Source organism: Wolffia australiana, chromosome 1 (genome assembly GCF_029677425.1).
Source record: "Wolffia australiana isolate 7733 chromosome 1, ASM2967742v1".
In the NCBI taxonomy this organism is placed as follows: Eukaryota; Viridiplantae; Streptophyta; class Magnoliopsida; order Alismatales; family Araceae; genus Wolffia; species Wolffia australiana.
In genome coordinates, this window is record NC_135835.1 from 18,150,475 (window position 1) to 18,222,563 (window position 72,089).

The following is a 72,089-nucleotide window of genomic DNA, read 5'->3' on the forward strand; positions in this document are numbered from 1 at the left end:
ATTGGATTTGGAAGGTCGAAATCTACTGGAATCGACTCAAAAAGTACTCAAAACAGATCAGTATAGCTCGTTCTAGAGGCAATTGAAGATCAGAAGTAAGTTTTCGTTCTCGATTTTTATTTTCCTTTATTTGGACACTATACAAATCCAAATCCCGTCAAATCTGGACTTGGATTGCTCGCCTGGGGGAGTAGAACATCCGGGTTTAATTTATTTTTAATTTATTTATCTTTTACTTGCTTAATATTTGATGTTTTAGACGACTTCGCCGAAAAAAGAAAAGGAAAAACTCACGGCCCACAATCCCATGCAAGCCACTGAGTCAGTAGAGAGGGCTGGCTGGCCGGTTGACGTGTCACACACGTTAAACGGCCGGCCAGCCCACCAAGACGTACTGGCAATGCCAGCACACCCTGCATCTGACGTGCTCGCCACGTCAGATATGGTTGTGCTAGACTTGTCAGACACGAGATCCATCCAGGCTGTCGAAACTGACAATCTGGATGGATCTAACGTTCATAAAAAATCGAAAAACAAAAAAAACAAACATTTAAAAACCCAAAAAAATTTAGATCTTGCGTCGCAGACCGCAACCATAACAACGGGCATTGTTTGTCCGTCTATCTTGACCGTCGACAACGAAAAAGAGCCATCTTGCTGAAATAACACTTATCGCGTCGTCGACGATCCAGATAATGGACCTCCCGTGGACCTTGCTGAAATTCAAAAAAAAGAGCCGTTGCCGGTGAGCTTACAGCCGTTGCCCGCCTTCTTTGACCATTCCACGCCCTTAGCCCCCATCTTTTTTGACCGTTCCACGCCCCCACCGCCCACTTTTATTGACCGTTCAACAACCCCGCTGCTATTAGATCCCCATCTGGACTATCCAATCGACAGCCCAGCTCTCTCCATGTCATCAGCTCCACACCGGTCCACCTTGATGGTTGACGTGGCATTCTTTGACCCACCTACGTCGACTGAGACAGTCCGAGTCGACTCTGTCGACTCGGATGACTCACCACAAGTCGACTCGGCCGGTATCGGCCAAGTCGAGCTGATCAACTCGCCCTTTTCCGACCGAGTCGAACGGGCCGCTTCAGACCGAGTCAACCTGGTCGACTCGGGCGCCTCAAACCGAGTCGACCATGTTGACTCGGTCAAACCTCGTCAAGTTGACCAAAATGACTTGGTCAACTTGGACGAAGTTGAACATGCTGACTTGGCCCCTCTTGACCTTGTTGACCCAGTCAACTTGGTCAAACCAGACCGTGTTGACCTTGTTGACCCATCCGACTTGGTCAAACCTGACAATGTTGACCAGGTTTACACGGTCAACCTGGAGAGTGTTGACCACAGGGATTCGGTCGATCTTGGTAGTGTTGACCGAGCTGTCTTGATCATTGGTGACCGTATTGACTTGGTCGATCATGTTGACCTGGTCAATCTTGATTTCTGATCATGGTGCCTCAGTCAACCCTGATTGTGTTGACTCAGTCAACCCTGATTGTGTTGACAAGGCTGACTCGGTCGATCTTGACCGAGTTCACCGAGCCGTCTTGGCCACAGATGACCGTATTGACTTGGTCGATCATGTTGACATGGTCAACCTTGACCTTGCTGACCATGGTGCCTCGATCAACCCTGATTGTGTTGACTTAGTCAATCCTGACCAGATGTACTTGGTCAATACAGCCAACTTTGATCCAGTCCTCCACGACAACTCGGTCACCCTTGATCGAGTACACCTAGATGACCTAGGACCTTTATACTTTGGACATTTAGACAACTCTTGCTGGCCCGACTCGTGTACTTCCCCCCCCCCCCTCCCCATATGCTGACCAGACTGGCGTCGATGAACCAGCCTGTGAGGTCTTGACCGACACCGAGAAAGTGGGCCTGGCATCTTCCATCAAAGTTGTTCCTCCTACTTTACCACACGTCGCACCACTCGGACTAGACACGGAGGCATATCAAGCACCAAACGACCGTGGCAATGCATTGGCTGGGCAACCATCATCGATGACCTGGGCGGCAAAAGTAGCAAGGACTACGCACACGGTGATGTAATACATCCTGCCGGGATCGAACGGCTCGTATTACGTCACAGGGATATGGTGAATGAATTTGTGATATGCAAATCGACGAATGAAAACAACGGTGAATGAGCAGGGAAGGACGCCGACATGCAAAAGCGTAAGTTCACACAGATCAATGAAAAGAGAATGATCCTAGGATCAAACTCCCAATGTGATGGAGGACCATCTCGAGGACGACGCCACGATGACGAAGAACCATCTCGAGGATGACGCGACGGGATGTCGTCAGCCACGCTGAGCAGCTCGCGCCGACGCTCGCCACCCGGGGTTTAAGTACCCCGCGTAAGAACTTTTATCTTTTTACTTATGCTCATTTTCATGTGTGTTTGTATTTTTGGATTCGTGGACTGGGCCAATGTTGTTGGGCCCCGTCCTCGTCATTTTTAATTTTTATGTTTGTATTTTGAATTTTTAAGGGAGGCCGAACCACGTCTCGTGACGGTTCGTCCTCTCCCACGTTCACTTGGCACCCATCCTCACTATATAAGGGGATGGCATGCCCAAGGAACACCTTGGAGTCATTGTTGAAAAGTTTATTCACAATTCGTCTCCCCTATCGTGAGAGTAGTATAGGGGTTTGGCTAGCCCCACCCGTTGAGATCACTCCGTGGGTAGAGCCCACGTCTCCCGTCGAGATCACTCCGAGGAGATGTGTTAAAGCGCGCCGTCGAGATCACTCGGTGCGAGGAAAGAGTTTCAAAGCCGCCGCCATCAAGAATCGAAAGAGGCCTTCGTCAAGATTACTCCGGGGTCTTGGGAGATTCAAGAAGCGTCGCCGACACGCCATCAACCGGGAAATCTGCTCCGTCGAGGAGCACACCCCAGATCCGTCAAGAACTCCTCTTTCTTGGAGGTTCTTGGTTGTTACAGTTCAAGAAAGCCATTTCTTTGTACCTTTTTCCACCCTTCCACCATTTCTTGATCGCCCACCCCCCTTTCCCCATCGTTTCTTGATTCCCAACCGCCTCGTCTTGCCTTTCTTGATCGCCCACCCTCCTTCCCCCCTCGTTTTTTGATCCCCCACCGCCTCCTTTTGTCTTTCTTGATCGCCACCCTCCTTTCCCCATCGTTTCTTGATTCCCAACCGCCTCGTCTTGCCTTTCTTGATCGCCCACCCCCCTTTCCCCATCGTTTCTTGATTCCCAACCGCCTCGTCTTGCCTTTCTTGATCGCCTACCCTCCTTTCTCCCATCGTTTCTTGATTCCCAACCGCCTCGTCTTGCCTTTCTTGATCGCCCACCCTCCTTTCCCCATCGTTTCTTGATCCCCAACCGCATCCTCTTGTCTTTCTTGATCGCCCACTTTCTTTCCCCTTGATTTCTTGATTTCTTGATTTCTTGAATTCTTGATTTCATGATTTCTTGATTTCTTGATCTCACCATATCTCCTTGATTCCCCTTCGTTCTCCCCTTCGCCCTCATCTTTCTTGATTTCTTGATTCCCACCCTCTACGCCATAACCGATTACTTGGTTTTCTGCCCCACCCCCACGACTATTCCCACGATACTTGGTTCGCTGTCTTGCCCGCCCACACGACTACGCCGTGCGCCAGCCAAGCGCGCGCCTTGTGCGCCCTCTGCTCCGACTTTTGTTGCACGCCACCCGTGGACTCAGCTCTCTGCTGGTAGTTACGACCGCACCGTCCGCACCCGGTTTTGTCCTCGCCAACGACACTCGTCCGCACGACCCGACACTAAGCATCCGCTCGACGACTTGGACGCCTTGGACTAAGCGATACAAAGGTCAGTCTCGTCTCCCCTCTATAAACTCCAGTATTATTATCTTCGACAGTCTCGTCTTCCCCTATCGCGTCCGCTACCGTGATATTCTCAAACATCATCGGATAGGACTAGCCACCTTGTCGAGCATAGGGATTCTTGTGGTAGACGGACTGTCATCCGACTTGGACGCCGAACGCTCCAGGGCTGTTAGATGCCCCTCACTTAGTAGACGTCTAGTAGGTCCAGCGGGTCATTGGGAGTTTGATCTTAGGTTCACTCGTCTCTCATTGATCGGTACGGTTGACGTCGCTATCCGTCAAGTTCTTATCTGCTCATTCGTATTTTCTCATCATTCGGCTTACATCCCATACATTCGCATCATAACCCTGTGACGTGAAACACGCCGATTGATCCCGGCCGTTGTCGTTTCACATCACAATGACCCGTGAGACCGACTAGACGACTACGTAGAGAGGGGCTTCTAACAGCCATGTAATGTTCGGCGTCTAAGACAGCAGCTATCCTTTCAACCACAAGTAATTCCTACATTCGACGAGGTGGCTAGTCCTATCCGTGAGATGTATCGAGAAACGACGACAGAGGACGTGATAGCGGGCGACTAGACTGCAGAAAGCAATAATACTGGAATGATGGAGAGGAGACGAGATGGTACCTGAGTTAATACTAGTCCACGGCGTAATGATCTATCCCGCGTCGTAGATAAAGTGCGGCTGTGTCGTAGGAGGCGGCTGCTCGAACGAGGTTGGACCCCGAGATTGATGACACCAAACAGGCGGTTGCTAGGCTGCCGAGGAAACACGGGCGCGCGCGGCAGGTGAGCGCGCGGCGCGCTCAATTGAATCGGCTCACCAAACGCGCAGCAAGCGTGCGAAAGGGCGCTCGCAGGCTGATGGCTTGCGAGCGCTGGGCGGGGCAGTCGTGACAAGGGCACGGCCAGCAGGCCGCACGCGCGTGCCGTGAGCGCGCGTGACGGCCGGGACGGCGGGTGACCGTGCGGGCGCGCGCCCAGACGGTCGCGGGCGAGGCTCGCGCGCATGCGAGGTAGAGGATCGCACGTGAGTGAGCGGAGGCAGCGGAAGGAAGGCGAGGTAGGGAGGGCGAGGGCGAGAAGACAGGAAGGGAGGGTTGATGGGCGGACGGCGACGGTGACAGGGCGGGACGGCGGAGTAGGAAAGAAATATGGGCGGCAGAGAGGGAACAAGGGGAATGGACGGGCGAGGGTGGTAGGGTGAGGATGATCGAAGAAGGAAGGGAGGGGATGGGGGGAGGTCGTAGGCGACAGGGCAGGGTAGAGGCGAGGGGAAGGGCGCGGGGGGGGTCGTGGGCTGCAGGACGGGGTAGAGGCGAGGGGAAGAGCACGGGCGGGGATCAAGAAACGGAGGGGATGGCTGGTATGGGATGGCAGAGCAAGAACGAAGGGGATGGTGGGAGGACGTGGGCGGCAGAGCAAGAACGGAGGGGATGGAGGGGACGGGGTCGGCGAGGTGGGCGAGCGTGGATGGCAGGGCAAGGATGGTGGAGGGAGAAGGAGGGTGGAGGTGGAGGGTGACACCAAGAACGGGGTTCTTGGGCAGTAACAACCTAAGACCCCTTCAAGAAGAAGGAATTCCGAGGTACCTTGGGCGGCCTGAGTGGGGAATCTCGGCGATCCCATGGAAGGCGATGTCGACGACGGACCGGCAGCTTCAGACGACCTCGGAGTGATCTTGACGAAGACCTCTTAGGCTCCCGGCGGTGATGACTTCTTGGATCTTGAAATCTTTCGTCCGGAGTGATCTCAACGGAACGATTGGGCACGTTCCCACGGAGTGATCTCAACGTGGGAAACGAGGGCACTATGCCACGGAGTGATCTCGACGTGGTTGAGACTAGCCAAGTCTCCTACACTACTTCCTACGGTAGGGGAGACACACGTTGTGAACTTTCTTCAACAAAATGACTCCAAATGTTCCTTGAGCATGCCATCCCCTTATATAGTGAGGATGGGTGCCAAGTGAACGTGGGGAGAGGACGAACCGTCGCAAGACGTGGTTCGGCCTCTCCTTACAAATTTGAAATACAAACGAAAATAAAACGAAAGACGAAGGACGGGGCCCAACATTGGCCCAATCCATAGAATCCAGAAATACAACAAATAGAAAGACAAACGTAAGTGAAATGTAAATACTTACGCGGGGTACTTAAACCCCGGGTGGTGAGCGTCGGCGCGAGCTGCTCGGCGTGGCTGACGATGTCCCGTCGTGTCATCTACAGGATGGTCCTCCATCAAACGGCTACCACTCAACCCCTCCCAACGGTCACACTCCTTCCACTATACGATGACACGACCCCCAAGCGGGGCTACATTGACACGGAAGGTGTGAGAGTTGTCGCCTTCTCGAAAGAGGAGGTCTCGCGAATGGTGGCCCCATTCGCTTATACTTTGATAGGGCGATTCGCGACGAAACATCTCCTCATTGATGACATCATGAGGGTCTATGTAGCGCCAGGATACTTCACTGGCCCGGTTGTTATTGGCGCACGCAACCACCGGAGTGTCTTCATTCGCTTCTAACAGGAAGCGGACTTTAGGAAAGCTTGGAGTCTTACCACGTGGACAATTAGCGGCTCCACGATGCACACCTATCAATGGACAGTCGAACAGATTATCACCTCTCGGGAGCATTGCCCCCACTCTGTACCAGTCTGGATCAGTTTTCTAGGGCTTAGGCCGCATCTCTTCACACCCACCGCTCTAGAGCCCCTAGCTAGTGATGTAGGCACATTTATACGTCTTGACAAGGACGTCCATCTATTAAATCGCCCTGGATAAGCAAGGGTATGTGTCGAGATTGACTTACTAGAGCCCATCCACCGCATGATCCTCATCCGCAATGGGGATGAGCTGATTCGTCAGACCATAGTGTACGAGAATCTTCCGTTGTTCTGTACGCACTGTATCCTCTTAGGGCACACACTTCATACGTGTTGCCAAAGGGCATCGCCAACTTCCTCGGCCCCCTCAGAGGAATACCTTCCACCTTTGCCTTATAACGAATACATAATAGAAACAAAGTCTACTTCTGAAGGGCGTCGCCCCATCCAGAGACCGAATCAGAGTACACGCCCCACCCCCGCACCACTTAGTGTGCCAGCCCCTACCCTTCCCCCCCCTTGGGATTCTATCTTGCCCAAGCCCGTAACGGCCAAGCACACAATCTCAGGATCCCAATGGGTGAAGAAAGGGGCTCAAAAGTGCCCACATTCCCTACCCCACCCCCCAGCTCTCCCCACTATCGGCAATCGGCCGGGTAAAGGTAAGGAGGTACAAGCATCTACTAGTACCTCCAATACCTTTGCCCTCTTGGATCTCCAAAGTCCTGAGGGAGACTATGTGGAGGCAGGGCAGAGTCACACGAGTATTCCACACACCTCTGGCCACACACCCACTCGTCCCCCACCCGTTACACACCCCTCATCATCCCCCCGTTCCACAGCCGCTCGTCGTTCATCAGCCCCCTCATCTTGTCCCCCTTCATCCACTCCACTTCCCTCTCCCATGCCTCACTCACCCCCACCACCTCACGCACCACCACCACCTCGCTCACCTCCATCTACACCCTCCCTACGCCTCGCTCACCCCCACCACCTCACACACCTCCACCACCTCGCTCACCTCCATCCACACCTTCCCCTTCATCACCACCCATCACTACCCCTAGCCTACAGCCACCCATCCCCACCCCTAGCCTACCGCCCCACCCTGGCGATGTTCCCCTCTCTGATATACTCACTCTCATGCCCGACCTCCACCCATCACATATTCCTTTCGAGCAAGAGGACTGCTTGACTAACCTTCGAGCCCCACTCCCTAGCTCAAAGGATACATGTGGAGATACTAGGGGCCAGGCCTCCACAGGCGAAGAGGATGATGCCGCCTCCCTCTCTGAGGAGTCAGATGTGGACACCCCCCCCGCTACCAGGTCATCACTCGGATACCCCACATACACGTCGCATCTATAACACCCAATCGAGGGTGCGTCACGCAAGTCGATAGTTTTATGATTCCAAGTCTTGTTTGGAATTGTAGAGGGATCGGTAACCCTCTAACCCAGTCACATCTCCTCTCCCTAGTCAATAAGTACAACTTAGGAATAGTTGGACTTATTGAACTGATGACCACATCGGATTGCTCCCCTCCTATTGCGAGGAAACTCGGAATGGATCATGTTTATTGCCATCCCTCGAATAACCTCTGGCTTTTTTGGAAGCGGGACTATTCTTTGGAACTACTAGTTGAAGGGACCCAGTACGCCACTTTTGATGTACCAACCTCCCCAAAGCCCTATAGGCTTACTATTAGTGCGGGAGGCCCTCTAGGGGGAACTCGCTTTACAGATTCACTCTCTCTCACAGCTTGTTGACCTCCCTTGGTTTCTAGCTGGGGATTTCAACTGCATACGGGCAGTCAGCGAACGCCAGGGAGGACGCCTACCTCAGCCAAGTTCTATGCAAGCGCTCAACAATTTTATCCACCAGACATCACTTGTGGAGCCTCCTACTATCCACCAGACATCACTAGTGGAGAAGTGGACTTGGTGCAATCAACGTCAAGCCGATGCGCGTATGTACCAACGGATTGACCGTTGTTTCACCAATAGCATGGCGCTGATGCAGTGCACCATCATGATTGAGATCCTCCCGAGATATTATTCGGATCACTCACCGATCCTCCTTCTCCTAGACTCGAGTAATTGAGTTCGTCATCCCCCATTCTGCTTCCTAGCCATGTGGTTAAAGCATAACAACTTCCGTCATTTTGTACACAGCCATTGGCATGGAACGATCTCGACATCACCTATGGAGAACTTCAGCTATCGCTTGAGGAATCTCAAACTCCACCTGAAGTGGTGGAATCAACATGTCTTTGGAGATGTCCACGCGCCAGTCTAAGCACTCAAGATGGAATTAGTTGTCGTCGAGCGACAGTTGCAAGATGTCTGGATGGACGAGGTGGGAGAGCGCCAAGTTCGACTTAAGGAGCAGCTTGAGGACGCTATGCGGCGCTAGGAGATTTTCTATCTCCAGAAATCGTGTATCCAATGGCTACGAGAAAGTGATAGAAACACACGTTTCTTTTACGCCTCGATCCGTCACAGAGCCAGGTCCAACTATACGACTCTACTAGAGAAGTATAATCAGGACCCGCCCAGCTGGCAAACGCAGGAGTGGCATTTTACCGCTCGCTCCTATCCTCACAACCAACTGTGGTGAGTGAGGACCTTCTCGCCTCTATCCCTCACTTGGTGACCAACCAGGACGGCGCCCTCCTCACAGTCGTACCCACTCGAGCAGAGATCAAGGAGATAGTCTTTTCCTTGACTCGGAATAAAGCCCCCGGAGCGGATGGATTCTCAACAGAATTCTATAAGGCCTGTTGGGACATCGTAGGGACCGATTTGGTGCTCGCTATCAAGGAGGTGTTTACACACAAAGTCTTCCCACATAGTTGGAAATCCACTTTTTTGGCGCTCATACCAAAAGTGGCTCTTCCAACTACCTTTCGAGACTTTCGCCCCTTTAGTCTTTGTAATGTATGCTACAAAGTTGCATCCAAAATCATTACAAACAGATTAGGGAACCTCCTTGAGCGACTCATCTCGCCTGAGCAGTGTGGTTTTGTCAAGGGTCGACAGATCCATGACAACATCATGCTCGTTCATGAGCTAGCCCAGTCCTTGGACGCTCATATTTGGGGCTCAAATGTCATCATCAAATTGGATATAGAGAAGGCCTTTGATTGAGTCGAGTGGAATTTCCTTACCCTAGTGTTGCGCCACTTTGGGTTCGCTATTGAGTTCATTGATCTTGTAGATGCTTGCATAAGAGAGAATCACTTCTCTCTTTTGATGGATGGAAACTCCACTGGCTTCTTCACGACCACGAGAGGTCTTCGGCAAGGCGATCCTATCTCGCCTACCCTTTTCATATTGATGGAAGAGGTCTTCAGCCAATCGCTCACCCGTGCGATCGATCGCGGCCTCATCCAATTGTATTTTACGAAAAGGGGCTGTCCGATCCTCTCGCATTCTTGATTTGCAGATGATGCCATCCTCTTCCTCATTGGATCTAAAAAATCCATTTAGGAACTTATGAGTACCCTCACAGCCTACGAGCAAGCTTCGGGCCAGCTTGTCAATGCCCTGAAGAGTAACTTCATAGTTGGTCCTTCCGCTACTATAAAGCACCTCTCAGATCATCCAGCAGTATACTCGCTACCCACGAGGATGTCTTCCTTTTTAATATCTTGGATGTCCTATCATTACTTTGATACCTTGTTGGGTAAACTTCATTTCCTATCACTTGGCGGGCGTATCCAACTTATTCGACATGTCCTCATGAGTATTTCATTGCACACCCTCGCGGTTCATTCACTGTCTTCTACGGTCCTCTGCTCAGTGGAACGACTATGCGCATGTTTCTTATGGTCAGGCCACCTAGAGGGAGAGCACCGTCACCATTGGGTTTCTTGGGAGAAAGCATGTCAGCCGACGGATGAGGGGGGTCTAGGGATCAGATGCCTCACAGATGTCCAGGACATGCTCCAAAAGAAGCTCGTATGGCGTTTGCGCACCACATACTCACCATTGGGTAGTTTTATTTACGCCAAGTATGGCGAGTGGGTCTTCGACGATGGCAGACATGGCAGCGCCACTGGCTTCAGCTTGCCCAGATCACTCGCTGGCACATTGGACGAGGAGATATTAGCGCTTGGTTCGACACCTGGCATGCTGATGAACCACTCGCATACCATCCACAGTTTATCCCACATGAAGTGCGACTAACAGTGGCTCAACTGCTTATGGGTAACACGCAACACCTACTAGACCAGCATGGTCTCCCTTCATATATGTTACCTGAGGTCCAGAGTACCTTAATCGGATCTAATCCCGACTTTGCCATTTGGACGCTTACACCCGAAGGAGCATACTTGTGCAAATCTTCATGGGAGCATTTCCGAGAGAAATCCCCCATTCAGCGCTAGGGTCACCGCATCTGGCATCCGGTGATCCTTCCTCGAGTCTCCTTGTTCCTCTGGAGACTCTTGCATCGCGGCCTACCGATCGATGGTCGAGTGACCCGTATAGGCTACTCTCTCGGCTCCCGCTGCCACTGCTGTCCCACAGCCCCCCATACTGAGACCATGGATCATCTTTTCTTTCATAGTTAGACATCACTTGAATGCTGGCGCCAAATCACAGACCATTGGCGTCCACTATCTCATGCTACACTGACCCCGTTCGAGATTTTTGGCAGGGTGTTTCTCTCGCCAACATACTCTAAACGGAGCCTCATTCTATACATCACCATAGCTTATCTGCTATGGGAGATATGGAAAGGGCGAAACTCTTCTCGTTTTGCAGGATCGCCCATGCGCCCCGTGGATATCATACGGCGAGTCAAGATGTGGATCAGGCGCATCCACCACCTCATTCCCCCTCAAGCCGGCAAATCAGCATTCGCATGCAACCTCCTTCGCCCCTGGGGCATTCTGGTGACCTCGGCCCCTACACGCATTCAGTACCGGGTTGTTTATTAGCTGCCGCCGCCAATAGGCATCCTTAAATTGAATGTGGATGGTGCAGCCAAAGGGAACCTAGGCCCAGAAGGTGGAGGAGGGGGCTATCCTCTGGGACCATACATGGAGCATTCTTTTTGCTTTTTCTTCTTTCTATGACACACAAACTAATACAGTAGCTGAAGCTATGGTGATACGTGATGGTCTACTCCTCTGTGAGGAACGAAACATTCACAATATTGTCATAGAATCGGACTCACAGGTGTTAGTCGACATGCTTCGTGTAGGTACATGCTCCCAATGGCGGCTTCATCGTGTATGGCAGGACATCATACGGTGTCGTCTTCACACAACCAGCTTTCGACATCAGCTACGAGAGGCCAACCAGACAGTGGATGCCCTCGCCAACCACGAGGTACATGCACGAACCCCTTCTTCCCTCTTTCTTTCTTGGCAAGCACTCCCTCTGACAGCTAGGGGCTGTTATCACGTCGATCGTCTCGGCATGCCGACCCTCCGCATGCGCCGTATCCTCGCGACGGCAGGCCCGTGGGAGTAGAGGATTGTGTGGAACCCTAGAGCTAGAGGGATGGCCTGCGCACACCTCGTTTGAAGACCTCGCCATGTACTACATCGATACCATTTGACGGAGGCGAGAACATCTCCACAATTACTCCAACATCGTCATCGCGGGGGGCTCCGGTGGGACGTCGACACGAACACATCTCCGAGCACCTGCCAGGTATCACGTATGTATCTTTTCATTTTCTGAACATGGGCGTGGACGAGTGGGATCCGAGTGTAATTGGGATATTTATACTCGTTCCACTCTTATAAACACTTATAAACACTCCACTTATATATAAAATCCCCCTAGGTGGCATCTAGGGCACGGATGGATCGATCTACGCGCACAACCATCAGGTTGGTCGTACCCAGCACCGCGTTTTTTGCCATTTAAAATATATATATATCCATAGCTTGACTCATCGCATGATATCCAAGGCGCACATGGGAGTACCTACAAAACAAGAGGAATTTCACCCTTTCCATATCTCCCGTAGTAAGTAGGCTATAGTGATGTGGAGGAAGGGACTCTGTTTAGAGTGTGTTGGCGAGAGATACATATTTTCAAAACACTCTAACGGTGTGAGAATAGGGGATATACCGAGTATTGGATGCCAATGATGTGTAATTTGATGTCAACAGTCTACGGCTGTCTCACTATGGAAGAAGAAGTGCTCCATAGTCTCAGCTTGCGGAGATGTGGGGCATCAATGGCAAAGCAAACTGAGCGAGTGACCGATACGGATCACTTGATCCTCAGTCAAAAGGCCACGATGCATGAGTCTCTAGAGGAAGAAGGAGACTCGAGTAATGATCGTCAGATGCCATATGCGACGACCCCAATGCTAGATGGGGTTTTCTCACAAAAATGCTCCCAAGAAGATCTACAAGAGTAGGATCCGTCAAGGGTAAGTGTCCAAATAGCACAGTCGTGAGTGGTCTCGATGGCAATACTACGGGCCAGGGATAAAGTGTCTAAGGGGAGGCCATGCTGCTCCCAAAGGTGGCGCGTGTTGCCCGTGAGCAGCTACTCTATTGTCAATCGAGGGCGATGTGGTACGAAGTGGGGATGGCGGGCTAAAGGTGCGTCACCGAGCCATGTATCATACCAGGCATTAATCATGCCTCTACCAACATGCTAGCGTGTGACCTTGGTGATCTCTAGCCAATGTCACCTCCAAGTCCGTCATTTGCGATGGCCCTGGATATCCAACTCTCTACGGGCCCACTCGCCATAATTCGCTGAGATGAAACTCCCTAGTGGGGACTGCGTGGTGTGCATTCGCCACACGAACTTCTTCTCAAGCATGTCTTGAATGTCTTGAAGACGTTTTATCCCTAGATCGCCCTCGTTCGTCGGCCAATAAGCTTTCTCCCAAGAAATGCAATGGTGGCGACTCTTTCCCTAGAGGTGACTGGACCATAAAAATTGGGCATACAGTCACTCCACGGAGAGGAGGACTGTAAGAGATAGTGAATGGACCACGAGGGTATGTAGCGGAATACTCATGAGGGTATGTCGGATAAGTTGGATCTGTTCTCCAAAGGAGAAAATGAAGTTTCCATCCCTCACGTTTCTTTCACAATTTGGCCAATAAGAGATCAAAATAATGATGGCGAGCCCATCCGAAAGATAGGGCATCCAAGATAATCGATAGGGAGGCATCCTCGAGAGTATCGGGTATACTGTTGGATAATCTGATAGCGCTTTACAATGGTGGAAGGACCGACCATAAAGCTACTCTTTGAGGCATTGACGAGTTGGCCAGAAGCCCGCTCGTACGCAATGAGGACACTCATTAGTTCCTTAATGGATTTTTTAGATCCAATAAGGAAAAGGATGGCATCATCTACAAATAGTGAGTGTGAGAGGATTGAACATCCCTTTTTCGTGTGAGCGATTGTTCGTGTGAGCGATTGTTCGTGTGAGCGATCGGCTAAAGGCCTCCTCCATCAATATGAAAATGGTGGGTGAGATAGGATCACCTTGTTGTAGACCTCTCGTGGCCGTGAAGAAGCCAATGGAGTTTTCGTCCACCAGGAAAGAAAATTGATTCTCTCTAATGAAGGTATTGACGAGATCGATGAATGCATCGATGTACCCAAAGCAACGTAACACTTGGATAAGGAAATTCCACTCAACTCAATCAAAAGCCTTTTTCATATCCAATTTGATGATGACATTCGAACCTCGAATATGAGTATTTAAGGATTGGGCTAACTCCTGAACTAGCATGATACTGTCATGGATCTGTCGACCCTTCACAAAACCACACTGTTCAGGTGAGATAAGTCTATCAAGGAAGGTCCCTAGTCGATTTGTAATGATCTTAGATGCAACTTTATAGCATACATTAGAAAGACTGATAGGGTGAAAGTCCCTAAATGAAGCTGGGTTTTCCATTTTTGGAATAAGCGCCAAGAAAGTAGATTTCTAATTTCATAGTAGGAGTTTGCGTGTAAATACCTCCTTGATAGCAAGCACCAAGTCTGCGCCTACGATATCCCAACATGCTATATAAAATGACATTCAAATTATGGGAAATTCATTGTCACACTAATAAATGATATAGTATTGGACTTCTAAAGTGTGGGAACATACCCTTGACATTTATTTTAATTTATTTTATAATAGGGGTAATCTACCCATTGTAAATTGTATATTCCTCCAAGTTTTCTGAAATTATCAATTATAAACCTCTAAAAACTATGATAATGAAATTTCTAACCCTAAGACAGATAAACAAACAGAACATTTTCTCAAGATTTAGGGGAATTAATCAAAATTCATAGTATGACGATTTTTCGTCACACCTGATTCTATTAATTCTTAAAATATTTCTTCATGAATACAATATTTACCAATATTCCAAATGAATGTGTTAACCGCCAAAAAGTTTTAAATTTATTTACTTTGTTGTAAAGATTCTTAAAATAATTTAAATGAATAAATGTGATGTTTTTTTAGTGTTGTTGGAAAATTTTTCATTATCAATTAATTATGGTTTGCATGATTCCTCTTTATAGTGATTTTCTTAAATAAAGGGTTATGTATGTAAATTAAAAAATTCCGCTACATTTTGATAACTTGCAAATTAACATGACTAATTGATAAATTGTAGACTATATTTATGTGTTGTAATGACCATATTTGCATGTTATCATAGAAAAATGGATATAAATGACTTACACTTTGATTTTATTATTATTTATAATTTTTATTATTTTTTTTACATGGTATTTAACCTCATTTCATTGAAGAAATATTTTTTACAGGGCCTTAAATTCTTGGCTAAAGGTTGGTAAGGGCTTCCCTAATTTGTCTGGAATTTTTCCATATTTTTTTATAATTTTCTGAGCATTATTTAGTCAAGAAATGAATTTAGAATTAAAAGAATTGATATTTATTAATTTATTTAATATTTAAATACAATTTTTATATTAAACAGGTGGCGTCCACGTCATTCGCCCAAAAATTCGGGCAAATGATTGGAAGCGCCAATTTTAGTTATTGATAGGCTCATTATGGCATCGCGCATCGCATTGCCATAATGAGCAAATCAGGTACACTTAGTAATGATTTGCACGTTTAATGAAAAAAGAGAGAATCCTCCTACAGTCAAGTATCCGCATGCAATGATTGCATGCGGCTACCTACGCATGAGATTTAATAAAGTTGCCATTAAATATTCATCCGCAATCGATTTCCGCGTGCATTCAATGCACGCGGCAAATCGATTGCATAAAACTAACTTTCGTTTTGTCTTTTTCTTTAAAAAAAAAGGGTAACGTGGCTTGTTTCTGTCCATTCAAAAGGAGCTTCAATCATCCAATGATTGGGCGCCTTGAACACAGACAACGAAGCGTCAGAATGTGATTCGAGAAAGTGGAAAACGAGAAAAAAATGCCGACCAATCAGAAAATGCCATTTTTGAGATATTTTGAAGAGAGATAAAAGATCCAACAGTTGAGATTAAGCGCCAGTAAAACCTTGATATCTTGAGATCTAGACGTCCGATTGGGCTGAAATTTTGAGGGCATGTTTGTCTTTTCCCGCTCTACATTCTCTATGGTTGGATATTTAAATAGAGGTCTGGAAAAGGGCGAAATTTAATTTTTAACGCTCTCTCCAAGGATTTGGCCAGGAAGGACACAAGAGTTACTTTGGAAGTCGACAGTTCTTGATTCTGCACTCAAATTTGTAAGTTTCTTACTTGTATTTCAAACTTCTTCTTGAACGATTCTAAAACGCCAAGGCATGGGCGAAATGTCCGTGCCCTAGAAGTGGTTTTGAATGAAATTAGCACTGCATTTTTATTTTTATTCAAGATCTGGTTTTTAATCTTTAGTTTTACATCTATTTTGAACATTTATGCATTTTTAGATTTTTAATTTAGGGTTGGATTTCCCTCTTTTCGCAAAATTCTTCACTTTCTCTCTCTACATTTGATCTCTTATTTTCTCTCTCTAGATTTCAAATTTTATTTTTTGTAAATTTAATTCAATATATAAAAACCCTAAATATAAAAATTCATCCATAAATTCGTCCATCTTGAACTCCAATTTCAAAATCCTTTTCTTGATTATTAAATTCCCAATTTTAATTCATAAAAATTGTCTTAAAGTTTTATAAGAATTGGGAAATTAATAATCCGAATTAATTTGATCTTATAATTGAAATAATTATATCTTGAGATTTTTGACCGAAAGATTTAAAATCAAAATTAAGTTTTAACTTGATTTTGATTAATAAAAAAACATTATTTAGTGTAATTAAGGGTTTATTAATTGCAAATTTAATTCATCCTTGAATTAATGCATTAAAAATTGGATAAAATTCTTGCTTGCTGCCTCCCTGTGGTTCGACCCCTTGCTTGCTCTATATTCTAAATTTTCTGATTAAAGGTATTTATAAATTTTATTGTATAAGTCTAAACGTCAAATCAACGACAAATTTACACACATTTTTAGGCTTATCACATTTACATGTCTATCTATGGTTTTGGACATTTAATGAAGAATATGTTTTAATGATGGATATTTGACAGTTATCATGAAGAAAAAATAAGCAATGGTTCATAATTAGAATAATACCTCTGAAGGATTCTCATGGATGACTGCTTCCCCTTAGCTTGTATAAAGGCCCACTATCTGATATAAATATATGTTCATGAAGCCTAGTGAGATAAGTGCAAGGGAGGAATAAGCCCTACGAACACAAATATCACAAAGATGATGTTATCCCCATGGTGTTTGGTTTCATCCGTGAACCCAAAAATTAGGACAGGAAAAATAAGAAAAATAATATCTATTCATAACATGAGTCTAGCTAGATCTGGGTTATATTTTTCTATTTACTATGTTATTTTGAATAAGATAGAGTAAACATATATTTTCTCCGAGCTCACCGTATGCCAATGGAATACAAAAATAACCAGTAAATTCACAATTAAAATTTAAAAAATAATTCATAACATTTATTTTTAATTTTTTACCAACCAGGGTGTTTGGTCTAGTGGTATGATTCTCGCTTCGGGTGCGAGAGGTCGCGAGTTCGATTCTCGCAACACCCCCCAAATTTTACTATTCGACATCGAACTTTCCTTTTATTATCAGCCCTTGACACAAAGTGGATTCTACTTTGACTGAGAATAACCAATGTTTATGTTTTGAATCCTCTCTGATCCTCTAGCCCAATTTCATTATTAACCACCGACGAAAACAGTGAGTTTGCGAGATATTTTTTTAGTTGAGCGAGAAAGAAACTGCATGCTCGCGAGTTGAGATTTAAAAAAAAAAATCCATTCCTCCTACTCTTGATTCTGAAGAATAACGTCATCGAGTAAAAGAGACATGCGCCTCGGGAGAGATGAGTTTTCGCGAGACAGAAACAGAGAGATATGTGCTTTTGGGGGAGAGAGGGAGAGATGTATCTTTGGCGAGAGAGAGAAAGAAATATAGGAGGAGAGAGAGGAGTTTTCACGAGAGATAGAGAGAGATGAGTTTTCACGCGAGATAGAGAGAGAGATAAGCTTTCGCGAGAGAGATAGAAAGAGAGATGAGTTTTCGCGTGCGAAAGAGAGAGCGAGAGATAGGCTTTGGTGAGAGAGATAGAGAGAGATGAGTTTTCAAGAGAGATAGAGAGAGAGATGAATTTTCAAGAGAGATAGAGAGAGAGAGAGAGATATGAGTTTTCACGAGAGATAGAGAGAGAGATAAGCTTTCGCGAGAGAGATAGAAAGAGAGATGAGTTTTCGTGAGAGAGAGAGATGAGTTTTCACAAGAGATAGAGAGAGAGACAGATGAGTTTTCACAAGAGATAGAAAGAGAGAGGGATAAGTTTTCGCGAGAGAGATAGAGAGAGAGAGAGAGATGAGTTTCCACGAGAGAAAGAGAGAGAGATGAGTTTTCTCTAGAGATATAAAGGAAGAGAGAGATGAGTTTTTCATAAAAGAGATGGACAGAGAGAGAGAGAGAGAGAACTTTCCATTCGTTGACGTATAGAACAAACGCACGGGTGGTGGGGTCAATCAACGGATATCTCCATTTCTGCATATCCTCCAATAATAATCCGTCCCATTAATCACAGAACGGGCAAAATTAAAAAAAAAAAAAAGGAAAATTAAACAAGTATAGGCTGCCAAAATAAAAAGAGCCCATCATCCTCACCATGCCTCTCCCTCCCTTTAAGACTTGAGCACGGCCTTGATCTTGCCCTTCTGTTCTTCAGAGAGAGACGAGGGGAAGATCACCTCGTACGTCACGTACAGATCCCCCTTCTTCTCGCTCGCGTGTATCGGCATTCCTTCCCCTTTGAACTTCCTCACCGCCTTCGGCTCTGTGATCCCCTGCTCAACATTCCCATCTTAACATTTCAATTCTCTCTTTGATTTGATTTCATTAGATCAGATCAGATCAATACATGCATGGATGTATTATGTTGTCCACTGATGGATGGATTGGATCGCTTGATTTATGGAAAGATGGATGGATGGAAGAATGGGAGTGTGGGGGGGGAATATGTAGATAGATAAGTGAATGGGTGGATGCATAGACAAATTAGAGAGAAATGAATGAATGTATAGGTGGATGGATAATTAGATAGAAATATAGATAGATATACTGATAGGTTAATAAATAGATGAATGAATGCGTGGCTGGATAGAATAATTAGAGAGAAATGAATGTATGGATAGGTGGATAGATAGATAGATAGATACATAGACTACTGAAATATCAATAGATGGATGGATAGATAACTTAGAGAGAAATGAATGTACGGATAGGTGAATAGGTGGATAGATAGATAGAGATACTGATATATAAATAGATAGATGGATGAACGGGTGGACGGATAAATTAGAGAGAAATGAATGTAAGGATAGGTGAATTGGAGAGAATTGGATGGGTGAATAGGTGGATAAGTAGAAAGATATACTGGTATATGAATAGATAGATGGATAAATTAGAGAAAAATGAATGTACGGATAGATGGACAGATAGATAAAGATACTGATAGAAAAGTAGATAGTTGGATGAATGGGTGGATGGATAGATAAATTAGAGAGAAATGAATGTATGCCTGCGTGGATAGATAGATGGATAGAGATACTGATAGATGGATGAATGGATTGAAGGATGCAGTAGTGTATTAGAGGAATGGAAAGATAGGCCCGTACATGGATAGGTACGAAGAGAGATAAAGAGACAGATAGAAATATAGGAAAGAGACACAAACAGATGTGAAGATGATGTAGATGAAAGGTGGAAGCATGCTATCATGAACGGGCCGAACAAATAAGTAGGGAGAGAGAGAGAGAAATGAAAAGAGAGATGAAGATAGAGGGATGAAGAGAGAGAGAAAGCCACTGACCTTAGAGCCGATCTCCACCAGGTGTCCGTCAAGATGTGGCATAGACTTCTCAAACCCAACGAGTGCTTGGAGCTAAACAGACCATGAGCACGAAATGTCAACGATGAAAGGTATTTTTGTTTCACATACGTTATTTTAGATTATCATTTCACTAAAAATAAAAATAAAAATCATGGTCGTACCATGTTAAAATCCACCTATAAATTGGAACTTCTTAAGAGTAATAATGATTCTCGGATATAAAGAAAGCTACATAACCCACAGGATCAAATTTCAAATTAATTAAAAAAATTCAAGAACATTTACCAGGGTAATTGTCACTGTAGTGTGCAGGTCATTCCCTTCCCTTCTAAAGCGTTCATGTGTCGCAGTTCTTATTCGAAACTGCCAAACAAGATTCGATTATTAAGCGTTATTCAGATGGGTAATTCATACATGCAAAGATATAAATACGAGGAGTAAATAAAAAAATGCTTCACAAACCTTCAAATCTCCAGGTTCTCCATCAATAACCGGCTCGCCATCCTCGTAGAACAAGATTTCCTATAAAAATCCCAAAAGACGGTTTTTATCTAATCCATATAATAAATTGGTAGAAAACTATTACAGTTATTTAGACAATTCTTGATTTGAAAAACTCGATAAAAGAAATAGTTAAGGCATACCTGTCCATCTCGCATGCCCTTCTCAATGTCAACCGTGATGAAGTAACCTTCCCTCTCAAACTTGACATTTGGGCACTGTTCACAAACCTGAAAACAGAGAAAAGAGATTGAAAACATAAGGGAAAAGTAAGACTATTATTGAAATTTCCATTCCTGGGATTCCTATATTCTGTTTAATAGAGTTTAGTTTTGTCCGCTATATCTCTTCCCCATGGAGTTTAACACTTCAAAATCGTTTTATGACGACTCCGAGTTTCATAATGCAGTACGGAGAAGGTTCATAAATTGAAGAAAATTTTGATTCATTCTCCTTATAGTTTAAGTAAGCTAAATAAATGACAATAAATGTAAAACAAAAAAAAAACCAAGCTCAGCAAAAACACCTGTTCCGTCATTTGCTGGAACATCCCAGGAGCAATTTGCCGGTGATATACTTCATTTCGACAGTTGCACTGCCTTTTGCCAGGCGCTGGCTTGATGACATTTTTCTCCCTCCAGACCTGAAATTTCAATTACACATCGTCGTTACTGGTTCTCATGGCGTTTGCTAAATTGTCTTCAATTCAAATATGCATAATAATTCACAGCTCTAATAAACATTATTTCATTAAATTTCCTTAGCTAAAAATGTATACCTCACACAGCAAGATTATACAGGTGAGATAAGGATGATCACTTAATACCAAAACCTATGTCGTTTTGTTAACCACTCATTCTTGAATTACTGTAGAATGACTGGTTAACAAAATGGTAATAAAAGGGTGAAAGGAATGGATACAAAAGTTTTGAGATAAAATATCATGATAAATAAGTCAAAATTAGTGTTAGCAAAGAACAAATGCGGCCTCATACTCCGATATAAGTATATCTAGATGAAGCTATGAAGTTGAATGGAATACCTTGAAAGATCCTCCCATGTACAGATCTTCAAGCGATGCATCCAAATCAACGATCACATCGTCACCCTTTACAACCTTCTCCTCTTCCTCCTCTGGCATACCACCACCAAAGAAGCTGCAAGAAATTAAATAAAATAAGGTTATTTCACCACAAGGTAACTTTAAATAGGTGAACTATGTTTCAAATACAAATATTCGAAGAGATCTGGCTGCGTCATGATGAGATCATTTTCAAGGGGAGAACAACTTCAACAGTAGGAGTCATTCACTAAGTGGAGAGTCTTGTTGCATGCCGGTTAAGAGAGACATAAGAAAGACGGGGGACGAGTTCGATCATCTTTAGAACACTATTTATATCTATATGGTATTGCGTTGATCACTGCTTTCTGGTGATCTTCCCCTTCCCTTTCAAAAAAAAAAAAGACAAAGATGGCAAAGTAGCTGCCCCGTATAACATCTTAAATAACTCATCAATTAAACCTCATACGGTGTGATCTGTTTCTTTCATCAAGTATTTCCTCTTCGTCCCATGACGTTTACACATCTAGCTGCCAAAGAACTCCCAAGATCTTTAACAAACCCATACAATTTTCTATTACTTCTCTCATTTCTTTCATCAATTTCGAGCCTACGCTGTTCTATCTAGAGCTAGTTCATCGCGCCGTAGTCCATCTTCACTGATTCCACTTCTTGCTCTAACGATTAAATCAACTTTATGGTCGGCTGAATAGATTATGTTATTGAATATGAATAGAATTGAGTTAGTCGTTCAGACAATGCTACAGCAGATCCTTGAACGTCAAATTAACCCAAAGAGACTGATTTTTCTCACCTGTTAAAAATATCTTGAATGTTCATCCCTCCACCCCTTCCTCCACCTGCGCTATGCTGCTTCAGGCCTTCTTCGCCATAACGGTCGTAGATGCTTCTTTTCTCACGATCAGAAAGCGCCTCGTAGGCTAAATATTTAAACAATTCAATCCATTTCAATTCTAACTTTTTTCCAAAACCATAATCCATAAAGCACTTCAATCACGTTCCAATTATTCATACCGTTATTGATCTCCGCAAACCTTTTATTAGCTTCTTCATTCCCGGGGTTCTTGTCGGGATGGTACTTCAGCGCAAGCTTTCTATATGCTCTCTTTATCTGCTCCTCAGAGGCCCCTTTAGAAACTTGAAGGACATCATAATAGCTCTTCCTAATGAAAAAACAACACAGAAAGCGTGAAATCACTGCACCGCAAAAAATAAAGATGGATGAGGCAAATGAGAGCAAGATCTCACCCTCCGAGAGCAGAGAAAGAGAGAGACAAGGCGACGAACAGTAGCAACAACGTTGTCTTCTTCATCTCCGGCGTAATCAAGCGAATGCGAGAGATTTAGAAGAAATCCAGGCTTGAAATGTTCAGATCCAGCCCTCGGATTTGCTTCCCGAAGAATGGAGATGAATCGGACCTTCTTCAACGAGCAGCAATTCAAAGCCTTGTTCTTTCTTCTTTCTTAAGAACAAGCGCGCCTCGACCAATAGGACGAGCCGCGGCTCATGGCCATCCAATTATAAATTGCCACGTGCTATCCCCGACGTGTCTTCTTAAACACACTTTGCAACCCCGTCAACTGTCGCCACGTGGATTTCCACGTGTCGGATCCAACGGCTGGATCACGCGCTGTGAATGACTTGCGATCCACGCATCTACTGATCCGACGGTTGTGAGGACTCCTCGTCGCGCCTGCCGCACGGAACGGAACGTAACGGGTGATGGATGACGAGTGACGCGTGACGGACGATAAAAGGAGACGTAACGGGTGATTGATCGTCATCGAGTGTTGTCAAGAACACAAGTGATGTAATTGTCAGTAACGGACCGTAATCCGTTCTGTCTTCATCCGTCCTTGTCATCAGTCATCCGTCAGATATGACGGATGACGGATGACGGATGATTGCAGTAACACGCATATGACGGATGACGTTTTGGATGACGGATATGTGGATAAAAATGTAATAATAGGCTTCTAACGGATATGTAGGCTATATTATAATTAATATATCGAGATATAAAGTTGAGGATGGCAATTGATGGAGATTAATAGATTAAAATGATGGAGATTGATGAAGGGGACGAGGACCGTCAAAGATGAGGATGGCAATTGTTGATGAAGGGGACGACAACGTTCATGGATGATATCGGGGTCCTTCAACAATGGGGATGACGACCACCATGGAGAGAGAAGATGTTTGTCAATGACTGGGACAATGACTGTGTGAATGGAGATGGGAGCCAATGAAAAGGGGATGACAACTGATGATGATGGAGACAACAACCATCATTGTCAATGTGGACAATGATCATCGTAGATGGGGACGATGAATGTCATCAACAACAAAGAAAACAACCATCATTGACTGAAACAAAAATTGTCATGTATGGGGGGCAATAAGGAGTTCGACAGGGATGACGATCAGCGTCTAGTAGGGGCAACAATTGTAATTGACATAGATGGGAATGATCATCGTCGAAGGGGACGACAAGAACTATCGCCAATATTACTCTCTCTCACTCTCAATCGTGCTATGTCTATCTCTCCACCTCTATGTGATGCAGGACGACAACGAAGAGTGGTGGTCGTGACTGACGTAGCCTTAGAACATGAACTGTGTATGAACAAGACTTGAATCCATAAGCCTTTCTCTACTTGAAGGAAGTTAAGTCCTGAATCCACAGAACTAGCTTCTCCAACCCTTGAATCCACTAGGGGTTGTACTTAAATCCAAAAGAAGCTAAGCACTCTCTAGCAAAGAGAACACTCAGAGAGGAGAAACAAGAGTTCCAACAAAGCAATAGACTTCAATAATAATCCTTCGAGGGTACATGGGGGCCTTATATAGGCCACAACAAGTGCATGGTCGTCCATAATGATTGTACCCATGAAAGGAAAACTCAAAATATTAAGAAAAACAACTCTGACAAGCTAAAATAGAGGATAAACAGCCTCACAAGCCTGAGCAGAGATATCCTGTAGATTCTTGGGCATGTAGAAGTTGTCAGGAGATATTTGTGTGGCTCAAGAAGATCATAATGGGACAAAACAGAAGATTGCAGCCCTGACGAGTTAGAGTAGAGATCCTGGCAGAAGTAGAATCTGTCAAAGGATTGTGTCAAATATAAATCTGTCAGAAGATCTTGTTAGAGGATCATGTCAGAGAAAATCATGTCAAAGGATCATGTCAGAGAAAATCGTGGTAGAGGATTTTGAGGGGCTCTAGGTAATTTTTTACAAATCCTGTCAGTTCTAGAAGAATCTCCTTATTGTGCCACAAGTTGCTAATGGGCCTCAAAAATGGGTTTCTGGGCTACATCAGTGACGGTGAAGATGAAAACAATGGCTTTCAAACAGTGCAAAAGACGCCAAGGACAGTTACGGCTCGTCGCACGTGAGAGGAGAAAAGCCTGATGTGGGGGCAGTAGTGCGGTAGCGGCAGCCCTTTCCAAGGGTGAAAATAAAGCTTTCTCTATTCAAATTTCGCCAATGTGTACATCAAGGGAGGAGTCTTTTATAGCCTTCTCCCTAGTGACATTTGGAATTAAACGAAAAAATCCCCAAAATATTCAAAAATAGGAAATTCAAAGAAAGGTCCATTATGTTTGGTCCGTGTTGTGACAACACCATTTGGGTAAACGTCAGCTTCCCCTGGTGTTCTCCACCACTCTCTGTCTTTCTCACTCTCTCTATATCTCTCTGAGTCTCTCTCACTCTCTCACTCTCTCACTCTCCCTCTCCATCTGTATCTCACTCCCTCGCTCTCCCTCTGTATTTTTTTCGTATCTCTCTCTTGCTCTCTCTCAGTCTTAGTCTCTTGTTGCTCTATATCTCTTGCTATCTCTTGCTATCTCTCTCTTGTTGCTCTCTCTGTTGCTCTTTCTAGCTCGCTTGTTCTCTCTCCCTCTCTCTCCCCCTCTCTCTCTCTTGCTCTCTATCTTTCTCACTCTCCCTCCATCTCTGTCGCAATCTCTTTCTCTCTATTGCTCTCTCTCTTTCATTGTCTCTATTGCTCTTTTTTACTCTCTTTCTCTCTCTTGCTCTCTGTCTCTCTTTCACTCTGTTTCCATCTCTTTCTCACTCTTTTTCTCTCTCTTGCTCTCTCTCTTTCACTATGTCTCCATCTCTTTCTCGATCTATTTCTCTCTATTGCTCTCTCTTTCACTGCCTCTTTTGCTCTTTCTCACTCTCTTTCTCTTTCTTGCTCTCTCTCTCTCTCTTTCACTCTGTCTCCATCTCTTTCTCAATCTCTTTCTCTCTGTCTCCATTGCTCTTTCTCACTCTCTTTTTCTCTACTGCTCTCTCTCTTTCACTTTGTCTCCATTGCGCTCTGTCTATCTCTCTAGCTCTCTGTCTGTCTGTCTGTCTCTCTCTCTAACTCCCTCTCACTGTCACTCACCCTCTCTGTTTCTTCTTGTCACTTCTCTCTTTCTCTCCCTGGGTCTCAGTCTCTTGTTGCTCTGTCTCTCTTGCTATCTCTTGATCTCTCTTTGTCTCTCTCAGTTGCTCTCTCTTGCTCTTTTGCTAGCTCACTTGCTCTATCTCTCTCTCTCTCTCCCTCTATTGCTCTTTCTCGCTCTCTTTCTCTCTATTGCTCTCCCTTTCTCACACTTTCTGTATCTGTTGCTCTCTCTTTCTCACACTCTTTTCCTCTCTCATTAATTACTCTCTCTGTCTATAGTTCTATACTGCTCTCTTTCTCTCTGTCTATTTCGTCCATTTCGTCATCCGTCATCTCTATTCCATTACGAATGAGAACGGCACATGACGGAATGATGATGACGATTCAGAGACGGATGACGATTGGAACGAACTAAATTGCCGTCGACGGATGACTGAACGGATACCCGCTATGTCCCGACCCGTCCGTCCAAACTCGTCATCCGTCATTCGTCTCAAAAGCCTACGCGCGTCTTCCTAGTACAAATCTGGTCCCAGGAATGGAGTTCTTAGAAAGAGGGCGAAGAAATCGGGGGAAATTGAGGGGGAGGTGTCGACTTTTTCGCTGTTTTTTCTCGATTGCGAGATAGATTTTTGCTTGCCGAGCAGCCATGAAGATCTCCTTACGTGCGATCAACATCGATTCTTGCGCGAAGACTGTGCAGGTTGATAATCGTATGCAGCTTCGCTATTACTACCGGATCGCTGATAGTCTCATCAAACAGGTGCCTCGTTCTTCTCCATTATTCTAGATACGACGATCGAGATCTTCGAGCAGAATTAGGTTGCAATTTCTGTCAGAATTGGGATGAACTTTTTAATTTCGCTCACCGAATGGCCATAATTACGGGCGACTATTGAGAACAACAATTGACCTAGATGAAGTTGCCTTACGGCGCAAAACCCATTGCCTGGTTGTGTTCTTCTTGTCAGAAAATATTCGTAACTTGTCACCCTATGATTTCAACTTTGTGCGCTAACTTTTAGTCGTTTACTCTAAAAAAAATCTGTCTTTTTGTGCGCATTGTTGATGCTACTCTGAGTTCCACATATAATCAGGTGATTTACGGTGGGAATTTACCTAATAGGCTTGTCACTCGTAATTCAAGGACATTCATCCCATATGTTTTCGAATGAAGAAGAATTCTTTTGGTCAATTAAGGATATAGGATCTCTTATGTTTCTTAGGTCAGGGGCGTCCCAGCACTTGACCCATGTCATTAATGGGTCCAGTTATATTTGACATCAGGAAAAAACAATGTCAGTTTACATTTTTTTCCCGGGTTTTTTCAATTGAATGCCCAACAAGTAGTGGCCAGTTTTATTGGATATCTATATCCTCGTCCAATTATTCGGTCGATATACATATTCTGCCCAATTTTTCTATTATAAAAGACCTTATTACTTCAGATCCAGTGGGCTTTCATTCCTCTAAACTTATAACGACCTTACATAACCGTCGAAACTCACACTTCCAAACAGAAAGCCAAATTTATTCATAAGTTCTGTGTGGAGACCTTATATCTGCGTTATCGCCAAATAAGAAGAAACTGATCTTTTTCAGATACATTCCCCCTTGGGGTGCACTTGAAACTGGCAAATGTTTAAATTTTCCCAAAATTTCCCCCTGTAATCAGCTTGCATATAGTTTTCTATTTTGCATGATCAGTGAATAATGAATATGATTTCGGTTGTCTTTCTCGCTGCAGGCCAGCATTTACAGGGAAGAAAATAACCTCATCGATCTTTACATCATCCTTCTTAGATTCTCAAGGTAATGATAAACTTGACGAAATAAGTCTCTTGAAGTGCTTCCAGAAGTGAAGCAGGAAATTCTGTTGTATTTATTCCATATCTTTAATGTTTTTTCTATTCCTTCTCATCTGCTCTTTTTCTCAGCTTGATGTGTGAGACCATACCCCTACATCGGGACTACAACCTATTGCATCCGAATGAGAAGCAATTTTTTAAGAAGGTTAAAGATAATAATCTAATAATTGGATTAACTATTACTCGTAAATTTACTTTGAACCCGGTAATTATTGTTTATCTCATGTTTCCTTAGAAATTGTTCGGTGTGTTAGACGAGCTAGAGGCATTGAAGCCGGTTGTTCAGCGGGAAATTGAAAAATCAAACAGAGGGCATGCGGGAAATCTTGGGGAAAGTACCTTCAACAATTATGCATCTTTGCCACCTTCGGCTGAGCAGGTAATTTTGAATCTTGCTGGCGGCACCTTTTTTTGCTTTTGATTATATTCCACATTAATCCAAAAAAAAATAGGGAGGGAAAAAAGTTGGGAGTGATATCGTCGTGGTATCTGATAGGTCAATCCTGTCCTGTTCTACTGTCTTGGAGGAAGCTAATATCAAACGGATGTAGTCCTTGAACTAGAACATAGAATGAGAGAGCTAATGGAAGAGAGAATACATGAGTTGGGAACACAAGAGAAACAAGAACAATAAGGATCGATAGATCCTTCCCCCTGGATGCAGGCTCCTCCTACTCTCCAGCCTATGCCCATATGATCTGAACAGGAACCCGATACGGAACTAACTCGCATGTACCTGGAAAAGAGGAAAAAACAGTAAACAACGTCCACTTCCTCAGGCCACGTGTGAAGGGGGCCTAGGTCAGTTATCGACCTATGAAATAAGAAGGGGTTTTGGTAACAGAAAGGAGGCGGAGAAGAAGAGAGTTCGAGCTGGAGCTCAAGGAGGGGTGTCGGGAGGTCCTCTCGGCATCAGCAGGGCAATACCGATCCGGCTTGCCTATTTCTTCTTCTAGTCTATCTTCACCCCTCGGGATTCTTCCTTCTCTTTTTTCTCTCATCAGCACTCTATCTCTCCGTTCTTCTCGTTGTGGACATTCCTCAGTCGTTGGAATGGTTTCCTTTTGTGTTCTCAAGCAAATTTCGTCACTTAGTAATCGCACATTACTATCGGAGTGAGAGGTCCGTATCAGAACCAATCAATTCTTGAACCTCTTTCTTCGGGTCTCTTGCTCCTTTTATTTATAGGCTCCCTTCACACATGCAAGGGAGCAGTCACATATTTCCTGGCTCGGTAGGCTCTCTGTTTGGTGTACTGGCAATACCAGCGAGCTGCCCTTTCATCTAATGAAAGATTCTCATGAACCCAGTCAATAAATCACTCAGTCTCTTCTTTTCTTTATGTATTTTTATTTCATAAAGTCTGCTTTTCTTCCTAAACATTTTTCATGTTTACAGCCATTGGTAAAGACTTCATCTCATCTCCTCATGAAACACAACAATGGAGCCAACCTGACCAACATGCCTGACCAGTTGCGCTCAGGGAGACAATTTCAAAAGATGTATGTATTGCTTCAACCTTTTCCTTTTCACTGATTTTGTATGTTTCTTAAGTACGATAGAATTCAAATGAAATTTATCCGCTTCAATTAATTGATGACATGAGAACGTGAGGAAGAGCTTCATAACCTTGGAGCTGTTGTGTCGTTATTCATGATATAAGTATTTTAGGAAAAGTGGTATCACGCTATGCTTGTGGGAAATCCAAACAATAAGGATCGATGGATTAAAATTTCTATAAATGGCTAAAACACAATTGGAACACAGCTAGTCTGCACTTTGAAACATTTGAAATCGTGAGGCGGATGATCGGAATTTCAATGGATCATTCAGATTGAATTAATTCTATTCTTGATGGAACCCATCGAGCAGAACATTAAATATCTGTGAAAGGTTTTTTGTCGAGTAAATCTGTGAACTGCTCTTTGGCGACAAATGAATGAATCTCTCCTTGTGGAAGAATTTGATGTTTGTCTATGATCTACCAATTTTCTTGCAGAAAACATACTTCTAGGATCTGAGTGTGAGGATCAAGATTACCTGTTTTATTTGTATACTTCAGATTACATTCATTTATTATTAAAATGTAGGTCCTTTAGCCTACCAAATCCGAAGCAAGAAACACTTTCCAGACACTCTATTTTAGGTCCAAATGGACTGCGAGGGCAATGGGGAGGATCTATCGTCGATACGAAGGTATTTTTTTCTGTCATTTTAATCTCCGGCGATTATAGTACTAGTTAATAGTTTTCTTCCTTTCTAGGTCCAATATCCAAGCCATATCGACATGGCGCAAACTGAGGCCCTTAGGTATCTAGATTTTATTATTCATTCTTCTCTTTCAACTTTTATTCAACACAACCTTGTTTTGTTCTATAATTTTCAGTTTGCAACCCACCCAAAATTCTCAGACTCTATTAAAGGATGGGAATCAGGGAATGAACTCCGACATGGAATCTGTTCTTTCCTTGTTTGATGTTGGATTTTCGCTTCCACCCGAAGAAGATTTTGTTCCGCTTATCAGGCAGCCGTCACCTCCGCCAGTCCTTGCCCAAGTTCATGAATTGCCTATTTTAGATCCTTCAAAAATTGCAGATCCCAGACCAGGATTTGCTAAAACTTCAGATTCCCCAGGTTATCAACACGTGCACATTGTGAGTAGAACAAATTGACACTTGAGAGTGAATTATTTTTTTCAAAAAATGGAGTTAACGATGAAGGCATTGAACATGTTTTATAGAGTGCTCAGATGATGGAAGCCTTCCTGAAGATCGCGGAGAGCAATACGAAAAAAAATTTGGAGACTTGTGGTGTTCTTGCGGGTTCTCTGGTACGTACTTCTGGATTGTGATCTCTGCTTCCGAATTATTTATTTGGATATGAATTTCTTAATTACTCATCAGCATTAATTAATCGCCTGTGAATTACTCACTCCAGATCTCCAATAAATGCAGAAAAATAGCAAGTTCTATGTGAGGACGTTGATAATTCCCAAGCAGGAGTCTACCTCAGACTCTGTAAGATTAACCTTCTCCTGCTGATCTTTTAACCGATAAATACAGGGGGCGCGATTATTCAGAAATTTCTTATGTTATTATTTTTTATTGTTACTGATGATGGGTTTGATTTTTTTGGTTCACTCATGTTCTAAATATGTGCATCCGATTTCGCGTTCAGACCCTAACCGACTTGTTGTTTCAACACAGTGTCAGACAACTAACGAGGAAGAGATATTTGACGTACAGGACAAGCGCTCCTTATTCCCTCTCGGATGGATTCATGTAAGTAACGGAATCATTCTTATTTTATTCAGTTTAATTCAATTAAAGTCTACTATCCCGAGCACCAGGCCAAAACACTTGAAGGATATCTTGGATGGGTAAATAAAGACGAGAGAGAGAGAGAGAGAGAGAGAGAGAGAGAGAGAGAGAGAGAGAGAGAGAGAGAGAGAGAGAGAGGTATGCTGAGTGTAGGGCTCAGGGATCGGGCTAGATTGGCCCCCAATCAGAAATTACGATCGATTGGACAGTCAGAGTGTGATCTGATTAGTCACGATGATTGGATCTGATCATGATCTGATCCATCTGATCATAATAACTGTGACTGATCTGATATCAAGGATGGGTTGGGATCAGATAGGTTGACAGATTCATGCGATCTGATCGATAGGATGGTCATATCGTGATCTGATCTTTGCGCCCATTGGAACAATCCAATCGGATCTAATCACTAGGTTGGATCATGACTAAATTTGTCCGACAGATCAATCCAATTCGATGGATTGGATGAAGGACAACTAAAAAAAAATCAGTGAGGACTGTGGGGGGGGGCCTTCTTTCCCGATCATGTACGATCATAAATTCGTGCAAACCAATTCATCACGATACCTACATCATGAACGATCATAACCGGGATTGGAATCCACACAATGATCGTTCATCTGATCCGTTCAGATAACTCATGATTAATCTTCTAATTGGACCCGGATCCGATCTGATCAGATCGGTATCTCCGATTGATCCCCCACTCCTAATTGAGTCATTGTCTTTCCTTGTCTCATTTGATAATCGTCCTCACTTGAACGCTTAAAATATCTAGGCCGAAAAGTAAGATGCCTGCTTGCTCAATTGAAGCAAAAATCAATGTTGCTTTCTGATTAATTATACACTTTTTCTCTGCAGACGCACCCGACGCAGACCTGCTTCATGTCGTCGGTTGATCTTCACACTCATTATTCATATCAGGTGATGTGTTACCAACTTTGTTACCAAAAAAGGAAAACATTTATCCTCTGATAAATTACTCGTATCATTTACCCACTCATTTTTTTATTATTCATAGGTCATGCTACCAGAAGCCATCGCCATTGTAATGGCACCCACAGACCAATCAAGGTAACACTCGCTGATATCTTAACTTTTATAGAAAATTAAGCGAATTAAGTTATTTATTCTCAAAATTGGATCTTTTTAAAGAACCCACGGAATCTTTCACTTAACGGAACCTGGAGGAGTGTCTGTGATCCGCAATTGTCAGCAGCGGGGGTTCCATCCGCACGGAGAACCAGAGGACGGTAGTGCCATCTACGAACACTGTTCGCACGTGTACATGAATCTCCACCTCGAGTTTGAAGTTTTAGACCTCCGTTGATTTCTCATACATTATTTATTTGTAATCCTGTAATTTCTTATTTAGGCTTTCATAAACCCTGTATATTCCTTTTGCACAGACCACTTATTATAATAATCTCAGCGCACCCTTTCAGAAAAATAATAATATTCCTTGCTCAACTTGGAGTTTATTTAGAATAAATGACTAGGCTCATTTAATGCTGACTCTGACAGCCGCGGTGAGCTAGCTGTCGCGTGAATATTTTTCTGCGCGGTTATTTTGGAGTACAGATTATGGGAAATGGGTTGTTTGATTACGGGTTTTTAAGAGTAAATTTTAATTTTTATTGCTGAGATCATATTACGGAGTTGAGCATATACTGGGGAGCTTCTCCTGTGTAATCGCGTTGACAAAATATTGTGGCAGAACTGCAAAGTCTAACTGGCTTCTTGGCTGCATGTGGAGACAGCGGCATTTACGCTTGGCCTCTAGCTATCTATCTATCTATCTCTATCTCTAAATCTATATCTAGCTCTCTATCCGTATCTATCTTGCCCCCGCTTCCACGCTCTCTCTATCGCTTTCTCTCCCGCTCCTTTTTTTGTCTCTCTCTATATATATCTCTATCTGTATCTCTCCCGATATGTATCTGTATATCTCTATCTCTCTCGATCTGTGTCTCTCTTGCCGTCCCTTATACGCTCTCTCTATCTTTTTCTCCCCCCGTCCTCTCTCTGTCTATCTCTCTATCTACCAATCTATCTATCACTGTCTCTATATCTATCTATATACATCTCTCTCGATCTTTGTCTCTTGCCCGCGCATTAGCGCTCTCTCTATCTCTCTCTCCCTCTCCCCCTGATTCTGTCTATCTCCGGCTCTCTATCTATCTCTTTCAAGCTCTCTCACATGCTTTCTATGTCTCTTTCTCAATCTATCTCTCTCTCTCTATGATTCTCTATCTATCTATCTGTAGATACATCTTTCTCTCTTTCTCTCTCTTGTTTATTGAGGAAAATGGCTCCACATGCATAGCGGGACCGCTACCGCTTTTTGTCCCGGTTCCTCTTTCTTTTTCCTGCAAGTGACTCTCTTCTTCTCTCACCTCCGGGAGCACCCAAGAGACAGAGAGAGAGAGACATAGACAGAGTGGCTTCAAAGGAAGAAAGAATGGCAAGAGAAGGCTCTTTGTGATACTACAGAGAGAGATTCAGACCCTTCAAAGAATTACGGGTAGAAGTAGAGAGAGAAAGAAAGACACTCAAAGGGGAAGAAGAGAGCTGTTGAGCAAAGGGCCGTCGACATACTAGAGAGAGAATCAAAAGAGAAGACGAGGGATGTTGAGCAAAGGACCGTCGACATACTACAGAGAGAATCGAAGGAGAAGAAGAGGGATGTGGAGCGAAGGGTAGTCGACATACTAGAGAGAGAATCAAAGGAGAAGAAGAGGGCTGTGGAGAGAAGGGTAGTCGACAAACTAGAGAGAGAGAGAAGAGGAGGGATGTCGAGCAAAGTGTCGTCTCCTCAGTAGAGAGAGAGAGAGAGAAGAGGAGGGATGTCGAGCAAAGTGTCGTCTCCTCAGTAGAGAGAGAGAGAGAGAGGGAGCGAGAGAAGAGGAGGGCTGTCACCATACTAGAGAGAGAGAGAGTGTTTGTGAAAGGAGAAGGAGAGGGATATCGAGCAAAGGGCTGTCACCAGAGTAGAGATAGAGAGAGAGAGAGATGCGGACATTCCAAAACTATGAATAAACAAGAAGAATTTCATCTCACATGAGCCACTCGTCAAGATCATCCACCTCTCTACCACAGTCGCCAGCTCGCAGCTGAGGATGAAGCTCGACGCCGCCCGGCTCACCGTCCCAAAGCAACGGCCAGTCGTCATCCGTCCCCTCCCAAAGCGTCGTCGCCATGGCCTCCCAGTCCACGTCCAGCCACTCCCCACTGTTCCTCTCCTCGCTCGTCGCACACGAGCTCCCCGACGGTCCACTCTCGCAACTCCGACTCGCCGACTCGGACCCGACTCGGTCGACTCGCAACTTCTCCTCCTCCGACGAAACCTCCTTCTTCCCTTTCCTCCTCCGGCAGGGTATCCCCATGATCTTGCTCAGATCCACGACCACCGTGGCCCCATCCTCCCCGTCCGCTCTCCTCAGCCGGTGGATCCTACGGCTGAGATGCGAGTTCCAGTAGTTCTTTATCTCGTTATCCGTTCTCCCCGGCAGCTGCGCCGCGATGAGCGACCACCTGCAAGAACAGTCCCGTCAATGCCGGCGTTCTCTTATCCCGCAGTGCACTTCCAGAATTATTAACCTGTTCCCAAGCGTGGTGTGCAGCCTGATGATCACCTCCTCCTCTTCTTGACTCATGTTTCCTCTCTTCAAGTCGGATCTGAGGTAGTTTATCCACCTCAGTCTGCAGCTCTTCCCGCATCTGAGTAGACCTTCAGTGAATGAAATCTTCCAAAGTCAGCGGTGATAATGCGGGGAGAACTTAGGAAATGGCGGGTTATTCACCTGCATTCTTTGGGAGAGACCGCCACGAGCCTTCTCCGTGGGTTCTGATATAGTTGACGAGAATCTCGTCTTCCTCGGCCGTCCATCTCCCCTTCTTGAGTCCTTCCTTCTCGCAGCAGGGCGCCCTCCCCATCTCTCTCTCTCTGTGCAGCGAAGAAGGGAGAAGGGAGAAGAAGAGAGTGGTATATATAAGAGCAGTGGGGAAGGGAGTTAAGGCCGAGGGGGCTCCACTGCTGGGCTAGAGGAACGGTAATGGCGGCCTCCACGTCAAAGGGGGGGTGGGGGACTCTCTGGCTTGTGAACCTCGCGGAGGAGAGTCTCACGGGCTTCAATTCGACCAGCTCGGTGCCATTTAATGGCGTCTCGTCTCCTCTCACCGCTGTCTTTCGTGCGTCTCTTTCAGGCCCAAAAAGCGCGAGGTGTGGGGTGCCATTACGCCATTGCCATGGCTAATGACTTCATCTTCTTCCTGTGGACGTCGTCAGGCCATGCCAAATACTTAATTCCGTGCTGTAGATGTTGTCCCCTTTGAAGATCGCAGTGCAATCCGCCGCCGGGCCTAGCGGTGGTGGGTTTTAATGAATTTTAAAAAGAAAAATAAGAAAACTGAAGTATTGAAAACGAGGTGGGGAGTAAAAGATCAAAACCCACGAAGAAAAATGGATAAATAGATTAGGAGATCACTACAGTGAAAGTTTGGAAACAGTTGACATTATAATTTTGAAAGGAAATCAGGATTTTCAGTAGAAATAAAATAAACAAGTTGCAGGAACACGAAAGAGATTTATGAAAGTAAGATAAAAAAAAGTGGAAAAGAAAAAGAAACTTTTCTTAAGAAATAAAAATAATAGTGAATGAAATCTTAAGAACGAAAAATAAATAAACCTCTCTATCTATATATTTACCTTTCTGTTTATCTATCAATATATTTGTCTTTCTGTCTGCCCATATATCTATCTATCTATCAATCAATTTGTCTCTGCCCATAGTTACAATTCGCACCGAGTGTGCTAATTTTCGCACGCACAAAATGCCCTGCGCGGTGTGCGGTGCGCTTTTGTGCGGGAAAGCGCTCATTTATAAGGATTTAAAAAAAAGATTTTAAATGCTATTTGGAAAATAAAATAACTATATTTAATTCTTAATATAAGAGGTATAATTGCTATGTTTAATTATTAATATAATTAATAATTAAAAATAATATGACGCCCAGGGCGGCCCACGGCGCCGCCGCCGCGTCGCCCAGACGGCGTCGCCGGAGAAGACGGTGGCGGCGAAGGCGGCGAACGCGGCGGGGGGTGGGGGGCCGCGACGGAGGAGGGTGGAGAGAAGGCGGGGGGGGGTGGAGAGAGCGGCGGCCGGGGAGGGCGCGCGGCGACGAGGGAAGGCGGCGGTTGGGGGGTAGGGGGGTGCCGGCAGAGGAGGGCTGGAGAGGGGGCGGCTAGCGGGGGGGCGGGCGGCAGGAAGGGCTGTAGCCGGAGGGGGCGCGGCCGGGGGGGGGGAGAGGGCGGCGGCGCGGCGGGGCAGGGGGGGAGAGAGGGAGGCGGCGCGCGGGGATGCAGTGGGGGAGAGGGGGGCGGCGCGGCGGGGCAGGGAGGGGGAGAGGGCGGCGGCGCGGAGGGGGCACAGTCTACAGGGGGGCGGGCGGCGGGCCGACCGGCAGACGGGGGGGGGGGCCAGGGGATGCGAAATTCGCACAACGTGGAATTTTGGCACCGCACCGACCCCTGTGCGGTGGGCGGTGCGGTGTGCGAAATTTCTGTGCGAAAATTCGCACAATAGCGTCGCACATGCGCCCAACCGCACGAGCGAGATCCGCTCGCACGTTTTGGCGCATGTCTAATCTATATATCCATATCTATCTATTTGTATGTCTGTCTGTTTATCTATTTATCTATCCATCTATCCATTTGTAGCCTGTCTGTCTATCTATCTATCTAAATATCCATCAATCTATCTATCTATCTATCTATCTATCTATCTATCTATCTATCTATCTATCTCTCTCTCTCTCTAGTCTGTATGTGTCAGTCTGTGTGCATTGGTCAAGATCTGATCCGTCGGGGAACAGTGGCACTGGTTCATCGAGATCGGATCTGAGGCAGTGCCATGGCGGGCACGGAAAACAATTTTGGTCGATCCAGAGTGAGTGCCCCAGCCTGGGAAGAACCCTGAAAGCGACGTGCGCTCGTTATTTTTTCCTCGTGCTTTCCCCCCTTATCGGCAAGAGAGCAACAATTTAGTAAAAGATTTAACGCCCGATTATAAAATTTATTATTTTACTCTTTTCTTTGCTACGCATTGAACTCAAGGCATGGGCGCGAGGACGACGCCATGGCCACGCTTAAATCTTCCGATAGGGACCTCCGACCTTCTCTCCCTTTTCTGCATTTTTCCCAGTTTTTCTTTTTCTTTCCCTCTAGAACATGCGATGAATTAATACACGTCACCGCATTTTCTTCAAGGTTGGGATCGTCGTGGCTTCGCCTGGACCGCTCCTTCTTCAAAAAAAATAGAATTATTTCGACGGCGACAATCTCCACTGGAGATGAACCCTCGTGGCCTGTCTCTCCCCCATCAATTGTTTTTCATCAGTCGGCTCTTCTCAGGTGTCAAGAAAAAGAGAAAAGAGATAGCTAGATAGATAGCAAGCTAGATAGAAGTGCAACGCGACAGATGAATCGTATAATGGGGACGTTGACATAGTCCATGTTAGCTACTGCACACGTTTTGCAAGCCCATCTCCATCTTATTTTCCTTGAAGAATTCACAGTCGAAGGGGCAGAAACATTACAAAACCAATGATCATGAAGCCATTCCTGTTAGAGTTGCAGGAATTAATGCGATTAGCTAGAGGATAACGTTGTCCTTCTCGATTTGTTTGCTTCGCATTACTCCCATTACTTTCTTCGTTCTTTCCTTGGCTGCAAGCTAACTTGGGGCCACTATTCTTTAAAAGTCGATGTTTTATCTGGGATGAAGTTCAGTGTCAGTAAAAGAGGAACGCTTGGAGTTGTTTACTGGTCGTAATCTTACACTTCTTGATGTGGCATTTATTTCTGTTACGGAACCTGATGTAGTGCCCTGCACAGCTCAAAGACATGGGAGGGAGAAAGTACCGGCTGGCTGTATGAACATAAATCGCGTTAATGTGGAGGATCGTGGGGTTTGAATTATTCCGGTTACAGTGATCAACACTTCAATGAGTCTCGAGTTTATCGGGTCTCATACCTTTTGGATTTTCAACACATTTGTTTGTTTATGGATTGTGCATAATATAATTTTAATATAAGACTCGTCGATATTAATATGTTCATATTCTAAATTTATGGATGCTTTTTCAGCTCTAAAACTATGGTTCCGTGAATCACATCACCTCTAGGAAATTGTAAATTGAGAATTTGTAGGGGTTGAAGAAAGCAAGTTTCTTTTATTCATTAATTTAGATATTTTATGGAGAAAAATCTTAGACGGGGCTCACTGATCATGATAAATTGATATGTTTATACTTAATGATGTTTTCTAATCATCATAGCTCAGGATAAGGTAATCCTACCTAAAAGTATCTCGAACATAATTTGAATACAAATTTAATGATGGGCAAGTAAAAGAGAGAAGTGACATTATCCCAAGGAATGATTTATAATAAGCTATTCTCCTTTAAGTTTTTTTGTCTGAAATTCTACCAGGTAGCATGGGATTTCAAATAATCTTTAGATGATTGGAAACTAATAATTCTTCTCAAACTAATATTATACAAAATTAAAGTATTAAAATATCTAAAATCCAGGAATTCAATATTTGTAACAAAACATAAATAAATCGAACTCGATTATTAGACGGTAGAAAAATGGAGGACAACTATGGAGATTTTCTCTAAAACAAAGAAGAGGTACTTCTATACCTGTAGGGAACATCAAAACGCCATCTCTTTGCCCCACATCTCTCTCTTTCTCTCGCCCTCTCTCTCTCTCTCTCTCTCTCTCTCTCTCTCTCTCTCTCTCTCTCTCTCTCTCTCTCTCTCTCTCTCTCTCTTTATCTCTCTCGTTCTCGCTCTGTCTCGCTCGATCCATCTATCTTTCTATCTCTATCTGTCTCTCTCTCGCTCTCGCTCTACCTCTCGCTTTCCATCTTTCTATCTCTCTATATCTCTCTCTCGGTGAATGGCTACACGTCGCTGCGCCGTGGACATCAGATCCGACACAATCCCAGGCATTGAAGGAAACAAATTCCGACTAACTTCAAAACATGAACATCAAACTCCATTTCTTCTCCCCACACCGTCTCTCTTTCTCGCTCTAACGAAACATGCGATCAATAGATACACGTCACTGGCCTCGACCATCACATCCGACGGAGATGCCAGCATTGACTGAAGCAAAACCCCATTTTCCTCCAGTGTTCTGGTCTTTCATCGTGGCTTTTCCTCGCCCTCTTCTTACGCACCTGGAATATTCTACTATTTTGCCGCTTGCGGCCATAGCCACAGCCTATATCGTGAGCATCGACAGTGACTCACCACTGGTGATGTACCCTCGTGGCCCGTCTCTACGCCTTCCACTGTTCGTCTCCTCTTGCCTGCTGCTGCTCTCTGGCACGACAACCGGAAAGAGAGAAAAGAAAAGTAAGAGAGAAACATGTAGTTGCAACGCGACAGAGGAATCGTTGAATGAGACGTTGACATAGTCCATGTACATGTGAGGTACTGCACACGTTTGGAAGCCCATCTTCATCGTATCTTCCTTGGAGAATTTTCAGAGCCGAAGATAAGGGACAGAAAAATTCCAAAAGCCCAGCTAATGAAGTTATTACCTCAAAAGCTGCCGGATTTATTGCATTACGCTGGCGGCGGTTCTGTCCTCCATTCCCCTTCCTTTCATGGTACTATTGATATCATGGCTCTTTCAATGGATCCACTTATTCTGAGTAGCGTCGCGTTTCTGGAATCAGGTACAGGAGGCCTAAGGCGCACTGTTTTCTTCGCACAGTACAGCGCCATTTATATTGAAAAAATCATATTCATGATTCATCCCCGGTGTAGTCTTACGGTTGTTTACTGAATGTAATTTTGCACCAGCTGAGCTAGCATTTATTTCTTTTACAATTAACATCATGTGGTATTCACCTTTGAATCGTATCCTGGGGTATGGATTGTTCCGGTTGCAGCGATAAAAATTCCTTCTCTATGTCTCGAGTATATCTGCCTTTTCAACAGGTTTCGTACTTATCGGTTGGGACTTAACGTGTTTCTTTTACCCGGAGCTTGCAAGTGGTGCTTGTCATGATGCTCTATAAAACTTACCTGTTTAGTATTTGCGTCAAAGCTCGAGTGGTTTGAACACATCAAAACTCAATTGACAGCACAGCTGAGAATACGAAATATATACAATTAATGCGTATCTAAAGTTGATCCGTGCATCTAATGAGGAGTTGTTTTCCCGGAATAAAATGATTGCTTCTTGAGAAAAATAGAATAAATAGTCGATGACGAAATCAAGTCAGAAAAGTTGGATATGTGTCATGATGGGCCGCCATTCAAGTGAAAATTTTACATCTGGTACGTCAAGTTTCTTTTTTACTTTTGCAAAGGCAGCAATTTTAATGCTATTTGGAATGTTGAATTTTAACATTCGATCTTATACTTGATAGGGTATAGGTTAAATCCATAGTCTTCTTATTTGAAATCAAAGCTAGCTTATTTTGGAGTTCAAATAACGAGGAACTGAGAAGCACTATTTTTTAGGTTTCCAGGTGTGAATAAGAAAGATACCAATTTCTAACTGGTTTGTATAAATTAATCTATTAGGTGTTTAAAATCACACATTTATTTATTTTGATATCACATAACCTCTGTGGAAAATATTCGTAAGATTAGGTGCATTGCTCCTGATTAAGTTAATATTTATAGTTGTAAATGGTTCCTTTACATTATAAATAAGGTAAAGGTAATTATAACTTAGTATTAGCCAGACTGGGTGTATACATAAGTTTGAGTAGAGTTTCATGGTAACCTCTTATTGGTATAAATAAGAGACAGGACTGATCATATGAGTGGAGTAGTAAAAAAAGTTACTGTAGTCGCATTTTTTGTGTTCGACAGTTTTAGGTGGCTAAATATAGGAAATATGGTTTTATAAAACTATTTTCAAATGATTTACTATGTGGTCTTGATGCAGAATCTGATTCAGCAAAGTTTTGGGATATATATAAGAAGAAGCCACTCATATACTTAAAATAACAGTTTATAATACTACTATATCAGTATTTTTTGGTCTTGAAGGGCTGGGGGCAAGAGATTGGATAATTAGTTAATGATAAAAATGATACATATTTTTACCTTAGGTAAATATTTTTGAATTTGAAAACTCTAAATAAAACACCATGTTTTTGGAGAAAAATGTTATTAAGTGTGTGTATAGTTGGCCCAGTGATCTTACAAAAATATTAATTGTTAATAAATACTGAATATGGTGATGATGATCAATAATAAAATTATGATTGAGAAAAAGAATACGAATAAGATCAAACAAGGGGATATAAACAATTAGAAGAAGCATAAATGAATAACAAGAATAAAAAATGACAAGAATTATTTTTAAAACTTAGAATAAAAATACTAAGAGTAAGATTAATAAGAAAGATAAATAAATAAATGAAATTAAAGAAAATATTATTAAGAAAACAAGGTGACACAAATATAAAATAATAATAATCATACAAAGATAAATGAGTAAGTGTAGGAAAAAAAATATTATTAGAAGAAAAGCAAGATGAAGAATAAGAAAAACATTGAATAAGTAAAATAAGAAGACTAAAGCTGACTGAATTTTTAGGATGGCATGTTCTCAATAAAATGAACAGTTTTGTGGGTGTTCTCACAGATGCATTTTGATAAAGTTATTTATTTAATGTCTTGAGACAAAGTTCATACTTAATGCACTATATTACAATATTCGCATGGATGAAGCCTCATTTTTATGGAACTTAAAAACTATATCTTAAATAAAGTTTGTTAAGGGGTCAAAGCATTGGGAGATTCGAAAATCGATTTCTTTAATTTAAGTAAAATATTAACAAATATAATGAAATGGGGCAAGGAATGAATAAATCCAAGCAATTGTCTTGTGGACGATGGAAAATAGGTCTGCTTCTGGCATGTGTGACTTGCTAGTGGCACAGGTGACTCTGTGAAGAGAGGTGTTGAGTTGTAAGGCCATGATTGACATGATCCATATTTGATGTGCACTTTTAAAAATGGAATTATAGAGGAAATTTAAAATAATTGAAACCTAAAGATAAATCACCTATTCATGTATGAACTATGTGATTATTAGCTCGTCATGCCAGTTGTATTGAGATATTCAAGTGTCTAGCCTCTACACATATCCATGCAATCCTTGGGTTCTTCATTCCCTATTTTTATGTGCTTTCTTGTTAGTATGTGGATTTCTCTCATTGCTTATTTATTTTTCAATTTACATTTATTACTATTATTATTTCTGAATTTATTATTGGCATGTGGATGTATCCATTTATTTATTTACTTATTATTACTATTTATTCGTGCATTTTCTTATTAACATGCCGGTCTATCACATTATTATTATTTAATTAATGTTTTTATTTCTTATTCTATTTTTCGATTTTATTTAGTAATTGGATCTGTCCATTTCTTTGTTTATTTATATCTTATGTTTATTCTTCCCTATTTCACTTCTGCATTTTCTTACTAGCATGGGGTTTTGTACCATTACTTATTTATCTTTTCATAATAATTATAAATTAAGTTCTGCATTTTATTCTCAACAAGCGTATTTGTCCAAATTTTTTTATTTTCGATTTATATTTTTTGATCCCTTGAGTGAATAAGTCCTCTTCTTTAATTAATATATGATTTTTATTATTATTTAATATCAGTATTTTTTATTAGCATGTGGATCAGTCCTCTTATTTTTTATATTTAATTTTTTTTATTATTTAAGTTTTTTATTTTCCTTTTATCATATATATTTGTCCCATTATCTTTAGTTTAAATTAACTTTTTTCATTTTATTTATGGATTTACCAAGTAGCATGCATATATGAATTATTACTTGTTTATTCTTCTAATTTTACCTTTTGCGATTCCTTATTTTATTCATGCACTTTCTTATCAGGATACAAATATATCTTGCTATTTGTTTTATGAATGATATTTGATTCCTTATTTCATTTCTAAGTTTTCTTATTAGCATGAAGATCAGTCCCATTATGTACTATCTTAATTATTTCATTACTTCCCTATTCATTTTTTCCATTTTCTTATGACTACATTTTCAACTCATTTTATATTTATATTTTCACTTTCGTAATTTGAATTTCTGTTTACTGATTACTTTATTCACCTGAGTTTTTATTTTATGTGCATGCTTATTTATTATAATATAAATCTGTAAGGACATTATCATGTAACTGTTTATTAAGTGTTTTCATGCTAATTTCACAAGGGCAAGATATTTTTTGTGATAATGAGTTTGAGCAGACACCATGAATCAGAATCATTAGAATGGTCGTCAAGTCATTAAAATAGCTGAATATTTTACTGAAAAGAAATTTATGTTTTCCTTAACTTTGGAAATCATGGGAATTCTCAAGAGATGTTATAGTTCCAAAGGAGACATCTGAAAGCATGCAATCCATTTGTGCACAATAAAATTTCAGACATCTCTATTGATCAGTGTTCCATCATATAAATATTTTCAACTATGAAAAGTGTCCACCTTGAGTATAATGGCTAAAGAAAGAGCCAACTCTCACTCTGCACCGTTTGAACAGCATGCATGTTCACTCTTCCTAGTGGATGAGGAATGAACAGACTTGTATGTTATTATGTGGACAACATGTTGTTCTTCATTCTTTGAACACATTATTCAAAATGTTCAAGGATGGGAAAGTGAAACTGTGAAGCCAGTTGGAGCATGTGTGCTGATTTTTTCTTACTATTCATGCTTGGACAAGTGAAAATCAATGTCCTCTTGAACTTGGCAGAAGACTTTGCCCTTGATCGATGACCAAAAGACTCATTTCTTCAACTTGGCAAAACTGTTTGGCCACTATTCAAGGAAAACAATGGACATTACCAGGTAAAGTCTTGCATGAATTTGAGATATCTGACAAGGTAAAATATGTTATCAGAATGTTATCATATAGTTATGAAAATTAACTTAAATTTTCCGTTTAAAATAACTCTATGGGTACATGATGTCACAACTGATAATGGAATGAATAATACACCAAATGATGCAGTGATGCAGTGATGTTGTGATGTGAAAATTTAATTCACCATATCATATGCCATAAATTTCTTGTGTTCTGAATTTGGTATTGAAAGATGGATTCAAGCATCTGGGAATTCTGACTTCATCGGTCAATGAAGAAACGTTGAGGTGCTTGAGGTCCTTCACGTCCAAACACAAGAAGTTTGGGCCAGTTTCTATGTCATAGTAGACGAGTAATCAGTTCGATAATGAGGTCTTGATGGAAATATATGTGGCCGGCAAGCCAATCACACATTCCGCATCTCATTCCATATTCATTAATAGAACATATTCATTATAGTGCACGTGTGATGCTCATAATGAAGTCCATGAATACATGATCGGACTTAGTGAATTATGATGAGATCGTAATACGGAGATTACTAGTCTTTAAGCATGTGTTCTAAACATTCCTATTCAAAGGATACGCGAGAAGGACATCAAAGTATCCGGATAGAATAGCACTATCTAGCCTCACTCATATGATGAGTATGGACAGACGGTTGTACTTTGGCTATGGCCAACGAGTCTCTAATCATGGGATTCTAAACGGTCTTAGTTTGGGTGCATCAAGAAGTACACGAAGGTGATTGAGTGGTCAAGATGGGATCATCCACCCTCGGTATAAGAGGTGACAGCTCAAGGAAGACGATGCAATGAAGTCCTTGGCCAAGGCAGTGAAATATCGGAGAAGAGTTCTCCGATGATTTCCGAATGCATCAGTACTAACTCGGATGACCGATTAGGGTTTGACAGTTGACCATACCCTAAGTCGTCCAAGGAGCATCAAGTGGATGAGGGATTATACATACACGGTAACCGATGATGAACAGGTTCCATGAGTGAGTCGATACACACTCCTTTATATCTTCTAGGACACGAGGTGTAGCTAGGCACCCCACGTGTTGGAGTCTCGACCTATCGATTGGGTTAAATCGATCCGATGTTAATTAATCTATATGATGATATAGTTAATTAAGTTGGAAGGCCAATAAGGGTTATTGGGCCGTTGGAGTCGTTAACTAGACTGATACATGGGCCTAGAGGGTCACACGCAAATGGTCTTTTGGACGTTGGAAGATATACTTAAGTTTTGGGGGTTTTTATGAAAAATACCCACTTAGTATAAATAGGGGAAGGCCCTGAACGAAATTCACCCAGGCCAGAATTGTTCAGGGGCCTTTCCCCTTCTTCTCCACTCTCCCCACACCCCCTCTCCATCCCTGATGTGATCGGGACGACGTAACGACGCCGATGGAGAAAGAACGGGGCTCGTCAACGAGTAGGAGGAGATCCGACGCGCTGAGGACCGCGTGGATACGTCTAGAGGCTGCACACTTGAGCAGCTCGACTCGTCTCACTCCGGGATTGAAGAAATCGCGAATGAGATTCGTGCAAAGGTACGCCGTTTCAATGTTTGGGTTGATGCCGTTCGATTCGCAAAAGACTTCCGCTGCGCATCGTTTTAGATTTATTCATCCAAGTCAAGGCCCCTAGAACCCAACAGATCTCAACTTAAGCTATACATCTACACAAACATGTGTGAACATCTATGCTACAAAACTACAGCATCCTAAGGGAAGACACTCTGAATAGGTGGAACTCAACACTAGGATGTTACCCAGTGCCATTCTGAAGAAGAGGGTGGGTGAAAAAATTACAGAGGATTTTGAAATAGTGCTGATGATAATTACTCCTTGAAGAGAAATAAAATGCTTCAACAAGCATTGTAACCGTTTCATGATACCACCAAAATCCATAGTCCCTTAAAGTCTGAATCCATTTCCGTTGTGTTAGCATTGCTCAAAGTTTGATAAATATGGGGAAAGAGAACATGGATTTGATGGGGATTGAGGATAACAAAGATGGGCATGTATTACACAACACCAAGTAGGGTCTCTACGGTGCACTTACATGCTGATGAAGGATAAGTTGACAAAGTAAGAGGCTTTATTAAAGGAAAACTTCATTTTTCTGATTGCATCATATTCACTATTTTGAAAGTCCTTGAAAAAAACTTTAAGAGCTGAAATATTGGAGTTCTTGAATTCCACGAAATACATTATACTGGTGAAGAGAAACCATTCACTTTTTTCTAGAACACTTAGGCTTAGCAAGGGATTATCTATGTATCTACACCACAATCATGTCCTCGTATCGTGTCGTCTTTATAAGATGCTCAATTATTATGTACAAAATATGCTCTTTGAAAGGTGAGAAAATAGTTGTGATGATGACATTAACGTGATGGACACTAGAAGAAGACAACAAGGTCATTAACATGAATCACTACAACTACACTAAATTCATAGATGATTGAGAAGTAGGGGTCGGAGATTTGAACTGATCCTTTAAATGTTTGAGTGGATTGATCATTCTGATGATCTAATGTGAACCTTGATCAGACTGAGAAACATTTGATTCAGATGATATTTGCATTCAGTTCAGATTATATCTTTAAATCCAGCCCAATTTTTGGATCACATAATCTGATACAATTTGATATTAACCATCTGGTTCGGTTTGGATTTGATCAAATGTTTGAAAAAACTTGAAAAAGGCTTTCATAATTTCATACTCTTCATTCTTCCAACCCACCTACCCGCTGACTCCCATTTTGATTTCTTCATTCTTCTTGCCTGCGTTTTGTAATCATCTTGTTATGGTGTTATTGGTTGAAAGGTAGGTCTCACAGGCCTCTGTTGTATCTACTGTCTGAATGGTTTTTGTTGCATTTTTTCTGCCAGAGTGGGATTCCTCACCTTATGTTGTGTTTGTTGTGGGAATCAGTCATTTCTTTGGGATTGATCTGATTTTTTATCTGATTTTCTAAGAATCACCTTTATATTATGGCTTTTGGATGAATCAACTAGTTTTAGCTTTCTATGACTAGTTTTTTATATCATTCCTCCGTACTTTTTTTATCTCTGGATCCATGCCTTTGTACATCTCCATTGCTTTACTCAACTCTGCATACCAATCTTTACCTATTTTCTCATCTCTACTATCACTTAATGATATCTCAATCTCAATCTCAATCTCTACCCCCATCTCTACCTTTATATCATCTCTACTATCACGGTGGTAGTGATTGGAATTTCCTTTTGTTTGTTTGTGAACTGCCAGTATTCACAAATAAAGACAAACAAATGACAGTTTTTTAACATGAATTCTATTTGTGAACAGATGCTCCTCAAAATCTACTACATTTATCAGCTCTTCTTTGTGCCTTAGTGAAGATCCATCTCTCTTATTTCATCTTTTGATCATGTTCTTGCATCATCTCTTACAAGTCCTACCATGTCATCAGCTAAAATGGGGTACCGGTCAATGAGAAAGAATTTCTTGCTCCCACTATTCTTGTATAATGGCATCAAGGATTCAATCATATGATCACTTAACCCTTATATGTATCTCTTAAAAATTTTATGTCACTCTCTAATATGGATGAACATATGTTTAAAATTGAAATGGGTAGTCAATAATTGAAAAGGAATTTCTTGTTTCAACTCAGATAAGGGTCACATCTTAATTAGACCTGATTTCTCATTTGCATTAGCCTGTGATTAGAGTCCAACTCTGATCAAGTCAAATTATCGTTAGGTAAAAATATGAAACTCAAATAATATCAGCCTCCTAAATAGGTCAGAGCTCACTTATTTTCAGATGTGTAGTCTTGCCAAAGGCAAACTCATATAAGGTCGAATCCAAAGTTGGACTTTGATAAAGTCCATACATATTAGAGTCAAACATCGATCATATTTCGACAATGATCATGGTCCCAACCTCGTTAGAGACAAGTTTTAAGTCGAGCTCTGATTGGAACTCAATTTCTATCATATTGACACCGTGATATGAGCTGAATTATGATGAGTGTTTGATTCTGATCAGAGTTTACCCTCCCTTCCTCCCACCCCCCACGATGAGCTGAACTTATCAGATTTTGATTATTGATCATAACATTGTTATGATCAGGTTAGAATTTTGATTATAGAAACATTGTGATCAAACTTTGCCTATGTATAACTCTTGTCAAATGTAATCTCTGATATTGTCAAATCCATATCAGAGTCAAGGTCTGATTCGAAATAAATTGTGATCAGGTTGACACCATAATGAAGCCTAGAAGCCCATTTCTTGAGGCCCATTAGAAACTAGTAGCCCAATGATAAGATTCTTCAAGAAGTTATTATATCTATAGAAAAGTACCTAGAGACCGACAAAATCTACAAACAGATTTTTCTCTGAGAGAATCATTTGATAGATTCTTCACTGAAAGATTATTCTCTGATTAACATATTCTTCTTCTACTAGAATCTGCAAAATATATCTGCTACATCTAGTGAGATGTGCATATCTTCTGTTTTGTCTCATTAAGATCTTCTTGAGTCACATAATATCTTTTGATGTATTCTAAAGACCTTAGAATTCACATAATATCTCTGCTGTGTTAGGCTGCTATTATTCTTTGTAAGCTGTCGGAGTTGTTTTTCCCAATCTTTTCATGGGCACTGTCATTATAGATGACCCTACAGCTTTTGTGGCCTATATGAAGGATTATTATTGAAGTATATTGTTTTGTTGAAACTCGCACTTCTCGCCTTTGAGTGTTCTCATTTTCTAGTGAGTGCTTTAGCACTTTTTGACTCAAGCACAACCCTCTTGTGGACTCAAGCGTTGGAGAAGATAGTTATGTAGATTAAGGACTTAGCTGATTCAAGTAGAGCAAGGCTTGTGGATTCAAGTCTTGTTCCTACATTGTTTGTGTACCAATGATGTGTTAGGTTGGCACCTTGATCTGAGCTGAATGATGATGATTGTTTGACTCTGATTAGAGTTTACACCCTCCCCTCAAAGAGGTATACCCTATCAAATTTTGATTCTTGGTTATAATTATGTTATGATCAGGTTAGCATTTTAATCATAGACAAATTGTCATCAAGCTCGGCCTAAGTGGAACCTTTTATCTGATCCATCCAGGGTGAATTCAAACTCTGATTAGGTCAAATGTTTGGTTGTTGAATGAGCGCGTTTTGATAGAGCATTATTTGTTCTCATAATTAATATGATCACACTCTGATCATTCTATGTTCTTTGTTTGTAATTCCCAAAATTAATATGTCCTTGCCATGCACGATGGATTCCATTGAGACACATTTTGATAGACATGTAAACTCAGCTCTTAGATATCTATTTCGTGGCGATGAGGAGACATCTGAAAGCACATCATATGCTGGTCCTCATTGCGATGGTGAACATACGGGTGATCAAACAAATGAAAAAAATCACTAGCTAGTGGTATGGAATGAGAGGAGATTGATCTTATAGCTGATGGCTCAACTACTATGAGCAAGCACTGCACACTGAGGTCCAAGGCATTCCAATATTTTGGGAAGACCGGACCTAAGCAGTACACATGCAGCGTATGTATGAAGATCACCCACCGCAGCAAAGTCATCATCAATAGCAACATGCAGAGTTGGAGAACTTTCTTCAAGAAACATCTTAAAAAGTTTCATTGGGATATACACAATGATTTGAAGTGATCACAAAAGGGAAAGAAATCATTCGCCGACCTATTGCATGGTGGGTCGTGCGGGCTATATAATAGGAAGGTCCCTGATGGATGGGGGTTACCTCCAAAGTGACTAAAGTAGAGCTTGGGTGGCTCTTATGTGTTGATGACCTACCATAGAGTATAGGTGATTTGGATGATTTTTTACGATATTCTCAGTTCTGCGCATACTTTAACATGCATATTCCAAGCTCAAGAGTAGAGAAGAAGTCATTTTCATCAATGTGTAGTGAAATAAATATACATTTTGCACAGTAACTTACCATCATCGACCGCGTCTCCTTAACCATGGATGCGTGTTCATCGGAAAATGATATTGAACTACTAGGCATCACTATACATTGTATTGATGTTGAGTGGAAGTTGAGGAACCAGGTGTTGTCTATTGAGGAACTAGATAATAGCCACTCTAGGGAGAACTATAAACTCTAAGTAATCATGTTAGTACTAAAAAATTCAAGCTCACGACTAAGGTATAATGTGTTCTAAAAATTAATTGTTAGGTAATGTACTGATTTTTTTGTGTCACAGTTCATTGCAATTATGAATGAAAATGCTTCATGAAATGGAAGAATGATCAAAATATTGTCAAAGAAATTAGTCGATCTGAATCCATGCTTCACACCTGACATCATGTTCTGTATCTCCCACATGTCATTAACCTAGTCGTCTAAGCTGGGCCATCAAAGCTCTACATTTTGGGCTGAGTCAATCCATCCAATTATGGGCTGACCCATTTCAGACTTAGTTGACTCTAGGAAGATTGTGCTGACTCACTCCAGTTTGAGCAGCCTGAAATGCTAGCCCATTTCCATGATCTCATGATTTGCCATATCATTATCATGTTCGAAAACCTGAAAACCTGATATGTAGTTCTGATAAGGACAAAGCTTATTAAATAAAAATAAATAATTATTTAAAATAATCGAATTAAATATTTTTATTTATAATTTAAATGCTAGAAATTCCTTAAAATCTATAAAAATCATAATAGCCAAAAGGAAATACCATAAAAATAATTTATCTAAGTGGTTTATCATAATTTCAATTGAATCATTAAAAAATAATATTAAAAATAGGATGCATCATGTTTCTGCTTGAATCATAGAAATATGTATAAAATAAATTTAATGATCTTAATTTCAGTGAGTCTTATGCGCATAATAATGATAAATGACAAATAAATGCATTATATGTACGAATGTTAACAGTTATGTATTCATATGATATTTGATACTGTGACCATTTATGTTCACATACTATGGAGATATCATGGGTTCTATTTAGGGAAAGAGTCATTGAAATCATCCATATCATCCCTGAATGATATCATAACTACGTGACAATCAGTTTTGATGCACCAAGAGTGTCTTGTGTGTGGGAAATTGTGCTTGACTTTGAAATACAGGATCATGGAGCTTCAAAAAATCACAAAAGTTAAGCACAATAAAAGTTCATTCAGGTGATTGTTTTTAAGATATGAACAACTTCCCTCAGTATAAGAGGAGAAATTATGGGCAGATGAAATCTAGAAGAACTTATTCAAGGCAATGAAAATATTTTACAATGATTCTTTAGATATTTTCCAATGCACCAGTCCTAGTTTCTATCACAATTACAATTTGAAAGTTGACCTTGCCCTAAATTACTATATAAATGTCAAGACATTTCTATGAAAGGGTTGATGGCGTGGCACAGCCCGAGACCGCAGGACCATCACTCAAGGAGTCGGCATCGTCATCGACCCCGCTACTGACTCGCGTCCAGCCCGCACGACAAGCATAAGCAACGATGCGTGCACCCGGATTCAAATATCCCAGGTAACGACGTGCCATCTTCGATCTTGTTTACCGCTTTCGTTTTCCGCATTTATGTTTTCTTTCGTTCTTCGTATTTGCGTTGTAGTGAGGGGAAGTTCCCGTATGAGGATATCTTCCCCTCCCGTTAATGGGCCCCAGCCCTATAGTCCTTCCATTCTCTTTTGTAGTTTCAAGGGTCCCATCCACCTCTCTCCTATAAAGGGAATGGGTGGGCACCCTCATATTATCACTCTAGACTTTTTATTGAAGAATTATAACGTTGGAAGTCCAAGAGTCCCACGCTGAGGAAGTGGAGAAGGAAGGAGGAGGAAGAAGGAAGGAGAAGGAGGAAGAGGAGAAGGAAGAAGAAGGGAGAAGAGAAGAGCCACCCGCCGCCGCCGCCGTTCTCCGCCACGAACGCCGCCGCAACCGCCGACGTCTCCGCCTCCCTCACCTCCACCTCACAACGCCGCCCGCGCACCCGAGCACACTGCCGCAATGCTGCCCGCGCGCGCCGCCAGCACGCCCACGCACGTCGCCGATCGCCGGCCACTTTTTGCCGCTAGTACGCCGCCGCCCGCGCGCCCGTGTGCCATCGCCGCATGCGCATTCGAGCCGCTGGTCGCACGACCGTGCGCCCCGTCACTGCGCGCCTCTGCTCGCCGCCGCGCGCACGCCAGCGCGCCACCGTCCGCTCGCCTCAGCGCACCCTCGCACCACGTGACCGCGGACGTCGCAGTACCGCCCTCCCATTGTGGCCTCCGCCCAGCGAGCCGCACCGCACCGCCGCCCGAGCACCCGTGTGCCACCGCCGCTCGCCGCACACAACTGCGTCGTGCGACCGTGAGTGCCCTTGCGCCGCGCATCCGCGTTTGTCCTGCGTCACGCGCCCGCACCACGCCAACCGTGCTGCCCCGCGCCACCGCCTCACCCACGCCACCGCGCTGCCCACATTGCCTGCACCCCCGTGCTGTTGCTGTCCCCCCTACAGAGCTCCAAGGTGCTAACAAAATAGCTGTTGCCGGACGCGACGAAGGTACCCCCACCCAACTACCCTTTCGTCTCTTATCTTTTTCAGTATACTTTCGACTTGCCTCCACCACGCTCGGGTTAGACGTAGGTGAGAGGGACAGATTGAGAAAACGACGAAGAATTACTCGAGAGTCTTACCTGTTTGGTACGAGTCTGGTTCGCCCGTCGCGTGTGAGCATCTTAGCGGGATATTCCTGTTCGACTGCATAGTCATCCTCGACCCCTCGGACGAGGTTCAAGAAGTCTGGACTATCCTTCCCGAAGCGACCCCGTTGAGTCCTGGGAACAGCACGCCCCGCGAGTCGGCACTTGCACGTACCACATAGAGACTTTTCGCATTCCGTCATATTTCATATCTGTTTATCATTATTATCGGACGACACTCTCCTTCATCGTTCGATAGAGTTCCTGTATCGATACCGAGTCGCTACCCTCGGTGAACAACCGAACGACGTCTAGATGACGTCTGTCATCAAGGGTTCATCAATTTTAATGTGACTGAACCAGCGGATTAGGTTATCTAGAGTTAATGCCTTGATAGGAGATGGCTTATTCCAAAATTAGAGCTAAAGGTTTGGAATTATTGGATGAACTAATGCAAATGGGTGTAAGCCTCACTGCTCAGAAACATCTAGATCTACAAAAGTCTGACTACAACTAAGACCATTCATGCTGTCGCCAGAAGCAGCCTAAGCAACATCTTGTGTGTAAATAACTCTATTTATCCTATGGAAAGTACTTTTGTTGTTGGTACCATCTTACAGGAGGCGTGAGTACTTCGCTATGTTTATAGAATGATGATATGCACTATTTGAAGCACCCCTTAGTGCTGTGCTAGGGGCCCATTTAATTAACTTTTTTACCTCAAGTCATTGTCATCAAATCCAAAACAGTAGTTCAATAAAAAGTACATATTATTGTTGTGGTAAATAAAAATATTGTGTTCAGTCCCATCTTTGAGAAACACCAGTTGAGATGACACATCTCTAAATCTCTACTCTTAACTATTGAAAGCAGAACGAGCTTGCAACCAAGTTTAGAGGGATTTCAAACCCAAATAGAATATTTATATTTACTAAATTAATAAACCTTATTAATTATTATTCCAAGTGAGATTATTCTTTTAAGATATCAACATGCAATGATGCACAATGCTCAAGTCAGAAATATTGTATAACCTTAAAGCAAATCTGAGAAGCTAATTATCTGCAGTTTTTTCTTTCACAACTGCTTTAACTTCTTAAATTTCTTCTCCTAAAGTCAAATCATTTTATTATAACCTCAGAACCTTCCTCTGTCATGTGGCTATGAGATACATTTTAAAGTTATGAAAAAAGAGGCTTTCTAGTTGAGCTTGACATGGAGGCGATACTTGTACTCAAGTCAAAGAAATCCCAGTCCCATAAGCTGGCCCCTTTAAAAACCATTTTATTAATTCTACTAAATACATTATATAATGGTTCATAGTAAGTTCGATGGATTAAGCTACTTTGGGTGAGCTTTGATACAAAAAGGAAAAAGAGATATACATTATAGTCTGTATAGTTCAGAAAAAAATTCACACAAAGAATCATGCTTAACAAGAGAAGAGATGATGCCTCCGTGGCAATTTCTTCCTTGAATTTAAATGCTATTCAGAAATTGGTAGATGTATATCTAGATTATTGTGAGTGATCAGAAGCTTCTGCAAGAAGTGGCTTTAGTGAAACAATTAATTGGTTTGAAAGTCCCTAACCACAGATGGACTTGACTCATAAGCTACTGATGGTAGGGGTAATTGTCCATGTCTTATGGTGAAACATAAAAACCCTCTTTGAGAGAAGCGGCTTTTGATTAACATCAACTTGGTTGTTCAAAATTATGACTATGATAAATCAGAACTGGCAAGGCGCATCAAGCAGAAGATGCAATGTTATGATCAGATTGCGTACTTAAGTTTTATTTCATTAAAGGAAGGGGAAGAAGTGGGGTATAGGAATTGGTCAACTCATGAGGCCCATGACCTGAAGACTGGGGGTTCAAATCCTGTCTCCATCTAATCAATTCCTTGGAAGCATGGTCCTGATCCATCATCTCAGATAGAAATAACATTGAAGCACTTTTGCAACCCCCTAAAATGATAATAAAACTTTTTCATCATGTTAGCAAGATTGTGGGGGTTTGAAATCATCTTGATTGAAATATCACCCCATGTGAAAAAACATCATGTGAAAATAATAACGAACATCAATATGCTTTGAATACTTATGAAATATCCAATCCATTGCCCACAATAGGTTGAGAACTTTCAACTCCATTCACAATTAACCAAGAATTCATCCAACTAAACAGCCTCTTTGACCACTTCTGTAATGCCCATATATTTTTCATGTATATTGGACAGTGCAGTACTAGGCTGCGTGCAGTCTTCCATGACATGGCAAAGCCACCAATGGTGAATACATTAGATGTTGGGTTTTCCATCTTGTCAATGTCACTCAGAAATACCTAAATATCCATTGGACTGGTCCCCAATGGACCTCTCTTGGATTTTACACGTTGGCTCACAACGCGGAATGTATGTGATTTTTCCAAGGTAAGTCTGAATCATCTTTATACATCAATAAACTGATGGGACTCATACATGGGAATTTAGTCACATGAGTTAAATAGCTTATGAAAATTTAAAAATGCACCACGAGAGGGTACTAATTGGATTCACATATTTTTCATGTTAAATATGAGGATAGTATTTTCAATATATGCCTTCTAGCTGAAGGATATAATGCATGCCCTGTTCTCAACTAAAGATATTCATGCCAAGTATTGTCAAAACTAGATTGAGATCTTTCATCTCAATCTCCATCCTCTGTTGATCCTTATGTGGATATTTGTCTGAAGTCATAATTTCAACAAAATAGAGAAGAACATAAATGGTAAAGTCATATGATATCCTAAATAAACACAAATATTTTTTTGATCCCGATGAAGCTCAACATGGTCATAATAGTATAAATTATCTTAAACCATTAATGAGGGGACTATCTCTTGATCTGACAAATGAGGTCCTTTTCCATTGGATCCATAAATCCTCCAGGATGATCCATATAAATGTCCTCCTCAAGCTCTCTACGGAGGGAAGCTATATTCAATAATTGTAAAGATATAGTTATGCTTCACAACAAGAGGAAATAAATTCATATAGTCTACGCCCCCATCTGATTGAACTCAGTCATCACTTGCCTCATCTTGGAGAGGGATTTATAAACACCAGATAAACATTCCATGTTCTTGAACACCAGACACTTATAGGAAGAGGTGAAAAAGGAAGGAAAAATAGTATAATATAATTAGATATAATAATAAATATAAGTTGTGTATCACTTGACGTAGCATACACGCATGCCACATCAATGCGCTTTTTTAGAATGCCCATATTAATGATAGAAACATCAACGCCATGTGTACAATTGCACGCCAAAAGTACACTGCGTGCAATGTGTCTCGTGACACGTCAGTTGGTGCCGCAACTTTTGACTGGTCAAAAGTAAAAGAAGAAAACATTTTTAAAATATTTTATTCTTCTCTCTTGATTTTTGAAATTGCATTCCTTGCAAATTAAGTCTCGCCTTTTATTCATTGGGCCACATCATTCCTGAAATTAAAAATAAATCCATTAGAAATTGTTGGCCATTACGACATCACGATTTGTGATGCCATAATTTTGTTTTTTGACAATGATTAGTCAGTAATCATTGCTGACAATTGTGATCTTTTACTTATCGATGATTCAGATCATGCCACGTGGCACGATCAAAGATTACCCTGTAAAATGCCTTTAATATTAAATTAAAATCCAAAAATATAAATAAATATATTTTTTGTCTTAGAAAAATCAAATCTTCATTAATATAATGTCTAAAATTCCAGATAAATCACATTCCGACTCAAAAAAATTATCTTCTTTTAGAAAAACCCATTAGAAAAATTCTTAAAATACTAAAAAATTCATAAAATTCAAAAAAATGTTCTAAAAATGGATTTAATCATTATAGTATTGATAACACACATATATTATCAATTTAATACAAATGAATGTGTAATTATTGTTATACTAACGTATTTGTGTTATCATTAACAGCTCACTAAAGTTCAAGCTTAGATAATATATGCTTCATTAACAGCTCATTAAGAATTTGCTTCAACGAGCTCATCTAATATATGGTACTCATCCTTGTTCAACATCTTCATGATCTTATTCAGACTTATTCAGACCAAGCGACCTTGACCATCTTCCAAAGTTATAAATAATTTACTGATCAAAGGCTTCTGCAGTGGTCATAACTTTTTGGGGGACTTGAATCTTACCTAAGCTCATATATGATTCTTCTCAAGATCCTCTTCTGGGGTCTGAAGCTCAAATATCCTTCCCTAACCTGGTCCTCTTGTTGGATCCAAAGCTCGGGTACCACATTTTGTAAGCAGATTGAGTTTGCATGCAAGTGCAGTGGAATTCCAAACCATAATAGAATATTTAGAAAGCCTAAATTAAGAAGGCTAATTACATAAACAAGGGAGATTAAAAAATTTGAAAATCAACGCATAATAATGCACAATATGTCCTCAAAGGATTGTAACACTTGATCCAACGACAAGAGAGAGGAACCCCCACTTTAGAGGAGGTTGTCCAGAAAAGAAAATGCCCAGATGGAACAAAGAACATACAGCGGTGAATAAGACAAAAGTGTGACATTATTGGAGAGACATATAATGCAACAAATTGTCTCTTGTACGACATAAATACAAAACTCATGAATATTGATCTCCAATTTATTTAGAGTACGGTTTACATCGAGGGAACATCAGATAAGATTCACTTCTGGCACCAATCAGCCTGCAGAAATCCTCACGAAGCCCACTAAAGAAGTGTATAACTTTATAAAGGGACAACCTGGTCCTTCTTTTGACACTTGACTGGTGGGTGGCATGGAAAGGGTCTACCGTATTAATCACCAGATTTTGTAGCAAGGCAACTAGGTTACTAAGGACATTGAATGGTTATAAACTGTTTATATAAAAAATAATCTAATGGCCAGGATTGATCCAAGCCAGTTAGTCAAACCTAGTGATACTTGTTGTTCTGGATAAAAATATATATACAACCACGTAGTTATCTCTGAGAACATTCAAGTTTAATCAAATATCTCTCTCTCTCTCTCTCTCTCTCTCTCTCTCTCTCTCTCTCTCTCTCTCTCTCTCTCTCTCTCTCTCTCTTGTAAAGAATCTTCGACAGAAGTAGAAGTAAAGAGAAGATAGAAGAGATAGAGAAGAGAAGAAAAATAAAGAAGAAGAAGGAGAACACCAAGAAAAGAGGTGGAGATTAGGATCGTCGTATTCCTCAAGATTTCCATGATTACATGGTTGAATATATATAGTATTATATCATAGTCGTAAATAGAAAGTTTCTGTTTTAATTCTAGATCCATTGTAATAGTTGCAACATATATATATATATATATATATATTTGAATTTGTTATTTTAATCTCGACTGTTATAATGGGTGTGGGTGCACCGATCACAGCCGTTGATCCGTGTCGTGGTCTCTCCTGTTATAAAGGATGTGTTTTAATCTCGACCATTATAACAGAAAGGGTGCACCGATCTCGACCGTTGAGTCGGCCCTGTGGACCTCCTATCTACGATTTAATCCTGACTTTCTAGATTAATCCTGACCTTTCTATCTTTAATCCTATCCTATCCACTAAGTCTCTAACGAGTATACGATATTTAATTGATTCATTACTAACTAATCTTGATTAAGTTCCTAGTGAGCTGGCGAGTTGGCGCACTTATCTAGTACTGACTCCTTAACATTTCTCCCTCTCTCTCTCTCTCTCTCTCTCTCTCTCCTACAGTGGAATGCCAATCATGATTGATTGTGCGGATGAGGATAGATACTGGCGTAAATGAAGATGCGTGCAGAGTAAGGTGCTCGCATGATGAAGATAGAAACACAGTTGGAGACGCTCATGCCGATGAAGAGACATTCTCGCGTGGCTGGAGTTTGTCTCATGGATGAAGAGACGTACATCTGGAGATGCTTGCATAGATGAAACTCTCATGATAGATGAATGAAGCCGAAACTAACTCCTCCCTTCTTATGCTTCTTCTTGGCCTCACTTTAATGTTAGATAGGTTGCTAGCTGTTGTGGGAAGAAGTCAGGGGAGCCCAATCTAAGATAATAATGGAAGGACACACTGGTGTCATACTGTTTCTCTTCCTCCATTTAACTAGATTGAGGGTATTGAGAGCTAAAAACAGAAGGGAGAGGAAGGGAATGACAGGTAGCTGTGGAAACCGTGACCCGGGGAGCCAAAATAGTAGTGTATCACGCATTGTGTTCTATTTTATATTTAGTCTGCCTCAAATAGGCGGCACACCCGAATGTAAAAGTATAGGAAAGACCCAAATAAACGCATGAAAACATGGGCGGCCTAAATATAAAATAATGGAGAGAGGAAGAGAAAAAAAATGGAGAGAGAGAGAGAGAGAGAGAGAGAGAGAAAGAAAGAAATAGAAATATGGAGTTCCAAGTATAATGTGGAGAAGAGAAATATGGAGAGAGAGAGAGAGAGAGACACTCTGTGTGTGACAGGTGGAGTAAGAGAGAGAACAGAGCGGGAGGGAGAGATAGAAATATGGAGTTATAAAAATAATCCGGAGAGACGGAAGTACAGAGAGAGAGAGAAAGTAAGGGAGATGGAGAGGGATAGGAAGAGAGAGAGAGAGAGAGGGAAATAGAAATATGGAGTTATAAAAATAAAGTAGAGATTCGAAAGAGGGAAATATGGAGAGAGGGGGGGGGAGTGAGAGAGGGAGAAAAAGGAGTTAGAGAGAGAGAGAGGAGGGGGAGAGAGAGATAAATATGGAATTATTAAAGTAAAGTAGAGATTAGAGAAATATGGAGAGAGTAAGAGGGAAGAGAGAGAGAGGGAGAAAAAAGAGGAGTGAGAGAGAGACGAGGGAAAGAGATATAAATATGGATTTATCAAAATAAAGTAGGGAGTAGAGAAATATGGAGAGAGAGAGAGAGGGGGGGGGATAGTGAGAGAGGGAGAAAAAAGAGAAGTTAAGAGAGGGAGAGAAAGAAATATAAATATAGAGTTATAAAAAAATGTGGAAGGAGTTGGAGAGAGAGAGAGAGAGGATGTTATAAAAAGAATGTGGAGGAAACATGGAGAGAGAAGCGGAGAAGAGAGTAACAGGAGATTTACGCATGGAAGTCCGTGAATCCCTCGGTGATCGACCTGTGCCCTCCGAGCCTCCCGTATTAAACTCCAGAAAATCAGGCCGAGACAGTTCTTACCCACCACCTGTCATCGCAACCCTTTTCTTAATATGGGCAACATCGGGTTCCAGCCGTAGTCATCGTCGAACCGCGGACACGCATTGAAACTCTCTGTAATTCTCTCTCTGACCTGTAGTTTCGTCAGCTCCATTATTGGAAGTGCCTTATATTTTCTTCCGCGCCTTGCCTTTCTTTATGCAGGCCCCTCTCTTCGTGCTCCCTCCGCCTCAGATAGAACCCGAGCAGCGAAAGCGGCGAAGGCCTTATCATGGGCCGCCGCCGGAGCCGCTCCGGGAAGAACAAGTCGTCCTCTTCTTCGTCGTCGTTATCGTCGCTTGACGAAACAAGCATTAGGAGGAGCCTGTGGAGGGCCCTGTTAACTGCCATGAAGCCGTTGCACCAACGCCGACGTGAAGAGCAGCCGTCGCCGATGGCGGCCTCTCCGGAAACGGACGGTGGCGATGGCGAGATCGATATCAGGGCGGAGGAGTTCATCGCCAAGTTTTACGAGCAGATTAGACTGCAGAAAATGATGCCCGACAGCGCATGCTGAGGGATGTTAGATTCCACGCGTTCATTGTCTTTCTATCGTTTGTATCTGGTTCAAGCTCCAATCATCATTATGTTTTTTTTTAGTCAGATTCGGAGGTTACGATTGATGCTGTATTAACAGGCATGAACATGATGTGAGAAGCATGATCTGTTCGTAGGAAAATTGAGCTGTGAGAAAAAGCATGGTGCCCAAGTTAATGAAGCATGCATTTCATGACCTCAGAAATCGCAATGCTCGTGATCCAAATAAAAGGTACCAGTTTTTGGACGATCGGTGATGTGTTTCATGACTAAAAACTTGGGTATTCCCTTCAAACGCGTGTCGCCACGTTGACATTCTGTCTCTAAGTGACGAGATTTAGGCATCTATGGATTGATAGCATCCCAAGGGAGAGGTTGGAGTTTGAGAATGGCCCCCGCAGAACCTGATTCACGCGTCGTTGAGATCCTCAGCAGAACCCGGCCTGTCAAGATATGAATTGTCACCTTTGTAGACATTGAAGATCATTTGTTTGGTTCTTTATGTTGGATTAAGGTTTGTTTTCTTCATTATGCAAACTATAGTTGGGTTGTTTTTTTATTTATTTCTATATCTTGAAGTGATAGTTTGTTTCAGTAAAATATCGTGAACTAAAGTTATTTGATGTACCCCATCGTGAGAAATTCCCGTCCCTCATATTATCATCTTTTTTATATAATGAAAATTTGTCATCGGAGACAAGAGTAGAAAACTGGACATTTTAGTGATAAAATGTGTTCAAGAGTTTGGAAAAATATTGTACAGCTGCCAAGTTCCATCGTAAACACGTATATTTTGGATATCTTCATAAGCTGACGGCAACTATTTTACACTGAAACATTTTATTTTGGATATATTCTGCCTTTTAGGACTCAATTGTACATATTATTCTCTTATTCCATCCGTAAAATTGGAATTTAGATAAGAAAATGAGCAGATGAAGATTAAAATTGTATGAGACATATAGACAGATAATCCACAAGAGTTTTCTGAAAAGTTTGACGCGGAGATTTGGATTTTTTTGTGATAATGGTTCTCATTGTTCTCATTGGAGTTTTAGTTCTGATATCTGGAACCCGCCTTGATTTGCCTTTTGATTCCAAATGGCATACGGACTTCAACATTTAAAATTTTGAGTACATGACAATTATCATTTTAAGTGCATGCCAGTTTTCATTTACTCAAAAACATTAAAACTGGTTCTAGAATGAAATGATATTATTAACATAAAATTCATCTCAGCTACAATATGGAGGGCTTTCCTAACCTGTACAAAGATGGAATTCAATGCCTAAAAATTCAACATCTGTCCTGATCGCTCGTATATTTCAGTTTCCATTATTTCTTTCAATGATTATAATAAATTCGTAGGGCAACATTCTGGATCATGAGATGATCTACTAGTGCTTAGAAGGGAATTTAGCTTAGATTATCATGTTTTATGATTCATTAACTAATTCATTCTGACATATTATGAAGTATAGAATAGGTTTCCCAAATTAAAGGAAGAGAATTTTTTGAAACATATTGGATGTTCTGCCTTGTTCATAATATATTCGTAGAGTAATCTACTCTTACCCTTGGTTTTCCCCTTATAAATTTTTTTAAGAATATAGATTTAATACACTGGTATTTTATGAAAATAAAGAAAATAAGTATGATTGAAGGAAATCTGTTAATATATATAAATATATTGATTAATTATAAATACTAAATTTGTATCATACACCATAAGTGAAATTTCAAGTTTAACTGTCACATAAATTTTCTATCTTGTTCAAATAAAAATCACATGACAGAGCTTAAGTCAAATTTTTCAAAATCCATTTTTTTCTTATTTACATAAAGTATGAGTAAGATCATATAAACTAATTGATATATAAAAATTAGCAAATATGCTTTCAGTTTTTGCAAGTCCTCAATTTGTTAGTTGTGTTTATAATACACAATGAGAAAAAATAAAATTACAATAAGAGATCCCACAAGACATAATTAGCCTCCTCGTTCAACTCAATAAATCATAGAGATATGTTACCAATGAATTCTTGAGTAAAAAATATTTATAAGTCCTTCATTTTTGTTTCATGGTTTCCCTTTCCTAAGGTCATTGAATTGTTTAAGTATCAATTTTTCTTTTTATTGAGTTATTGGGCCTTGATCTAGATGAAACTTAGAATAATTCTCATTGGAAGACTAATAATGGAATCAAAATGACATTTACAAAATATTGAATCCAATCACCTGGACATGAATTGTATTTGTGCTTTGTTGAATCCTCAAGTGAGATCTGTCGAACTGCTCATGTGTGCATCCTCTAGACGTATACACATGATCCTTGGCATGGTGAATCTCATCCTTCACCTTGACGAGCTCTGTTCACTCTTCGCCATCACAATTATACCATCCCGATTGCATCAAGAATAGAGAGGAGCTTAGGGGAGAAGTGAGAAGAAGGGAAAGAGCCCTAAGCAATTCTGGCCTCGGTGAATTTTCTTATGGGTCTTCCCTTATTTATACTAAATGATTTTTTCATTAAAATTCCCAAACTTAAAGTATATATTTAGACATCCAAAAGGGCATCTGTGTGTGACCATCTAGGTCCATGTATCAATCTATTTAATGACTTTAGTGGCATGATAACCTTTATTGGCCTTCAAAATCAATTAACTATCATCATATAGATCAATAATGACGTATTGATTGAGCCCAATTGATAGGTTGAGTCTCTAGCCCATAGGATGCCATGCTACATCTCGTGCTCTAGAAGATAAAAAAAAGTGTGTATCAACTCAATCATGGAACATGTCTGTCATCGGTTACCGTATACGTATAGTCCCTCATCCATTCGACACTCCTAGGAAAACTAAGGTTATGGTTAAATATGAAACCCTGATTGGTCATCCAAACTAGTACTGTTATGTTAAAATATATTGGAGAGCTTGTCTCTGATATTTCGCTACCTTAGCCAAGGACTTCATTACATTGTCTTCATTGAGCAGACTCCTCATTTACCAAGGGTGGATGATCCCAAATTTACAATTCAATCATCTTAGTGTAATTATTCATGGATTCAAACTAAGACCGCTAGAAACTCTTAGGTAATGGTCAAAGTACAACCATCCGTCCACAAGACGTATTTGGTGTCTCAAGTCTAAGGACCGCTTACACAAACATAACATGAATCAACAAGATTGAAATTTTAAGATAATATCATTCAAGGATTCATACGAATAAATTCACTGAATTATTTTCGTTGAGATAGCACCCATTATCTATCCGTAGTCTCTCCACACTAATGGCTATAAGACCCTCCATACTAATCATATGAGTGTGACTAGATAGTGTTATTATGTCAAGATACTTTGATGTCCTTCTCAATTATCCTTTGAATATGAATATTTAGAACACATGCTTAGAGTCTAATATTTAGAACACATACAAAGTCTAATAATCTCTGTAGTAATATATCATCATGATTCCTTACGTTCAATCATGTATTCACACACTGTAATGAATATGGAATTAATGCACCTGTATTATATTAATGAATATGGAATGTGTGATTGGCTTACCAACCACATATATTTCCTTCACTTTCCTTTGCAAGTTTAAATTTCAGCATATATATCTGAATTTCTTCCATTTCTATCTTAAATAATTATTTTATATTCAGAAATTTTTAATTTTCATATAACTTAGGTTTTTATAATAAAATATGTGCTTTGGGAAAATATAAAATTGCAAGAGTTCATTTTAGTGAGCCATTTATTATGCTTACACAATCTTTAGCCTCCTAATGTATTATTCTTAAGAAACTAAGTTCATCTACAGATATTTTAATTATGATAATTATGTATTCTTAGAGTAAAAGATATGAAAATTATTCATAGTTAATAATACATTGATGAATTTCAAATAGGTTTGTTCTCCCTACTTCCTTGAATTTAGAGATTTTCATGTTGATGAACTTATGCAACTTAGGCTCAAATTCTCATTGGTTGATGAAGCTTGTCAAAAATGTTTCTTCAGTTATAATCTGAACCTCTTTTTTTAATTCTATTCAAAATCATCACATTTATTATGGAATTGGATTTCTTGGGATGAATATTAATTCAAGTCAAATATTTTTAGTCCATTGATGAACCAAAAAATAAATTTAAATGTAAATGTGGATGAAACAAAAATCTTTATAATTTTCCTTATGAGCATAGGGCAAGTAAGGGTCGAATCCACAGAGAGAAAGTATTGAATACGTGGATTTTAGTTTTAATATCTTTTTTTGATTTTTTAATAGTTATTTTAGTAATTTAACCTAAATAAGTAAAATCCAACTAGTGAAAAATAATCCAGAATGATTGGAAAATAATTTTTCTAACTAACCTAATTTATTAAGATTTTATAAAATTATTTAAGATTTTATTAATATTTATTATAATAATAAGTAATTCTAAATAAATATCTTCGCTAGGCTTTGACAGCACTGGGTGACAATTGATGTCATTATACGTGAGTGGAGTAGAGTAGATAAAAGAGATACTGCAAATGATTACAATCAACATGATGGTGGATAGGTGCCAACAAATGACAAAGGGGGTCGAGTTATGACCATTGGTTGTCACTGGTGCAACAGAGATGGAGGTGAATGTGCTTTGACGAGCGACAGACAGGCTGTGTGTGATAGTGGAAACCTAGGCTATTGACAATGATAACCTTGGAAAAAGGATGAAGACATGAGTTAGAAAAAAGACAAAGATCACATTAACCTGGATCGTCACATGTCCAACTGACTGAATGGTACTTTTTCTCATGTATCTTGATCTGAATGTCACTCCTCTAGTCTTTCATTTTTGGAGTAAAAGAATGGACCAAAATGAGATTTTGAATTACCAAATCACTCTGCGTATCATAATTACAAAAAATCTAAGGTTGCCTTCTCTAAAATTGGGTATTCTATTTCAAGATTTAAGGTCATTGACTTCAAGTCAATCTATATATTTTGATGAATTGACCATATGAAATTATCATGGAATTCCCTGACCATATGAAATTATCATGGGTCAGACCAAAACATCTTAATTTCAAATTTTAATGGTGAACTATATGCTTTATGTGTGACTAAATCCTAAATTTCTATATCACTTGGATTTTTTTGGTTGGTCAAAAACATCCACAAAGAAGAGGCTACTGTTTATAAGTAACCTTGAGTAATTTAATTAAATATTTTATACAGAAAAATATACATCAAAAGTGCCCTTCCATGACATTGTACTGATAAGAGATAGACAAGGGCAAGAAAGGTAAGACTTCTCACACCAATTCAAAATTTGTGTGCATTTAATGCTGGTACGTACTATCTCTTAAAGGGAAAGAACGTCCCCTTATTTTAGCCCTAGTTTTTGAAGTTTAAAAGGTCTCTCCTCAAGCACTCTCTTTGTGATAAAGATATTCCATGAAATAAAGAGAAGGCCTTCAAGCTTTTTCACCCATTGTTAACATCTCTCGTAAGGCATCCAAGGGAACAGGTATGTCTAGGTTTAATGTCTAGGTTTATTTTCTCTTTTTTGTTGATTTCTGATTGATCAAGAGGAAGATCGAAATGGAAAGAAGAAAAGAAAGAAGTAAATAGAAAGGAAAATAGAAGAGGCAAAGATCTGAGGTTTGAATCATCAAAAGGTGCACATTTCCATTCTTATGTATGAGAGGACTTTAAGGAATGGCAAATTTTGTGGATATAGGAATAGAGATAGTTAGGGTTAAATTGAGATAAGGTAGAAGAGATTTAGAAGTAGTAAGGTGAGAGATATTTTAAATAAAAAGGGGAGGAAGTTGAAGATAAAAAAGAGAGTAGAAAGAACGGGTATTGAATAAGAGAGAGCTATATTTACCTGAAATCCAGTGATCTATATTTCATATCATCCCGAGTACATATCTTTGTTAGTACACAATTTCTTGAATATATATTATCTCCCATACATATTATCTTGAACACAAATCATCTGCCAAATACCTGTGATTAACACTCAAAAATCATTAATATATGTTTGTGAGTTTTCTTGATTATTAATTGAATTCTTAAGAAATTTTAGAGGATTGTGGACATCACCTAGACTAGGCTAAGTGGGACAAGGAAAGAGCAACAGGCGTGGTTTGTGAGAAGGTGGAGCACTCGCACATCTGAGAAAGCTAAGGGGGGCTAAGGACATCAAATTCTATCATTTTAATGAGGATAAACACATAAAATGCATGTAATTACTGTGAAAATTATCATGTCATTTATGATTACCAAATACCCTCCCCCCCTACTTTGCTAGCCCCATGTCAATGCCCATTATGTTCTCCTTCTCCTTAGATTGCTCCCTCACATTTAAACAAAATAAGACATGTACATGAAGTATTGAAAATACCAATAAATTTTTTAGCATGTATACTCCCTATAAAAATTCTGACTCTAACCTTTTTAGGAATGTTTTTAATGAGCCCTCTTGGCCTTGGAAGAGCTAGCAATCTTGAGGAGTTAAGCCTACTTGTCGGGTATGATATTATAGCCTTCGAATTTCCTCATTTAACTCATTAAAATGGAGGGCCTTACACCTCTCAAAAGAAAGATAAATCGTCAGGTTTTGATGCTACTAGTTTTTGGGGTCCCCACTAACTTCATCCCACCAAAGACGGGGAATACACATTATTCTCCTCCAATGCAAGCACACAATATCAAATGTATATCAATGAAAGATGGGAAATGGAGTTCCTATCTACTATGGGTGAAGAAAGAAGATAATGGTGGATGGCTTAAAAGAAAGCTTAAATTAGGTAAATAATAATAGATAAAGGAGTAATACATAGATTAACTTACTCCCAAGAATAGAAGAATGAATAGAATACACCAGAAGGATTTACAGAAAGATGAGGATCGTAGATGTTAGTTTAAGTGGCCAAGGAAACCTAAGAGCAGGTGAATTAGGCTCTCTATCAATTTTATCTTTAATTCAGTTAAGTAACCTTGTATTTTTCTAACCAGGAAATGAGGTAGAGGAGATGGGAGACACAAGTTTTTTTAGACGGCCTAGGCTAATACTTAATGTTTTTTAGGGGTATCCGTCCTGAGGTGATGATGTGCCCTAACCATGTTCGTGTGAATTCCCCCAAAGTAAATCACTTGTAAATAGGCTGAACAAGAATACCAATAAAAAATAAAAAATCAGTGAAGCTATGTCTCTCGACCCTAAAAATATTTCATAGAGCGATGGCACTTACGCTACCCTTGAGGCCTTCTATACTCTAGATCCAAAGCCTTCTTCTTACGGCTCCAAAAGACTGAACTTGACTTACTACAAAAATCTAACAAAAAAATATATAATTCTCAACAATATGGATTGACCCTCAACAACAATTAGTATATAATCAGTCTCTTTAAGCAATCTTGAAGCCACAACATATTTGCATGTTTTTCAAAAGGAATATTCTTTGATATCATAATTTTTTAATTCAGAGATAAAAATTAGTAAATTTAATTATGTCTTCCCAGCAGCAATACCTCCCTTTTGTGGTCTCTCTTTACTCTAGTCCACCTCCTCCATGTTTCTATTTGGATGAAGTTTGGTGATTCGTATTTTACCTTTGGTGCTTAAAACTAAAATATCTTCTTGATTTATTCACTGAATGGTTCGAGTCTAATTTGTATGGATTCTTAACACGATAAGCAACAAGTACTATCTCAGAAGAAATCTTCAAAATCAAAGTGAATCAATCTCTAGAGGTCGATCTTTCTACATTCCTCATTAACTCTCCATTCCTCCACGTCCATGTTCAAACTCATGTAACATTTTCAAAATCAACTCAAAGACAATATTCCAAGTTTCAAGGATTTGTATGCATTTTAAGAACAAGTTAAAAATTCTAAAAAAAATTGAAATCGACCTAAAGCTTATATTAAACATATCAAAACTTATCACAAGGGTCGGGGACGTACGAAATTCAGAGGCCAGCTTTCTTTAATTTATATCTTGAATCAACCTCCACCACAGTAGATTATTTAAAATCCATTGTACTCGTATTGATTTAAACAATAAATATCATGATACGCAAAAACTGCTTGAAAATTTATTCTGGGAGTGAAAGTATCTCTTGCTTGTGGATTGTATTATTTAAGAGAGCAAGGTGAGGGGAATTCAATATTAGAGTTGAAAACTGTATGTATGGAGTTATAAATCGAAAAGGCATTCTGTAATTTATCAAAAGTCCAACAGTCATATGTATCTAATATGAAAAAGTGATCCTCATAATTATGAACTATTTTTCTATGAGTTCAAAATACCTCTCAAGTGTAAGAGTAAAAAACTAGTTGTTATGCCAACAACCTCATCTTTAAAAAATATGGAAATTTCAGATTTTTCTCAAAACATTATTTTACTCAAGATATCACCATCGGATACTTATATGTTCATGTATCTAATCTTCATTAAATCATCAAAAGGTTTAGCCTTAAATTACCAAAAAATACTAATTGTGAATTTGGCGAAGCCATTGAGCCAATAAAATGCGTTCAAATATACAAAAATGTAAAACAAATGTTAGAATATGTTTATATTCATATCATACAAAATTAAAGTCCTAAATCAGTGATCTGACTTGTTCACCATAAGGGAAAACTTAATAGCCTTTTAATAGAACTAAGGACGATATTTGGTATTGACTTAAACCAGTCAAGTAGTTGACTGAGGACCAAGTGTGCTTGAACACACCCTTATTAAGGCATTCATTACTTTAAAAATTCATCAAAACACACATTAAATCATTTTGCTATAATGCCTGTAACGGTTAATCTTCAGTGGACAATATAGGTGTGTCTCCACCTAAGCAAGAGATGATAAAAATATTGATCAACATATGCTTCCAAAACAATAAACCCCATTTTTTCCTTTTTTTATTTTTGAATTTTAATTTCTTTTATTTCCCTTTTATTTTTAATTTTTTATTTTTTGTCCCTTCGATTGTAAAGGGGTGAACAACACAAAAATGGATGCTTTAAACTTTATGAATTTGTTTTATAAAATAAAAAGCTCTCAATACAATTCATCCCATCGTTGTGAGAAAGAGAAAACATAGATTGAGAAGATGTAGAACAAAATTGAAATAGGGGTGTACGAAGGACACGATATCAAGCAAAAATGATATCACAAGGGAGAGGAAAGGAAAGAATTCGGGAGTAGAGCATCATAAGTAGTCAGGGAGGATGGGGGAGAGATGGGTTCCTACAAGATAATCAGAAAGTGGGTGAAATGGTGTAACTTAAGATAAGGAAAATGGGTAAAGATGATATATAGGTTTCAAATATACTTTTAGGTGGCTCAAAGAATTGTGATTTTCTGCTTAGGACAAAATAATATTCAAAATGCATACTTCTATCCAAAAATAATATTCAGGTAGTGGGCAACCATGACACATAATTAGGGCGGGCTTATAAAAGATCGTGATGTGGTGGGGGTTCACGAAGTCACTCATCACTCCATCTAAGACTACAATACCAACCAGTTGATTTTCATGTCTATTCCTTCAACCTAACAGATATCATCATAATTTGAAAATCATCCAAATATTGTTTAAAATTATATTTTTTACCATATAAAGCATGTTCATGATCCTCTTTAGGAGCCTAACTTCTCTACACATACTCTTATTATGGGGCCTCCTAAGGTGTGGTTATAATATAACTCCAGTTAATGAAAAACTTTCTCTCCCTACTTAGATTGATGCATGAATTTTTAAAAAACTATGCCAGATTAAATAATAACTCCCCCTCTTATTTAATGCATGGACCTCTATGCATTGGAAATTAAGACATTCAATAAATAAAATAACTGCAAACTGGAGGGGTATTTCTTATTCTCCATGTCTCATGGCCCTGTTTTGATTGTTGCTTATCCTCCTGATGATTTTATCTTATTTTAAAATTTAAATTCCAGTAAGAAAAAAAACACCAAGAAAATCAAGGACACTAAAAAAATGAAATTTTGGAAGATATTAAATAAATATTTTAAAGAAATCCTTAAAAAGGATACCGCGTGGTTTAAAAACAAATGAAAGGGGATGATCAATAGCCATATGAGTAAATTTATATTTTAATTTTTTTTCTAAATACCATCCTGATCAAAGATTTTGAAATACAAATTTCAGACTTGGAGAAAGAGATATAAAATCAAAAAATATTAATTTTAGACGCAAACCAACTTTAAAGGTTTTTTATAGTGAAGTGATGCCATGATATGATAGTCATCTTTTGTTTTTGTTTAATAATGGTATTTACATCAGTCCCTAACCATAAATGTGATTTCATCAAATGATTTGTCCAATGAGTAAAAAGAAGCTTTTAATATTCTATTTAGAATTGGGATATTCAATAGATCTATAAAAGAAATAAACTTCTTATGTTTACCAAAAAAATTATCATGTCAATCAATGAAAATATTTTTCCTAAAAAATAATTTAAGAAAATATGATTCACTAAATTATATTTTGATCATCAATGGTGATGATATTTCAAGTCTATGATAGTTATTTTATCAAGTAACACTCTCCCCTCACAATTATTCACGTTCCTATGAAAATGATCACGTATGTTTACTGAAATATCATTTAAAAATATCAAATGAATAACATAAATAATTTTATCTTTTTTCAAAGTACTCATTTGTGTATGTAATTCTTCTTGATATTCTATCAAATTTTCATTCTCACTATCCATAATTAGCATATGAATATCAGAAATAATCTCTTCAGTTGAAAATATGGAAGATGATTCATGTGAGTAAATATTAGGTAAATTTTTAGGATTAATGAAGAGGAGATCATTGTCTTGACCTGTGGTATAGTACTTTTTTATGGAAATATATATGTAGCCAGCAAGCTAATCACACATTCCACATCTTGTTCCATGTTCATCAATGGAACATTTTCATTATAGGGCATGTATGATGTTTGTAATGAAGTTCATGAATATAATGATGTGATCCAACTTAGTATATTATGATGTGATCGTAATATGGAGATCACTAGTATTTAAGTGTGTGTTCTAAATATTTCTATTCAAATGATTTTCAAGATGGGCATCAAAGTATCTGGATAGAATGGCACTATCTAGCCTCATTCATACGATGAGTATGGCAGGCCCTATAGCCATTAGTGTGGAGACACTAAGAATAAATAGTGGGTGATCTTTAGTTAAAAGATTTCACTAAATTAATTCGTATGAATCCTTGAGTCGTATTATACCAAACTGTCAATCAGGCTGATTCACATCATGGTTGTGTAAGTGGTCCTTACACCTGAAACACCAAAGCTATCTTGTGGATGAACATTTATATTTTATTATGACCTATGAGACACTAATCATGGGATTCTAAATGGTCATAGTTTGGGAGCATCAAGAAGTTCACAAATATGATTGAGAGGTCAAGATGGGATCATTCACTCTCGGTAAAAGAGTTGACAGCTTAAGAAAGATGGTGTGATGAAGTCCTTGGCCATGGTAGTGAAGTATCAAAGAAGAATTCTCCAATGATTTCCAAGCGCATCTGTAATAACTCAGATGACCGATTAGGGTTTGATAGTTGACTGTACCCTAAGCCATCCTAGGAGCATCAAGTGGAGCAGGGA

General features: G+C 40.7%; 3 protein-coding genes, 2 long non-coding RNA genes and 1 other non-coding gene across 6 annotated transcripts; 3 read left to right on the plus strand and 3 right to left on the minus strand.

The window, feature by feature from the left end:
• The first annotated feature begins 17,464 nt into the window (after positions 1-17,464).
• On the plus strand, positions 17,465-17,536 carry TRNAP-CGG (transfer RNA proline (anticodon CGG)). The gene has a single exon. It is a non-coding gene; the product is annotated as a tRNA-Pro (tRNA).
• Positions 17,537-18,481: 945 nt separating this feature from the next.
• On the minus strand, positions 18,482-22,884 carry ATERDJ3B (DNAJ heat shock family protein). Its single transcript, XM_078582940.1, has 10 exons — positions 22,688-22,884; positions 22,454-22,602; positions 22,233-22,359; positions 21,401-21,515; positions 20,885-21,001; positions 20,502-20,588; positions 20,320-20,379; positions 20,143-20,220; positions 19,837-19,908; positions 18,482-18,811 (listed from the first exon to the last, which is right to left on the minus strand). The coding sequence occupies exons 1-10, from the start codon at positions 22,750-22,752 to the stop codon at positions 18,650-18,652; spliced, it is 1,032 nt and encodes a 343-aa protein (XP_078439066.1). The 5' UTR covers positions 22,753-22,884; the 3' UTR covers positions 18,482-18,649.
• Positions 22,885-26,383: 3,499 nt separating this feature from the next.
• LOC144709399 (AMSH-like ubiquitin thioesterase 3) lies at positions 26,384-32,502 on the plus strand. Its single transcript, XM_078582951.1, has 14 exons — positions 26,384-26,607; positions 27,592-27,656; positions 27,782-27,857; positions 27,948-28,091; positions 29,111-29,214; positions 29,803-29,908; positions 29,976-30,022; positions 30,099-30,366; positions 30,453-30,542; positions 30,667-30,729; positions 30,919-30,993; positions 31,894-31,956; positions 32,054-32,106; positions 32,188-32,502. The coding sequence occupies exons 1-14, from the start codon at positions 26,494-26,496 to the stop codon at positions 32,360-32,362; spliced, it is 1,443 nt and encodes a 480-aa protein (XP_078439077.1). The 5' UTR covers positions 26,384-26,493; the 3' UTR covers positions 32,363-32,502.
• Positions 32,503-34,049: 1,547 nt separating this feature from the next.
• On the minus strand, positions 34,050-35,157 carry LOC144709409 (myb-related protein P-like). Its single transcript, XM_078582961.1, has 3 exons — positions 34,836-35,157; positions 34,633-34,762; positions 34,050-34,566 (listed from the first exon to the last, which is right to left on the minus strand). The coding sequence occupies exons 1-3, from the start codon at positions 34,966-34,968 to the stop codon at positions 34,089-34,091; spliced, it is 741 nt and encodes a 246-aa protein (XP_078439087.1). The 5' UTR covers positions 34,969-35,157; the 3' UTR covers positions 34,050-34,088.
• Positions 35,158-39,050: 3,893 nt separating this feature from the next.
• Positions 39,051-39,943, minus strand: LOC144716607 (uncharacterized). Its single transcript, XR_013584946.1, has 2 exons — positions 39,648-39,943; positions 39,051-39,426 (listed from the first exon to the last, which is right to left on the minus strand). It is a non-coding gene; the product is annotated as an uncharacterized LOC144716607 (long non-coding RNA).
• Positions 39,944-59,638: 19,695 nt separating this feature from the next.
• Positions 59,639-60,965, plus strand: LOC144716613 (uncharacterized). The gene is made up of 2 exons (XR_013584947.1): positions 59,639-59,979; positions 60,068-60,965. It is a non-coding gene; the product is annotated as an uncharacterized LOC144716613 (long non-coding RNA).
• Positions 60,966-72,089: the final 11,124 nt, after the last annotated feature.

What these genes read in the sequence shown, in the direction of transcription:
- ATERDJ3B (XM_078582940.1), bottom strand. Translation starts at nt 22,752, where the DNA reads ATGAAGAAGACAACGTTGTTGCTACTGTTCGTCGCCTTGTCTCTCTCT. An exon ending in GTTTGCGGAGATCAATAACG is followed by an intron (nt 22,360 to 22,453) that starts GTATGAATAATT and finishes TTAAATATTTAG; the next exon opens with CCTACGAGGCGCTTTCTGAT. An exon ending in ATTCAAGATATTTTTAACAG is followed by an intron (nt 21,516 to 22,232) that starts GTGAGAAAAATC and finishes AATTTCTTGCAG; the next exon opens with CTTCTTTGGTGGTGGTATGC.
- LOC144709399 (XM_078582951.1), top strand. Translation starts at nt 26,494, where the DNA reads ATGAAGATCTCCTTACGTGCGATCAACATCGATTCTTGCGCGAAGACT. An exon ending in GCGCAAACTGAGGCCCTTAG is followed by an intron (nt 30,023 to 30,098) that starts GTATCTAGATTT and finishes TATAATTTTCAG; the next exon opens with TTTGCAACCCACCCAAAATT. An exon ending in AGGAGTCTACCTCAGACTCT is followed by an intron (nt 30,730 to 30,918) that starts GTAAGATTAACC and finishes GTTTCAACACAG; the next exon opens with TGTCAGACAACTAACGAGGA.
- LOC144709409 (XM_078582961.1), bottom strand. Translation starts at nt 34,968, where the DNA reads ATGGGGAGGGCGCCCTGCTGCGAGAAGGAAGGACTCAAGAAGGGGAGA. An exon ending in GTCTCTCCCAAAGAATGCAG is followed by an intron (nt 34,763 to 34,835) that starts GTGAATAACCCG and finishes CATTCACTGAAG; the next exon opens with GTCTACTCAGATGCGGGAAG. An exon ending in CACACCACGCTTGGGAACAG is followed by an intron (nt 34,567 to 34,632) that starts GTTAATAATTCT and finishes CTGTTCTTGCAG; the next exon opens with GTGGTCGCTCATCGCGGCGC.